The sequence below is a fragment of the Helianthus annuus genome, chromosome 7 (genome assembly GCF_002127325.2).
Source record: "Helianthus annuus cultivar XRQ/B chromosome 7, HanXRQr2.0-SUNRISE, whole genome shotgun sequence".
In the NCBI taxonomy this organism is placed as follows: Eukaryota; Viridiplantae; Streptophyta; class Magnoliopsida; order Asterales; family Asteraceae; genus Helianthus; species Helianthus annuus.
This window is the reverse complement of record NC_035439.2, coordinates 145,876,283-145,948,371: the sequence shown is the minus strand read 5'-3', so window position 1 is coordinate 145,948,371 and position 72,089 is coordinate 145,876,283. Positions and strand designations below refer to the sequence as shown.

Sequence of the window (72,089 nt, the reverse complement as noted above, 5' to 3'; positions counted from 1 at the left end):
TCTCTCTCTATATATATATATAGGAAAAACACACTGATGTGACAGGTTGGTGAAAAGGTGATGGGTAGGTAAGTCAACTTTCGGCAGAAAGGATGTGCAGGCTGTACCTTTCTCACCAACTTTGAAAAATTTCCCAAAATGGATAACCTTATCCCCAAACCAGTCACCGGAATCCTTGACCGGAAATATGGCCGGAAAACACAAAGTCACTTAAAACAAGTTTTCAAGTTACCCAACCCACTTATGAACACTCCCGGTAAGTTTAAAACACGTTTTCCAGTTTAAAAGTGTAGAAAAACCACCAAAAACGGGTGTTAAACCAAGTGTTCAAACACACACAAAGAACTTGAATAACCCGGTTTTAAACAAGGTAAAGAGCCAAGCTCTGATACCACTTGTAGGTCCCTTGTCGGAGGATGACGAACCTCAAACCTTGTTATACTAACCCACTAGCGAGTGCGGAATCCAAGCTAGCAAGCAAACCGAGATTAAGCAAGTATAAACACAACACACAAGGGTTCACCGATTAACACCAATGTATTAATGCAAATGAAGGTTTCGGTTACAAGCACAATGTTTACAAATCTAACTTGTAAACTCTCAAAGTGTGTGTGTGTTTTCTGGACAGAATGCTCTCAAGCTCTCTCGAAAGTCTCTGTGTGAATCTGTCTAAGTCTATCTAACACATACACTGCATGGGTATTTATACCCAGCCCATGATGTCCAGTCCGAAGGATCCGATAGATGGTCCGAAGGATCATCTATCGATAACAAGTCACTCGAACGATCAGCAGGGACCTCGAAAGATCACCTTTCGAGGTCTAACCATTCGAAGCATATCTTTCGATGAGATCGAAGGATCCACATCATCCTTCGATCTCTTATCCTTCGAGACAGAACATCTTTCAACATTTATCAAATGTTGTCCAAGTCAAACCGGAGGATGGTTGACTTGGTCAACTTACAACACTAATCAGGACATCGTTTACATCGTGACCGAATACAGACAAAGTACAGACACAAGTGCACCAACAAACTCCCCCTTGGCTGTAGCTTTGTCTTTATCTTCTATAGTTGTAGACTCGTCTCGAACTTCGACGGTCTTTGGTCTTCGAGTTCTCAAAACTCTGATGTCCTTTCAAGTCTTCAAAGTCGGAGGATCTTCAAAGTCTTCACGTATTGAAAGCAGAGAGTGTATCAACAAACTACCCGTATCATGTAGGAAGTGTGTTGACAAACTCCCCCTTAACATAAGCTCCCCCTTGAGTTATGCTCGTGAATGACTTGGTCTTTATGAAGTGAGATCCTTGTGGTGTTGATGATGGCCAGCGGCAACTCGATCATCTTCGTCTTTTGAGCGCCTTCTCGTCGTGTCTTCATTCCAAGGCTTGTCATCGACCATGTTCTCCTAACCTTTAGAATCTGCACATGCAAGAAATCTAAACGCGTAATGAGAACAACTGCTTGGAATAGTTAATATAACCAAATGACACACGAATGACCATGTCATAGTCAAACACCGTCCGACAGTTTGAAAGTTTTCCAGATTTATCAATTTTAATTTCTAACTTTCAAAACATGCAAATTTCGATCGTTTATGAAGATTTTAGTCAATTCGGTTTTCGTTCAGGTTTCAGGCAACGAAGACTCGAGCTCCAACATCGTACGATCGAAAATAAAGTAGAAATAAAATCTTTTTGGCTTTTGAATTTAAAAGACAACAATTTAAAATCCTTTGAGTGTTATCAAACGACATCACCGCTAATGTCGTGCTGATATGCACCAAACGACGAAACTGTTTAAAAGAAAACAATACAAGTTAAGCAGTAAATAAATATATATACAGACATTCTTTATGCGAGTTTCGAGGGTAAGAGAATCATATCAGTGTACGGTCATGCCAAAGCACTCTTGTTGTTCAGTTAGTTAACATTAAGATAAGCATTCTATAACAATTATCGGTATTGTTGTCCACTTAAGCTCAACTTATCAGATGTAATCATGGCGAGGGGATACGTTAAGGTATGATTTATACTTACCGACCGGTGTTCATCCACATCACGACACATTCCCGTATCAAGGTATGCACGAGAGTTCATCTTACCGGTGAGTATACCGATTATCATCTGTTTGACCGTATAAAATGTGAGATACTCACTTATTTTGATTTGAAAACAAGCCCTATGTGATATAATCACTTATTGATGAGGAACTTGATTTTCATATGCATGAGGGCACAGGTGCAAGTCCGTGAACAGGTCAGTACTTCCGTACAGCAGAGAGACGAACTTGACACCCGGATAGATGTGATATTTTATCACTTATTTGATATGGACATGTGATTGTTTATCACTTATTGAGGTCGAATGCAGTATGTAATATGTACACGTATGTATAGTATCATGGAAGATCTAGACTTGCGTCCCCGTTATTTTTCGGTAAAAGATACAACCATGATACCCAGATGATAAGCAGCATAAAGACCGAATATCTCAGAACCTCGGCAATCTATCAAACGAAATTTCGGTACTAAGACCATATGCCAATGAATGGTTCCCACCTGGTCTTCAGTCGATTAAGATTTATATCACCCTGCACACTTTAAAATGATTGTGAGCCTACCGATACATCTTATATAGAGCTGCTTATCGTTTTCCATTTAAGGTTTAAAGAGGTTTGGATAGACCACTGATGTACTATCATTTTCTCTTTTGCTCGCCAGGAAACTCATTTTTGATTTTCTATTGTTTTTGTGTTTTTGAATTTTTCGATGTTTTTGGATTTTCAGATTTTTGGATTTACTCCCCCTAAAATCAATAAACTAAGAGAAATTTAAAACACAAAGATATTTACAAAAAAAATGATTTTCCGATGTTGGTTTTACTCTTGCTTGACCTTAATGCCGTTTACCAATAATAAAAAGTCAAATCTTGATTTGTCAAATGCTTTGGTAAATAAGTCGGCACGTTGGTCATCGGTGTGGACCTTAACAACATCGATTAGCCTTTTCTCAAAGCAATCACGTATGAAGTGATATTTAATTTCGATGTGTTTGGTCTTCGAATGCTGCACAGGATTTCTAGTGATATCTAAAGCAGCAGAATTATCAACGTAAATAGGAGTAGTTAGGAATTCAAAACCGTAGTCCCGCATTTGTTGTTGAATCCAAAGAACTTGGGAGCAACAACTTGAGGCAGCAATGTATTCAGCTTCGCATGTTGATGTAGCGACACACGTCTGCTTCTTGCACTGCCATGTGACTAGGCGATTTCCTAAAAACTGACATCCAGCCGTTGTGGATTTACCGTCGATTTTGCATCCGCCAAAATCAGAATCACTGAAAGCTACCAATTCAAAGTTATTATCCCTAGGGTACCACAGACCGGTGTCAGGGTACGCCTTCAAATAACGAAAAATCCTTTTGACAGCTGCAAGATGTGAGGCCTTCGGGTTAACTTGATATCTGGCAAGCAGGCACGTTGGGTACATTATGTCTGGCCTTGATGCTGTGAGGTACATAAGAGATCCGATCATAGCGCGGTAGTTTGAAGGACTAACAGCTTCTCCCTTCAAATCTGGAGTAATTCCGTGATTAGTTGGCAATGGGGTACCAATGGGCGTTGCATCAGACATCTGGATCCGGCTCAAGATGTCGCCAACATATTTAGTCTGATGGATGAATATCCCAGACTCAGTTTGTTGTACTTGTAGGCCCAAGAAGAAAGTCATTTCCCCCAAAGCACTCATCTCGAATTTATCCTGCATAATGCGCTCGAATTCCCTACACAAGACATCATTAGTAGAACCAAAAATAATATCATCAACGTATACCTGTACCAGAAGAAGATCTCCATCTTGTTCTTTGATGAAAAGGGTACAGTCGATAAGACCTCTACGAAAACCGTTCTCCAGCAGATAGTGAGATAAGGTTGCATACCAAGCTCGCGGTGCTTGATGAAGACCATAGAGAGCTTTGTTGAGCAACCAAACCCGATCGGGATGGATAGGATCTTCAAAACCTGGAGGTTGTTCGACATATACCTCTTCTTCAACCACACCATGTAAAAATGCACTTTTCACGTCCATCTGATAAACCTTGAATCCTTTGAAGGACACATAGGCTAGAAAGATTCGAATTGCTTCGAGACGTGCCACTGGTGCATACACTTCGTTGTAGTCGATCCCTTCAATCTGACGAAAACCTTGAACGACTAAACGTGCTTTGTTTCGGATAACAACTCCACGGTCATCCTTTTTGCATTTGAAAACCCAACGGGTACCAATCTTCTTGTATCTAGCAGGTTTCTCTACGAGTTTCCAGACACCCAGCTTCTGGAATTGTTGCAGTTCTTCCTTCATTGCTTCAACCCAAGCGTTATCTTTCAAGGCTTCTTTCCAAGTTCTTGGTTCTTCTTGTGAGACATAGCACGCGAAGGACCAATCGTTTTGTTGCCCGGATTCTCGAATAGCTGCATACAAGCCTGCATTGTTGTTGTTTCGCAACATGTTTCTTGTTTGAACGCCACTTTGCACATTTCCAATGATGTTTTGTTGAGGATGGGTATTATGAATCCTTGTTTCTGGATTATATGGAACTGGAACATTTATACCCAGGTTGTTCAAATTAAGATCAACAACCAATTCAAGGCCCGGAATTGACGAAGAGGATGATGCAGTAGCCTCAGCTGTTCTATGGGCATCTACTGGAGGAGTACCCTCTGAAGTACCATGAACTGCTGTTGTTGGGGCTTCTTGATCTGCATCTAGAAATTCATCATCCTCTGAAGATTCATTCAATTCGTTTGCATCATGAAAATCCTCATTGTTGAGAGTATTATTGTTCAACGAAGACGATGGTTCTTGATTAACAAGAATCGGACGAACCACCGGTGAAACTGTTGCATTGTCACTCTCGAAAAACATCCTAGCCGCAGCATTTTCTTCAACGGCTTCAACATTGATCGAATTGAAAAAGTCATCGTACTCAAACATCCAAGGTTGGCCCGGATTTTTGACTGGTAAAGTGTGCCGTTGTACTCTGACCTCAGACCATTCCTCGACCCTTTTAGTCTCTAAATTCCAGACTCGTAAGTTAGGGGTGGCATACCCAAGAAAGTATCCATCAATTGCTTTTGCCCCAAACTTTCCATTAGGATCGATGATTGTGCATGGAGCTCCAAACGGTTCAAGATAAGACAAATCTGGTTTCCGTTTTTGAAGAAGCTCAAAGCAGGTCTTGTTGTGCCTTTTGACTGTAAGGACTCGGTTCAATGTGTAACATGCAGAGGCCACAGCTTCAGTCCAGAATGGAATGGGCAACTGCGACTCTACCAACATTGTCCTAGCAGTCTCGATCAATGTGCGGTTCTTACGTTCAGCGACGCCATTCTGTTGAGGAGTATAAGCTGCACTAAACTCATGAAGAATACCCTTTGAAGTGCAGAACTCCGCCATGGAATGATTTTTAAATTCAGTACCATTGTCGCTACGTATCCGCCTAACCTTCAACTTATACAAATTCTCAATCTGAATGATCAAGTTTTTGATAATGCCAAAGGTTTCACTCTTGTGTGCCATGAACGCTACCCAAGAAAATCTTGAATAATCATCAGTTATCACGAGACAGTATTGATCACCCCGAATACTCTTGTGCTTGACAGGACCGAACAAATCCATGTGCAAACGTTCAAGAGGAACTGCCACCGTGTTGATCTTCTTTGTAGGGTGCTTCTTCTTTGTTTGCTTTCCTTTCTGGCACGAAACACAGACGTCTTGAAGATGGAAATTTTTGAGAGGAACACCATTCACCAATTCATTTGAAACCAAATGATTCATTTTGCGTAAGTGAATGTGACCCATTCGTCTGTGCCAAGAGATAGTGTCTTTTTCTGTGGCTTTGGAAACGAAACAAGTTGCTTGTGCAGACGTAGTAATAGCTTGGCTCATGTCAAGGACATACAAATCATTTATCCTTGGAGCTGACAAGAGAATCCATTCTTTTGGAATTTTGAAGCCGGGTTTCAGCACATAACATCCATTAGCATCAAAGTGTACTGAAAATTGCTTGTCACAAATTTGAGAAACACTAAGAAGATTGTGATCAAGTTGTTGCACAAAGTTGATCTTGTCAAAGCTGACAATCCCGTTGGATATCATTCCTTCTCCCGTTATATATCCACCTTTATCTCCAGCAAAAGCAACATAACCTCCTCTAATAGATTTAACGTCGTAGAGAAGCTTCATGTCGCCTGTCATGTGCCTGGATGCTCCACTATCAACAATCCAATGACTACTGACAGTTCCTCCTGAAGCACCCTGCACATGAACTCAAATGAATTAGTTGGAGATGGGGACCCAAGCCATTGTGGTCTTGGGTCTTCCATTTTCATCAATGACAATAACTTCTTGTCTTTGATGGTTGGTGAATTGTGATGGTCCCCCTGATTCAGTAACCGATTTAGGTTTCCAGGTCTGTTTTGTCTTACCAGTGTCTTTCTTTAAAGTTTTAACTTCTTGATTGTTTGAAGTTTTAGAATTGTCTGGTTTTACAGCAACAGATTGTTTTTGAACCACATCGATTTTAATTGCTTTTTCAATCTTCTTGACCTGTTGGCGTTTCTGTTTCTTTTCCCTTTCTTTTACAAGTCGGGGATCTTGTTTTGTGGAAACAGATGGCTTACGGTCATTCTTGCCACGGGGATCATCAACCTTTTCTTTTTGTTTATGAAGATATGGGCAATTTCGAATTATATGCCCAATGGTTCCACACTCAAAACATGATCTTCGTTCAACAAACCCCGAAGAATCATGTGATCGTCTAGCCGATGATGTTGAACTTTGTGAACCCGAGGTACTAGGCTTTGAACTGTCTTGTTCATTTCTTTTCAAAACCGTAGCTTTCTTGACAAAATCTAAGTTAGATTTATTTTCAAACGTTTCAATTTTATCCGTTCCCGTCGATTTCACAAAGTTAACGTTTTTCTTCTTCTTTTGATCCGGCTTCTTTTGGACTTGAGCCGGTGATTTTCCTTTGGGCTTGGTGTGATTTTGCTGTTTTGGCACTGTTGTAAATTCTTGTTGCCAAATTGTTTTCGAATTTCAGCCTTTGGAATAGGAAGACACTGTGTAACTGTAACACGTGGTCCTGCCTTTCCTAAAAACTTACTTGTTGAATTTTCAAAGACTTTACAGATTAAGGATTGATTAACATACTTAATGGGAAAATCTTTGTCTGAGTAAATTTTATCATCACCAACTAGAGTGTACAGCAAATTCACACTCTCCGGCTCTTCTGCAGATGAGGACTCAGTTGCAATAGTCTTAGCGGACTTCACAGGGGGATCACATAGAATGTGATTCTCGAGAGGTATGTCCTCATTCTTGGCTACCGCATCAGACTTTGCTGGGATAGTATCATCAGATTCATCATCAGAAGAATCAGCATCCTCAATCACAACTGGAGGATCTTGATTCTGTTCAGCACTTACAAATGTATCTGCTGACACATCTGAATCTGAGGATACTTCCTTTTGGTATCCGAGTCCTGCAGCAAACTCCTTAACATCTAGAGGCACAGAAGGTTCAAAGAACACCCTGTCCTCTTCATCAGGCATGGCATCATAATTGTGTCTAACCGGTGGTGGACATTTCTTGTAGCCAATGCATGTGACATCCCTCTTTTCCTTCTGAACATCAATGATGTGATCCAACACATAGCTAGAGCTCAAATAACTGTCTAGCTTAAGCTGGATCGCATCGCTTTCTGTTTTCACACAAGCCATTTCTTTTTGCATAATCTCCAGGCGAGATATATACAAATTAATATCAGTTTGTTTTCTTGAAACCATTTTTGTCAGTTCAGTTTTATCTTTCTTTAAGGTCTCAATTACTGACTTAAATTCTTTTTCATGGTTTTCATAAAACATGTTGGCTTCTGTGCATTTTGAGAGATCCACAGTCAACTTCTGATTGTGGATGAATGTCACATCATATTTCTCTTGCAAAGCCTCATGCTTGCTTTGCAAGTCACACCACTCAGCACTCAAGGAACTATGTTTGTCTTGCAAGTCAAACAAACTAGCTTGTAAAGCATCATGTTTGGCTTGCAACTCATGTTTGGCTTGCAACTCAGACATGTTTCCTTCTAAGTTAGCACACCTAGCATGCAATCTATCACATTCATCACAGTTAATAGCAGTGGGTTCATCGACACATACCTGACTTGATGAACCGTCGACATTAGCCATAAAGGCTGAATGGAGAGAAGACGAAGTATAAGCGGCTTGATCCACCAAAATAGATCTTCTTTGAGTTTCTGCTGCAGCTTCCTCCAAAAGCTCATCAAAGTCAACATCAACCGAAACATTTGACGTCTCACCCACATGATCATCACCAGAATTGGATGATTCTTCATCAACACTCCAACTGTATCCAGACGAATCTTCATCTTCAGACGATTCACCACCACTGGCAGAAGATTCTCCACCACTGGTGTGAACTAGCTCGTTTACAATCTGAGCAAAACATGCTGTTCCATCAGGAGCATCACCACCCAACTGGATTGACCAGTCACAACCTTCATCCACCTGAACTGCAAGTGCCCGGTTGGTTTGGTTGTTGACAGGCACCAATGTACGCTCATTGTTTCTGTTCTGCTGGTTGCCTTGGTTTCTGAAGGGGTTTTGATTCCCGTGCTGGGCTGGCTTTGTACATTCCCTCTTAAAGTGACCCCGTTCACCACAGTTGAAGCACTTAACAGCTTGTTTATCGAACCCATACTTGGTGTCTCTCTTACTTTCCAAGCTGGTTCTTCCAGTACTTTCCATCCAATCCTTTGCTCTTCTCACAGCACTCGCAAAGGCCCACTTGATATCCATCAAGTCCATCTCTTCTATATCAATCTGCCGGTAGTCTTCTTGTGTCAGATTAATATTGCCAATCTGACCTTTTATCAACCCACAGTACGCGCTCACTACAGTGTTAAGCAGCTCCATGTGTTCCTTAGCTACTTCTACACTGATTTTAGAGAAGCTTGACGTGTCGAGCTGTACGGTACTTGACTTTGATTGTTGACCAGCAGATGATGTTCCTCCATAACATGCACGTTGTTGTTGAGCAGGAGGCGGAGGAGGAGGTGGTTGTATTGGATTTCCATACATATCTGTGGTAGGAGGTGGCTTTACAGGAACTTGCACCGGATTGCCATACATATCTGTACTTGTGACAAAAGCCGTTTGCAGGGGAGCATGTGGACCTGTTCTTGCAGACGAAGTATTGGAAGTTCCACAATACATTTCAGGATTTTGTGGCAATGGAACTCTCTTCGCCTTTAATGTTTCCTCCTGATCCTTGTTTTCCAAAAGCTGCACGAAGTCGTTGATATTTGTAGTTTTCAACACTCCGTTATACTTCAGGATTTCCAAGAAACTACTCCATTGGGGAGGCAAAGCATCAGCAAACTTTTTCACCACTTCTGCTTGAGTTGTCGTCACACCAAAATTATTCAGCTCAGTAAGCAAATGATAAAACCGACTTGTCATGTCTCCCAAAGACTCCTTATCTAAACATGTGAAACAGTCGAATTCTTTCTTGAGCAGATCATGACGCAATTGGCGTGTTGCTTCATTCCCTACTCCTCTGGTTTTCAAACCGTCCCACAGCTTCTTTGTAGTCTTGAAGCTGACAAACTGATGATAAATGTCTTTGCTTAACGCCTGAGTGAGAATGGCGTAGGCTTTCTTTTCCAGATCATATATTTTCTTTTGATCTTCTGGAAGATCGGCAAAACTAGCAGTTGTTGAAGCAGCGACCTCGATAGCTTGATCAAAGTCTGTGGTGAAACGTATCCACAGCTCTGTATTTTGACCCAAAACATATGTACGGAATCTATCAGCCCATCCCGGATACTCGTTTAAATGCATCAGCTTTGGAGGTCGATTCAAACTTCCTGTTTCGCTTTCGCTCAGTAAGATACTTTGGATACTAGGAGTTTGATTCGAGACTAACGCCCACTGATTTCCCTGAGAAGATGTCGATACCGGAGACTCGGCCCATGAAGGCGATAGACTTGTAGACGTGTATTTTCCACTGTCTGGCGCCGGTGTACCCCACCATGAGGGAGTGACACCAGAACTGGTATATTTTCCACTGTCTGGGGCAGGATTCCACCAACTCGGATTCATGATTGATAAGCAAAATAAATGCCAAGTGAATAATCCGAAAGATAACACAGCCGAAGGATCCTGTTCCGAAAGATCTGAAATCACAGAAACTTGTTAACAATAAACTGACCACAATCGAAAGATCAACTATTGTTCGAAGGATCAACAGTACTCGAAAGATTACTGTTGAATCTCGAACAATAATTTCGAAAGATTCAAGAACTCGAAGGATTCCCCTTTGAAAGATCCTTATCTTTCGAGTTAAATCCTTATCTTTCGGACACTTGTCTTTCGAATAGATTCCTTTGGTCGAAAGATATGTTTCAGACTTCGAAGGATGGGTCGAAGGATGGGTCGAAGGATGATGATCTTTCGAACCTTCCTTGATCGAAAGATGGTCTTTCGATGTCGAAAGATATCTTTCGAGAGGTTCTGACACACTGACGCTGATGTGACAGGTTGGTGAAAAGGTGATGGGTAGGTAAGTCAACTTTCGGCAGAAAGGATGTGCAGGCTGTACCTTTCTCACCAACTTTGAAAAATTTCCCAAAATGGATAACCTTATCCCCAAACCAGTCACCGGAATCCTTGACCGGAAATATGGCCGGAAAACACAAAGTCACTTAAAACAAGTTTTCAAGTTACCCAACCCACTTATGAACACTCCCGGTAAGTTTAAAACACGTTTTCCAGTTTAAAAGTGTAGAAAAACCACCAAAAACGGGTGTTAAACCAAGTGTTCAAACACACACAAAGAACTTGAATAACCCGGTTTTAAACAAGGTAAAGAGCCAAGCTCTGATACCACTTGTAGGTCCCTTGTCGGAGGATGACGAACCTCAAACCTTGTTATACTAACCCACTAGCGAGTGCGGAATCCAAGCTAGCAAGCAAACCGAGATTAAGCAAGTATAAACACAACACACAAGGGTTCACCGATTAACACCAATGTATTAATGCAAATGAAGGTTTCGGTTACAAGCACAATGTTTACAAATCTAACTTGTAAACTCTCAAAGTGTGTGTGTGTTTTCTGGACAGAATGCTCTCAAGCTCTCTCGAAAGTCTCTGTGTGAATCTGTCTAAGTCTATCTAACACATACACTGCATGGGTATTTATACCCAGCCCATGATGTCCAGTCCGAAGGATCCGATAGATGGTCCGAAGGATCATCTATCGATAACAAGTCACTCGAACGATCAGCAGGGACCTCGAAAGATCACCTTTCGAGGTCTAACCATTCGAAGCATATCTTTCGATGAGATCGAAGGATCCACATCATCCTTCGATCTCTTATCCTTCGAGACAGAACATCTTTCAACATTTATCAAATGTTGTCCAAGTCAAACCGGAGGATGGTTGACTTGGTCAACTTACAACACTAATCAGGACATCGTTTACATCGTGACCGAATACAGACAAAGTACAGACACAAGTGCACCAACATATATATATGTATATATATAGGGGACCGCTAGAATGAGAACCACCTCGAGTTGTAAGAACCGCGAGAACTACACCCCACGGAGGGGCGTTCGCCGCGATTTTTTTTTTACAAGTAGATGTGTGCATTATAAACACGGCCGTAAAAAATCACGGCGAACGCCCCTCCGTGGGGTGTAGTTTTTTACACCTCAAGTTTGGTGTTTTTTAATTTTTTTTCTTTTTTCTTTTTTTTTCACCAAACTTGAGGTGTAAAAAACTACACCCCACGGAGGGGCGTTCGCCGTGATTTTTTACGGCCGTGTTTATAATGCACACATCTACTTGTAAAAAAAATCGCGGCGAACGCCCCTCCGTGGGGTGTAGTTCTCGCGGTTCTTACAACTCAAGGTGGTTCTCATTCTAGCGGCTCCCTATATATATATATATATATATATAAGGTTCTAGAGTGAACACTAGGTTGAGAATGAACTGTGTGAACTAATTTGGGCCATTGGATGACATCATCTAAAGATTTTTAAACAATGGCAAGATTGTAATTATAATTTTATAACTTCCCTTTAAAATAATTTACAGGAGGGTGTTTTCGTCATTTGTAAATTGCATTAATTAAACAATATAATCAAAATCCCTAAAATCTCGCTAGTTTCCGTTTATACAAGATACACAATTGTTAGTGTATACACATGTGTACAGTCTCGCTAGTATCAGTTTATACAAGTTACACAGATGTTAGTTTATACACATGTGTACAAACTTTTATACATATGTGTATTATATTTAGAAATGGCTACATATGTGTATATTAACAACATATAATATATAATACATGCACACGAGTAGATTCTTATAAAAACTATGAAATTAATAAAAACGAAACAAGTCAATTCGTAATATCCATATGTGTATATACAAATCAATATACATATGTGTATATCCATAACAAAGAACATAATACGTATGCACATATATGTAGATTTGTATGAAATTATAAAAGCAACAAGAACTAAACAAGTTACATGTATATATAAACGTAATATACATATATGTATATACATAATCATATAAGGATAAAGAAATGAGTGCTACGGATATTTGGAAATTAAATAATTTGTAAACAGAATATTTCCAAAAAAGACATTTGAAAAAAATAATAGTTTTGTCTTTATCATCTTCTTGAGTGATAAAAATTTCTTCAACATTCATTAATCAACTTCAACATATGATCTGGAGATGTAGAATGCTAATTTCGTAATCCATGATTGTCTACCAAAATTTAAAGCCCTTCAATCTCTTATAATTAAAATAATTAAGAAATAATTAAAAATGAGAGACAGAGAGAGTTAAGAGATGAGAAAATTAAGGGATTTTAACTAAAAAACACTTGGCTAATGTCAATCTCACCCTTTAATCTAAAAAATGATCAAGGCCAAGATTACTTTACTCAGTTCACTATCTAAAAGTTGTTCACTATTGAACCTAATCCTATATACATACTCATTTTTTAATATATACACACGAAACCTAAGAAAATCACATGGTAATTGAGAAACCATGAGAACTAATGTGTACCACTCATTTTCTCTAAGCAATTTTTATATTTTGTTAAACATGCTCTCTCTCGTTTTACTTTTTATTTTATTTTTATTATACATTGTTAAGTTTTAATTATTTACATTATCAAACATATATGTACGATATGTACGGTATCTCTCAAACCTTGCAAATTTCTAAGGCCAGGGCGGTATGGGGACCGTCTCCGCCCCGCACACCAATCCCCCCCTCCCCCTGTCTTCTCAATCATCTAGCCAAACACGTTGGGACGCTCGCATAAGACAAAAAAATGTATCCATTTGGGGCATGGACCGTTGTATAATAATAATAATAATAATAATAATAATAATAATTATAATAATAATAATAATATTAAATAATAATAATAATAATAATAATAAAAATAAATTCCCTTTTTAAACATCAATTGAGAAAGTTTAAAACCCCCAAAATTCATTAACCTTTTTATAAATACAACCCAAACACCCCATTTGTTACACAATTTAACCCCATCTCTTTCTCAACTCTTCTTCAACTTTTTTTAAAACTCTTCTACTTTTTATAATCATGCTTCTACTTTTATCATGGATCCAAACAACCCAAACCCAAACCCGAAGCAAACCGTTTTTACGGTGCCCGACTACTATCCTTCAATGGAACCGAGTTGGTCATCCTCTCAATGTTCTCACAACTCTTTTGTGGGTTTTCAACAATCACCGAACGCTTTCTCGCAAATGCAACAAGTGCAATCGTTACAGCAAATGTTGATGCCAAACCCGTTCAACACACAACTTCAATCTCAACAACCACAACCAGTTGCATCTTCTCAACAACCACAACCCGTTGAAGATGACATTGAAATTGTTCCGGAGACGCAACCACAATCTTAGAAACGTAAAAAAAGGAAAGCAAGTGGCGGTTGACAAAGATCAACCTTCGAAAGCGAAGGCAAAAACGTGGATGAGGATCGAGGAGGAGGCTTTAGCGAAGGCGTGGATTAGCACATCCAAACACTCCATTGTCGGTATGTAAAATTATATATATTTTACACTAAAATTATAGAAATTTTAAAATTTTAATATATACTTTTGTTACATTCTAAAAAAAATATAGGTACCAACCAAACAAACAATGGGTTTTGGAAAGCGACATTAGCAAAGTTCCTTGCGATCATGGAACAAGCCCATTACCGCGATGTCGACTCGATCTCTTCAAAGTGACGAAAGATGCATCCGATCGTGAACCGGTTTTTATCCATATATAATAATTTATATACAAATAATCGTCGTAGTGGGATGAGCGACGAAGATGTTTTGAAAGCAGCAATGGATAAATACGAAACTATGCATAAATCCATTTTCCCACACGTACGGGCTTGGGAAGTTTTACGAACCAATAACAAGTTGGCGCTGGTTCCAAATGAGGTTCCGATGGCTCAACAACGAAAAACCGATATAGACAATTATCCCAAAGAAAAGAACGTGAGGTGGAAGAACGGGTTCGATTGAAGCAAGAAAAGAACCAACTAAAAGAATGGGAGATAATGATTACCGATATAGACAATTATCCCGAAGAAAAGCGAGCAATTTAAAAAAAAAAATGCAAGAAAAGATCATGAAAAGTGGGGTAGTTCTTAGGATTTTTATTTTTTTGGTTTATGTGTTTTTTTAACTTATGTAATGTTTGGTTTTTAATATTATGTAATGTTTGGTTTTTTAATATTAATGATTTTATTTTTATATCTTATTTAATAAATGTTAAAAAATTAGATGATATTAAAAAAAAAAAAAATTAAGTTGGTGGGGGTAGACTCATCCTCCATTTCCTTGGTTTCATCCTTGGAGGGCATCCTTCAAGGACTATGACGTGACACTTACGTGACGGGTCATTCTCCAAGGATGAGTCTCAACCATACCGAGTAGCCTAAGACATTTATCTCCCAAAGCCTCTGAAGCACATTTGCAATGATCTAACTTCAATTAATTATTTGTGAAAAGTCCAGGAATTGGAAGGCCGAGCCAAAATTTATGTGGTCCATTCATTGCATAATTTGAATATTAGATATGGTTATGGTTATTATTGCAGTTAAATGTATGTTTTAAATGAATGTAAAGGTTCGTTTACGTTGCATAATGTCATATAGGAATTTAATTGTATTTTTTGAAATACTAGATATCGTTACTGTGGCAAATTAAAAATCAAAGAAAATAGTGCTGGAACCAAGTTAAAGCCGGCCGACTATTGATATTTATAATAGCTTTTAATTTCGACTTTATTGATTGTTACCATAGCATGATATTAGATATTGGTTAATACACTAATGGGTGGTAGTTAAAGTCTTTAAGCATCTGCGTTTTGAAGGGAGAGATTTTGGGTTCAAGTCCTACAAACGATATAGATTAAAATAAATGTCATTAAAAAATATATATAAATGGGTAATAATTGTAAGGCCTCCTAATCCAAGATCTCACTCAGCTAATGCAACCAAAAGGTGTGCGGAATCCACCTGATGATCAACAACTGTAGATGAACACAAGAATGCAAGGATTTGAGAGAGAAATCAAGAATACACTGAGTATTCTTGATGAAGATGAATGACGTCACACAAAGCGCCGCCAGACAAAAAGCACAATGATTAGGGCACAGAAATTCACACAGAAATCGTTACCTTGTCTATTCCATATTAAAGTATATATACAAGGTGAACCCCGGACTTTCCACACCAAATAGAAAGCTCGGACAAAGCACAAAGCAAGCACAGAGTTTTTCTACAAAACTCAGACAAAACTAGACTATACAAACTCTTTCTAAAATAAACTCTGTCTAGCTATAAACTCTTTCTAAAATAAACTCTGTCCAAATTAAACTCTTTCCAAATAAACTCTTTCCAAATAAACTCTTTCCAAATAAACTCTTTCTATAAACTCCTTCTAGAAGAAACTCTTCCCATAAACTCTTTCTAGAATAAACTCTTTCTAGACTTTGGACAATGTTCAATAAAGACCCTTGATGTTGGAAGCCTTGCACTTATCATCCAAAAGTGCATTAACAAACTCCCCCTTGATCAGTGCATGGCCTTGATTGAACTTGAGATCTTCAATTCCATTGGTAACATGGGAGTCATGCACTTATCACCCGAATTGCATTAACAAACTCCCCCTTGATCAGTGCATGGTCTTCATTGGACTTGAGATCTTCATCCTTTCTTCGAGAGCTGCTTCCTGCCCAGACCTTGTTCTTCACACAGAACTGAACCACCTTGATGGACTGGTCAGCTAGAACACGATCTTCTTCATTGTATTTTAGAGGCAGGCGTCGAAGCTTCTTCAGATGTTCTCCCCTTAAGTTTGCAAGCCAAATCAGATCCAGCACCTTAGCAATCTCCTTCGTCACTTTCGTTTTAGAAATCACTGATTCCCCAGTCTTGAGATGCATGATCCAGATGCACACAGCTTCTCCAAATATTCCATCTTGAGATGAACGATCCAGATGCACACAGCTTCTCCAATCTTTCATCTTGAGATGAACGATCCAGACCTGAAACACTTAACCCAGGATTAAGAAACTTGACCCCGAAGATATCGGCCCAAACCTGGATCCCAAAAATAAATTCCAATACCCCAGAATAAACAATTGAAATATTAAACAACCAACATTTAATAACTTATTTAAACAATTTTTCACAACCCTAGAGTATTTTTCAGAATGATAACTCGCACATAGAAACAAGAAAGCAAAATCTTTTTGTGGTTTTTCAATTTTTGACTGAAATGGAAATTAAACCTACGAAAGTATTTACACTAACTATCTTTTTGTGAAGTCGGAGCAAGGAATCATATCGGTTTTTCTGTCTGTATCCAACACAAAAACCATGGCATTTAGCTTTAATGTTTTAGACTAATGTTGACAGTTCAAGATGTTCAACGGTATTGTGGTCCACTTAAGTTTTAGCACGCTTTCGAACACTGTTTTCGAGATATGGAATTAAGTGTATTAAGCTGACATTAACTGTGTTTACCCACCTCAGAATATACTCCCGTATCAAGGTATGCACGAGAGATCATCTTACTGGTGAGTATACCATTTATCATCTGTTTTTGACGTATAAGCTTATGTGAGATACTCACTTATTTGATTTTCAGATGCAAAGGGCACAGGAGCTAGTCATTTGTGATAGAATCACTTATTGAAGATAGACCTGACTCCCGCAAGATTTTGAGGGACATGTGATTGTTTATCACTTATTCGGGTCGGGTGCATCATGTTTTGAAGATATTTACACGTATGTATGGTATCATGGAAGATCTAGACTTGCGTCCCCGTTATTTTCCGGTAAAAGAAGCAACCATGATACCCAGATGATAAACAGCATAAAGACCACGTATCTCAGAACCTCGGCAATCTATCAAACGAAATTACGGTACCAAGACCATATATCCGAGAGATGCGCCACACGAGTTACGCAGATCATTATGTTTATATACCAAAAACGGGTTCTTATTTACGCGTAAAACCTACCGATGCAACGTATAATGAAGCTGTCACATTTAACAGTTAATCTCATATATATATAGCCATAGTCCTGCACCAGATACGACTAACCAATGTACTATCATTTTCCTTATATCTCAACACAACTTCATTTTAGATTTTTCATATGTTTTTGTATTTTTCTGAAATTTATCCTACAACTAAGTAAAATATTTTTGGAGTTTTTCAAATTTTCGAAAGCGGTAAGAACTATACAGAAAAGATAAAATAAAGTTTCTATGCGAGTTTTGAAAGCATTTTACTCTGGGTTGATCATGCCAATCATTCGGACCAGATTTTCAAATCTAGCCCGATCGAATGTTTTCGTAAACAGGTCGGCAAGATTATCCAAGGTGTCTACCCTAACCACTTCTATCAACCCCTTCTCAGCACAGTCGCGAATAAAGTGATGCCTAACATCTATGTGCTTAGTGCGTGAGTGATTTACCGGATTGTTTGTTATGGAAATGGCAGAGTTATTATCAACAAGGATAGGAGTTCGAGTAAAATTCAAACCGTAGTCCCTCATTTGCTGCTGAATCCACAAGACCTGAGCACAACAGCTTGAAGCAGCAATGTACTCGGCCTCGCACGTGGATAGAGAAACGGCAACTTGCTTTTTGCATTGCCAAGAGACAAGACGGTTTCCAAGAAGTTGTGCGCCGCCAGAGGTTGACTTTCTGTTCATCCGGCACCCTCCGAAATCTGCGTCAGCATACGCCATCAAATCCAGACCACCTTCAGCTGGATACCACAATCCAAGCTTAGGCGTTCCTTTCAGATATCTGAAAATACGCTTGACAGCTTTCAAGTGCGATTCCTTCGGAGTTGATTGGTACCTAGCACACAAACAAACAGAGAACATAATATCTGGTCGTGAAGCAGTAAGATACATCAATGAACCTATCATTGCTCGATATAGAGTCGGATCCACTTCAGGATCTTTCTCATCATCGGGTGAAAGCTTGAGATTTGTTGGTAGAGGCGTGTCATAGGGTAAGCTATCTTCCAATCCAAATCTTTTGAGAATCTCGTGGACATACTTTGTCTGGTGCACGTACGTCCCGGTTTTTTCTTGACTCACTTGAAGACCTAGAAAAAATGATAACTCGCCCATCGCGCTCATTTCAAACTTTGACTTCATCACCTTCTCAAACTCACGACACAACTCTTCATTTGAAGAACCAAAAATTATGTCATCAACGTAAATTTGCACGATCAGAAAGTCTCCCCCTTTCTTCAAAATGAACAGTGTGGAGTCGATTGCACCACGCGAGAACCCATGCTCCAAAAGATGCTTTGACAACGTCTCGTACCAAGCTCGAGGGGCCTGATGGAGACCATAGAGAGCCTTGTCCAACAAATAGACCTTGTTGTCTGACCCTGGAGCTTCGAAACCCGGCGGTTGGGACACATACACAGTTTCATGCAATTTCCCGTAAAGGAAGGCGCTTTTCACATCCAACTGATAGACTTTGATACGCATGTGTGCAGCAAAGGCTAGAAACAAACGAATAGCTTCCAGTCTTGCCACCGGTGCATAAACTTCTGTATAATCAATCCCTTCTTCCTGATTGAAGCCTTGAACAACCAACCGTGCCTTGTTTCTGACGACGACACCCTTATCGTCCTTCTTGCACTTGAAAACCCATTTCGTGTTGATTGCATGCTGGCCCTTAGGAAGATCGACCAAATTCCACACCTTTAACTTGTCGAACTGAGCTAACTCTTCTTGCATCGCCTCACACCAAGAATTATCCTTCAGAGCCATTTGATAGTTCTTCGGCTCTATCTGAGAGATAAAACATTCATGTAGGCTAAGATTGTAGATTTCCTCTTTCTTGATAGCAGAGAATAAACATTGCATTTCTGAAATACTCCTTCGCGTTTGCACTCCCGCAGTTGGATTCCCAATAATATTATCAACAGGATGATGAATATTTGTTCTTGGAACTGGGATTGCCGGAGCTTGAAGATTGTTTCCCAAATTCGATTGAATCTCCCCCTCAACATTTGCATTACTACTAGAAGCTTCACCATTACCAGAAGACGCAACAACATTTGGATATGCTGAAAAGTCAACGTATAGATCTCCACTTGTAGTTTGAGCAGCTGCATTGGGGATCTGCTCAGCAGCAACATCACTTACGGACGAAGAATCAGCGACTGGAACATTCGAAGACACATTAGTAGGAATACTTGCTCTCCAGCTCGCATCCACTTCATCTTGGTTCACAAGATGTGTGTATACAACCTCCGAATCTTCTTCTGAAACATCAGGAAGATCAAACGAATCAAATAATTTATCATAATCATAACCGCTTTTGGGACCGAATTCGGACGGTGGAGGATCGAAACTCAAAGGAATTATATCAAACACGATCTCCACTGTTCGTTTCTTGATGTTATAAACGCGTTTGTTTGGAGTTCCATTGGCATAACCCAAGAAGAACCCAATTTCACCAACTTCCCCCATTTTTGGAGTATCTTTGGTGCGTTTGATAACACACTTAATCCCAAAAGGCTGAAAACCAGAAAGGTTCGGTTTCTTGTTTTCAAGTAATTCATAACAAGTTTTATCTTCTCTTTTGACAGTAAGCACATGATTTAACACATAACATGCAGTGTTCACCGCCTCGGCCCAGAAGAAAATTGGCAATTTTGATTCAGAAAGCATAGTGCGGGCCGCCTCAATTAGGGTACGATTCTTCCGTTCTGCAACTCCGTTCTGTTGAGGAACATATGGAGCGCTGAACTGATGAATTATTCCCATTTCCCGACATAACTCATCCATATACTGATTTTTAAACTCAGTGCCGTTGTCACTTCGGATTTTCTTAATAGGAAGTGAATAATTTTTCTCAAGTTGTTTGAATAAATCTCTTAAAATACCAGCGGTTTGATCCTTTGTTTTTAAGAAAAATACCCATGAGTAACGTGAGAAATCGTCAGTGACAACTAAGCAATAAGACATACCACCAATGCTAGCAACATGGATTGGGCCGAAAAGATCCATGTGAAGCAACTCAAGTGGTTTTTGGATTGAGTTAACTGTTTTCGGTTTATGAGGCTTTCGTTTGATTTTTCCTTTTTCACATGATTCACATTTGTTGTGCATATTGAAACTACGTAAAGGAACCCCCAACACCAAGTTGTTTTTCACTAAGTGGTTCATTTTTCGCAGATGCACGTGGCCCATTCTCCTATGCCAGAGATACGATTGATCTTCAGTCGCCTTTGAAAGTAGACAAGTCACTGGAGCAGATGAGTTAACCAACGGGCGCATGTCCATGACATATGTGTTATTCACCCTTGGAGCCCTCATAACGATCCAATCTTCAGGAACAACAAATCCCGGACGCAATACGAAGCAAGCTTTATCAGTGAACAGCATCGTGTACTTGTTATCACAGATTTGAGAAACCGACATCAAGTTATGCTTCAGTTCTTCAACGTAGTTCACTTTATGCAGCGTGATTTTTCCATTGGACATAGAGCCTTCACCGGTGATGTAACCACCCTTTTCACCGGCAAAGTTCACATAACCACCACGAATTTGTTTAAAATTGTTCAGTAACTCTTTATTTCCTGTCATGTGTCTGGAACAGCCACTATCGATATACCAAATATAGATAGCCCTCTTCAGCTGCTCCTACACTCCCCAACAAAAATTTAGTTAGAGTGTGGGACCCAAGCCATGATGGTCTTGGGTCGTCCTGATTCGTCAACATAAGAAAACTCTTTGAAATAACCATCATCGCCTCTGTGTCCACCATTTCCATTTCGGAAATTGTTGGAATGAGTCCCCGCAAATCGTGGATTATACGGAGTTGACGATCTGTTGGTATAACCAGAGTTTCCATACCCTCGGCTTCCATAGTTTTGGTAATTGTAATTTTGATTCCTGGGTGACTCAAAATTTCTACCAAATCTAGGAGCATCTTCGTGTCTAGAGAATGATCGTGGATGATTATCCGAATGCGGTCTTTGATTTGGAAATCGGGGGGGTGACCCATTTCGATCATTCACGAATCTGTTCTGTGCATGAGGTCTAGCATAGTTGTTGTTCGAACCTCCAGAACGTTTGTCATTCTCAACGCCTTGAAAGGTGACATGATTTTGTCGTCTGTGAGGGGTTTTCTCACGAGTATCATGTCTTTGAGGGACGTTTTCTGATCTGTCCCCACGGTTATTAACAGCGGGTTTCTCCTCTTGATCCTGATTTTGTTGTGATTTAACATTTGGTTTAACAACTGGTTTTATTTCATGTTTAATCACTTTGGTTTTCTCAACCTTTTGATTTTTACCATTTTTCTTTTCAACATTAACTGATTCATTTTGAGGTTTGTCAACAAAAGGTTTCTTTTGATCAGGATCAACAAGTGATTTACCCCTGTCATCTGGACAGTCTGCTGCTAAGTGTCCTTTCCCACGACACTTGTAGCATTTGCGAATTTTCGCAGCGTTCTTCGGACGTTCCTCATGATCGGTCGAAGATGAAGACGCATTGGTGGGATTTTTCAAAATTTGGTTCACAAACTGTGAGTTGGAACCTGTTTCAATTTTTACTTCTTCTTTGGTAAAATCCTCCCCTTTAACAAACTCTGTTTTAGGGACATTTTTCAAAGCCTTTTTGTTTTTCCCACGTGACTTACGTTTTGATTTTTCATTTTGAACTTGATTGAAAATTTCCAAAATCTTGTTGCTTATCAAATTTTCAATGTTTTCAAGGTTCACTTCATTTTTCTTAGACAAGCCACTCTTCTTCGACTGATCTGAGTCTGTAACTTCATCTGGCTCAGATTCTGACTCACTTTGTGGTTCAACTGTCAGAGGAGTCGTTGGCACAAAGTTTGCCAATTCAGGATCAATGCTTGGCATCGATGTATAGTTATGGTTTACCGGAGGAGGCACCTTGGTATAACCAATGCCAAACATTTCTTCCTCAGATTCTTTGAGACGTTGGCTGTTAATACAGAAATTCATCACTTCAGATGAATCCCTGAATTTTTCAATCTTTCGTTGCAAATCCAAAATCTGATTATCTTTTTCCAAAATGATTTTGTTCTTTTCCAAAACAGAATTTTGACTTGTTTCAAGTTCAGATTTTAATTCTTGATTTCTAAGATTACCCTTAGCCACAAGTCTCTCAAATTCAGAGATATCATTCTTCAGCGCTCTTATCTTAATTCGGTGTTCTTTATCCGAATTAGACAAAACCGCAATGAGTTCTCTGGATTTTTCTAAATCTGCAATTAAGTTTGTGTTATGAAGTGCATATCTGTCAATCTTAGTCACAAACTCAACACATCTAGCACATCGCTTATCTACAGAAGATGATTTTACCTCAATGCCAGCCATGAATGCACAAGCCTCGTTTTCTACGGAATTTTCTTCCAACCTTTTAGCTTCTGCATCCGCAAATTGCTGCATTTCAGCTGTGGAGATGTTGAATTCAAAGCGTTCACCTTTTTCTCCATCTTCTGTCTTGCTCGGCTTCTCAACAGTCTCTTCGATCGAAGGACTTTCATTCTCAGTAACATTTCCCGAATCCAACTCTTCCTCAAGAACTTCAGCTACAACTGCAAGCTCCTCGATGCTTGTATCTTCAATAACCTCTTCATACACTTCTTCGTTCACAATTTCAGCTATAAAAGCTTGTGACACAATAGCTCCTGAGATGTCTTCCAAAGCACAACCCCAGTCATAAGGCTCAGTCACATTCTGTAAAGGTTGAGCCACCATAGCATTGTTTGTCGAAGGTGTGGTATTTTCAGACCCACTTGAACGAGCACTTGAGTTGGAGGTAACATTTGATGCATTGTTTTGAGGTCTTGAATTGTTTCCTCGGGAGTTGTTATCTCTGTCAGATCTTTCCATCTTCGGCTTTCGACAATCACGTGCGAAATGCCCGTAGATCCCACAGTTGTAACACTTTACCTTTGACATGTCGACCCCCATTCGAGTCTTTGTCTGACCCCCTATGAACTTCCTACCCGTCTTCAGCAGAAACTTCTTCGCTCTACGGACTAGCAATGCCATATTGAGTTGTAGATCAAGTTCTTCCATCTCGTCTTGATCTATCTGATCGAAGTCTTCATCGAGACTTGACGGTCCAACGAGTTTCCCAAGACAGAAGTTCTCGTATGCAGTCATAAAGGACGCCAACAAACCCATATTTTCTTCAATCAACTTCAAACCGCTTGCATCTATCTTAGGAATATTTACACTTGTTCCTTGAGATTTCTGAGCGCCACTAGAAGAGTACATCCCTTGATTTGAATTGGTTGTTCCACTTGAACTGACAGTGTTGCTTATGAAGGCGTGTTCACTTGTAGGACCTTCATTCTCTGAATACAAAGCAACACCGACACCACCATTACTACCCTTATCCGTTGGTTTCGAAGCCTTATACAACTGAGGATCTTGGATCTTCTCGAAATCGGATGCTTGATCTTCCATATTCCAAGCGTAACCCCTCAGCTTCTGAACAACTTCTTCCAATGAAAGCTCTTCGTAGAGAACACCCTCTCTGATCAAAGCGGTGTACATATTCCATTCTCTTGAAAGACAATTCAGAAACTTCTCAACCTTCTCGAATTCAGTGTAGATACCCTCTTTACTTCTATCAAGTTCGCTCAGCAGATGATAAAATCGATTTACTGTGTCATCAAAAGATTCATTCTTCAAAGCCTTGAACACAACGAATTGAGTCTTCAAACGTTCGAGACGTCGTTTCTTGTACATTTCGTTTCCTTCATATCGCTGGATCATACTGTCCCATAATTCCTTTGAGTTATTTCTCTTGCGGAACGTATGAAGTATCGATTGTGTCATTGCCATCGTTATCATTGACATAGCTTTCTCTTCACATTCATAAAACTTCTTCTGGTCATCAGTGAGAGCCAAATACGTATCAATCGTCAACGTACGTATTGGTGTAGCACCACATCCTTTAACGATGCACAACCAGATTTTGATGTCTTTTGCTCGAACATATCTTTCAAAACGCTCCTTCCACTCAGGAAAATCAAGTTCGTTGACCAACAAAGGAGGTTTGTCGTTACTTCCTACCTCAGCATTGTGCTTGAGGCTTTGCACCATCGTAGTCAGATTGTTGTTTGCCATTTTAGACAACAACAGAGAACTTCAAAACAATGAAGTGAGCTTCAATCAGAGTGTAAATCCCGGATCACAGAACCTGAAATTAAACACAGACAAACAGAGCTCGGACACAACACTGTTAGAAATTCAAACTAAGACACCCTTACTGATTGAAAAATTTGGACACACTGCACTTATACCTCAGACAAGAATGAGAGCATTAAACTCGGACTCTAACTGATTTTCTAAAGACTATTCGGACTCAAGGTTTAAAAACTCAGGACTCAAGACAAACTAATAGATTCGGACACAAAAATATAAGAACTTAAAACTCTGACTTAACTATGACTAAATAAAATCGGACCTTAACCCTCACAAGAAACTCAGACACAACAAAAATTTAAACTCGGACACAAGTTGTTTTAATAAACTCGGACTCACAACAAAAATTTAAACTCGGACACAAGTTGTTTTAATAAACTCGGACTCAAGGTGTTGTAATGAACTCGGATTCCAAGAACTCACTAAATAAAATCGGACCTCAACCCTCACAAGAAACTCAGACAAAACAAAAATTTAAACTCGGACACAAGGACTCAAACTCGGACTTAAATAAAATATCTAAACTCGGATCTAAGAAGGATGACTAACTCGGACTCAAAACATTTTTTTTTAAACTCAGACAAATTAAAAAGAAATATATTCGGACTATATTAGAGAAATAAGCTCAGACTAAACTTTAAAATTTAAATTCGGACGATATATATTATATAAACTCGGACTAAAATTTAAAACCTCAGACTAAAGACTACCGAAATAATAAACTCGGATACTAAATAATTAAATAAACTCGGACAACTTGTTTCGGACGCTTGTTTCTCGGAGACTTACAAACTCAGACTCTAAAATTACCTAAACTAGATAACTTTGGACCAAACAAACAACTAAACTCAGACACAATTAGCTTTAAAAGGAAAACTCAGACTGAAAGAATTGAAACTCAGACAAATTTCAAAACTCAGAAGAACCAATCTTCGGAGTATCTCCCCAATGTGACTACACACTGGTTCAACAATACCCCGGAGACACAAACACAAAGTGTAAACCTCAGACCAAGCTTCCAAAGATCAAAACTCAGAATCTTTTATCTCCTTCAAAGCTCTGTATGAACAAGAACAAGAACCCTGTAAAAACCCAGATGAAGAAAACACTAAAAACTCTCTAAACTACTCAAAATCCATCATCCAAACACTAGAAATGAATGAAGAATCATGAATAACACACAGAAACACACTAAAAACTCACTAAACCCTATCAAAGTATGAACTAATCTCACCAAAACCTTCAAACTAAGAACACCTACAGTAGTATGAGCACACTGCTCTGATACCACTTGTAAGGCCTCCTAATCCAAGATCTCACTCAGCTAATGCAACCAAAAGGTGTGCGGAATCCACCTGATGATCAACAACTGTAGATGAACACAAGAATGCAAGGATTTGAGAGAGAAATCAAGAATACACTGAGTATTCTTGATGAAGATGAATGACGTCACACAAAGCGCCGCCAGACAAAAAGCACAATGATTAGGGCACAGAAATTCACACAGAAATCGTTACCTTGTCTATTCCATATTAAAGTATATATACAAGGTGAACCCCGGACTTTCCACACCAAATAGAAAGCTCGGACAAAGCACAAAGCAAGCACAGAGTTTTTCTACAAAACTCAGACAAAACTAGACTATACAAACTCTTTCTAAAATAAACTCTGTCTAGCTATAAACTCTTTCTAAAATAAACTCTGTCCAAATTAAACTCTTTCCAAATAAACTCTTTCCAAATAAACTCTTTCCAAATAAACTCTTTCTATAAACTCCTTCTAGAAGAAACTCTTCCCATAAACTCTTTCTAGAATAAACTCTTTCTAGACTTTGGACAATGTTCAATAAAGACCCTTGATGTTGGAAGCCTTGCACTTATCATCCAAAAGTGCATTAACAAACTCCCCCTTGATCAGTGCATGGCCTTGATTGAACTTGAGATCTTCAATTCCATTGGTAACATGGGAGTCATGCACTTATCACCCGAATTGCATTAACAATAATTTAATATAAGAAGTAGAGGCGTGTATGTATACATGATTACCATGACATGATATTAGATATGAATCTAATTGTATGATTTGAAATAGTAAGTATGGTTATTATTGCAATTAAAAACATAACGAAAATGGTGTTACAACCAAGTCAAAGCTTGTTATTACTATATGAGTAAACTAGGTTATCACCCGGGATTGCTTCCCGGATAGGAAATTTTAATTTTAAATAATCACAAGTGTATAATTAAAATAAACTCAAATAATTTGACGTATTAGATAAGTTAATGACAAAGTGCATAATTTGTTTTGGAGCATTCTATAAGCATAGAAGTGTCGCAGACTTGTGCCGTGGATTCAACATGTACAATGTATCTTTGATATCTAACAACGAAAATATGCTTCTATCTCATGCAACTTTTGATTATCAATAAAAAGAAAAGATGATGTATTAACTTTACAAGTAGATAATTTTGTTGACACAATGACCCACATTGACTTCCTATCACGTTCAACATCCCAATTTTCAATATTCATACCTGCAGTAGTTTCACATCAGAGAGAAGCAACAAAGAAAAGAAGAAAAAAGAAAAAATAGGTCAAATTTTTATAGTTAAACATAAAGGATTCTTCATCATACCTGCAGTAGTTTCACATTAGAGTGTTATCAACTCAAATTTCACATCAGGGAAGTCTTCTAACTGAGAGAAAAGCTCACTGTAGATTGAACTTGCTAGAAACTAAAGATATATTAAAAGACTTACATTGGTCACAATCAACAAGATAGGTTTTAAACATATCTTGAGTTTCTAGCAAGTTGACCCGTTTTGACCCATTTGCCTATATTTTGACCCAATCCTTAATAAAATAATAACCTACGATAATAATATATAACAGATCATATAAACATAAGTTTAACCATCTAATAGCCTCAACTGAGAGTATAGGTGTCCAACTAAAGGGCTCTTGACTACGTAAGTCAAAATGCATATATGCAGGTAAACTTCATGCACATGTATATGTAGGTTTAGCGCGGCGGATGTACTATATATTAAGGGGTGGCATCCGCTACGGCTTGGCGTTCCGGCGTTAGTGTAAAATTAGTTTAAATTTTTGAAAAAACTGACATTTTTTCGATTTCGTTACCGCTTATTTATAAAACGTTACCGCTTGGCGCGAATCCTAGATCCGCCACCGGGTTCAGGAGATGATAAAGAAAAGAAAAAAAACACTATCAGAAGGATAAATAAATCCGTGTCTTTTAATTATAGTGTTTTTTAAAGAAAATGTGTCGTGTTTATGTCTTTTTGCGGTTCTCAACATTATTGGTTACGGAAATAAAAGAACGCATCCCGATCACCAAAGGACTGAAGGAGAGAAACACTTTTATCCGAATTGGTAAGGAGCCATAAGACATTATTCTATATAATCAAACATTAATACAAAAAAAAGTTATCTTTAATGGTAAAAGATACTAAAACAACCAAAAATATACAATTTGACATTTGACTATTGTGGTTAAATGACTAAAATACCTTGACTGATGAATATAATAGGAAGTAAAATGCTAGAAGCAATCAAGAGAATCCAGAGAACCTTTACGAATCTTTTATTTGTCCCTTCATCAATGGGCTGGAATTAAGCAACCCCTTCAAAGTTACATCCTATTATGTTTCTAAAAGACCATATGGAAGAAGCACACAACTTTGGAAGAACATTGAAATATTCTTTTCCGTTAATGAAGGGATGTGTTTGCAGTATTTAATGAGGTTATTCAAATTGCTCACAAAGTCAATAGTAAGAACGTACCTATACATTTGGTGTTCCATAAAATCCTCCTCTATCTTGAGAAGAGAATGTCGTGTCTCTTCTCCTAGTTCAGACCAAAAATCAACCAAAGTGTCAACAGAACGTCTGGCAATATGCAAGGCACATGTTCCGCGGGTCAAATGACCTCTACCATGCCTCATCATTCCTTGGCTAATCCACCCGTGGCCTCCACCCCCACGTGCATCAGTATAAAGCAATTCACACTCCGCTCTCTTGCTCTGGCACTACCAAAGACCTGATTGAGTAAAATGTGAGATACAAAAGCTTACCACTCCATGTAAAGAAAAAACAAAGCAACAAATATATAATTATACGACTGACACATTTTGAAGGCCTTTTAGAGATTTTGAATACAAATAGCAATCCAAAAGAGTAAGTGTTCCATCACGAGTAGTGGTTAGACCTCCCCAAGGATGTACAAAGGGATCTTGAATGTCATCAACACACATGGATGTTAAGCAAAAAACTTCGATAATTTCATATTTGAGGTTCTGCTCCGATGCAAGGAGCCTGACCAACTACTACAGCATACTGTAAAGACTTTCTATATATGACAATTTGCAAGAAACCCTCTAGAAGCAACCCATATTTTTTTTGAGCTTGTTCAAAAAGAGTTTACTAATCAACTCTTAGAAGCTCTTGCCATGCTTGTGGCGATAGCTCACTCCAAAACTACAATAAATATAGAAATTCAATCACTGCCAAGTTTCAGTTAATTCAAAAAGAGATTGCATTGGGGTATTCAAATAAAATTCCAACACCCTAAAGTACAATATTCAAATTGTGAACGTTAGTCTTAATGCTTTTAAATTTGTAAAAAATTTAATTCTTGTGCCATAGGTTACAGTTCTAGCAGTCGGTTTTTACTAAGTTGAGAAGCTCTTTAATTAAATAGGGATTTTAAAATATTTTATAATCCCAAACGGTTCTTGAGGTTATTCAGCCGGAACAATCGGTCTTAACCGGAACTTCCGGGAACCATTTTCGCCCAAATTTAAGTACGGAATCGGACCCTATATACAAAAATACGGTTCGGATCTAGCGGGAACCATTTTCACCCAAATTGAAAACGTTCTTAAGAATACCAATGAAAACATCTACACTTATCATCTAAAAAACACTACGCAAACTTAATAATTCCCATAAAATTCTCATAACTTAACAAATCTGCTGTTGAGTATTGCAAATCGCACAAATAACCTGTGTAAACCACCAAAAAAGCACAAACACAATACCTCACATCCACAAAAAATAAACTATAATCCCTAAAAACATAACAATATTGGTATTAAAAAGCGCGTCTAGGCGCAAAGGCCATAGCCTTTTCACTTAATGCCTCGATAAACCCATGAAGCGCCAAAAAACACATTTTTGGGCGTTTTTTCTGTCGTGAGGCACGTGGCAAAAACGTTCAGTTTTTTGGCTTGTTGATGCAGGTAAAATCATATAAAAACCTTATTTATAGGTAGGGGAAGTAAAAACTTATAGGATACATAAAAAATATATATGATCGGTTTGCGTATTTGGTACGAAAAGCCCACCGCTTTTACGTTTAGCGCACTTTTTAAACATCACGATAACAATTAACATAAAAAATAAAACAGTACTTGCTTAATATCGTGTTGAACGATCTCATGACGTTCCTTAGGGTTTGCCAACGCATTCTATACACAACATAAACAATAACCAGTTACTAAATGATCCGCACATTCAAATCAAATCAAATAATGTTCACAATTCATATGCATAATGAAATATAAAAGGAGAAAGAGGAAGCAACCGTGTATTCGTTGTGACAGTGACGACATGTGAATATCTGATTGCAACATGGAGCACGAATTTTGCAGTGTCTCCGATAGTGAATGCACCTGTTATTGTTCAAATTATGCATAAAAATTAAAAATATTAGGATTTGGGGATCTTAAAATATATTACGAATTGCGATAATATGAAGAATTGATTACCCGTGAAGCGCTTTTCCGACATCGAGAGGGTTGGTTTCAAGTGATGAAGAGTCGTCGTCCGCCATTGTGTTAGGGCCGAAACAAAGACCAATCAGTTTTGTCAATTTTGGATGATATCTCAGCGGCCAAGAATGAAGAACTGGCGTATTGATCTCTAGGATTTGTCAAAAAGTGTATCTGAGCGGTGTAGAATGAAGAGATTTGGGCTGATCTCTCGGGTTTGTCTAATACCTATTATATACGCTCCAAATTCATTGGGTCGGATCCATGAAAAAAGGATCCGCGAGCTTTTCAAAGATCCATCCATTTTCCCGCCAAAATGAATCTCTAGAAGCCCTAAGAAGCTGCCACATCAGCCCAAATTTTCTTATTTATTATATATAATAGATTGCAATTTGTCTCCCTAAGGTTTGGTTTAAATTGTCCAAAGCATCACTCTTTTTCAGTTTTTGCCCACTGAAACCCTAACATGGGTATTTCATTACCATTTGTCCTCGACCATTGGTCAACAATTATTTTGACTGTTAGATTTAGGGGCAATCTGGTCTTTTCGCCTATGAATATTCCTAGCTCTCTTTAATTAGCCCTTATCTTTTTATTATAACCTTCTGACACCCCCAGTCTTCACCTACCCTTTTCCCCTTCTTCTTCACCGGCGAAATCAGTGCAGCTCCTGCGAACGGCCACCGACTGTCACCCCAATCATTGATAATGGAATTCACTGTCGAGGTGCACAACGAACACGTCCATGGTACGTATATCAAGCACATTTATTACACGAGTGTTGATTTCAGTCCACTATAAGTTAGAGATTACTACCGTCGTTTTGATTGAAAACCCTTTCATCGATAATGTGGTCGTTTGTTTGTGTTTATTCGATTGTAGTTGGAGTAATGTCATGGAGACCAACAGCCACCGCACAGTGGTTCTGGTTAGGGTGGTCCTGCGGTGCTTGGACAACATTTATATTAACTTTGGAGTGTTGTTCCCTCAATCACCCCAGCAATCACGTCCACCGTCCCTATCACCACAAAATCCCATCATCCCAATGTTTGGTCCGACTTCACCACCATCACCAGATCAGAGCATCGTCCATCTTCACTAAGACTAGTGCAATACTAGTCTTGATTATTTTGATTAATGATCTTATTATTTAGTGATATGTAATTATGACATGGATACATATAATTATGGTTAGGATTTGTTTATATTTTCTTAACTTAAACTTTTGTTATGTATAATTATGGTTAGGATGATGATGATGATGATGATTATCATTTGGATGTTTTAATATATAAATCTAATATGATTAACTGTATGATGATGATGTTTTATGATGAACTGCATGATGATGCTTTATGATGAACTCGATGATGATATATGATTAAGTGTGTGATAATTTGCTTTATGATGATGATGATATACGATTAAGTGTGTAATGATGGTTTATGATGATGATTTATGATTAAACTATATGATTAAGTTGTATTATGACGATGATGATTATGATGTGACGTATGATGTATGATGATCATGATCACACATATGGTCATAATCATGATATTTCAATACCATCTAATCCATGAATGTATCATAATCATACATATGTACATCATAATGTGCATATAGTGCATAGTGTGATGTATGTTGATGATGATCATATGTATGCCTTTCATTGGTCAACTATATGATGATGATGATGAACATCATGATCATGATTATATTCATACATATAATCCTCATAATCCTGATAATGTGCATAGTGTGATGTATGATGATGGTGATCATATGTATGTCCTTCATTGGTCAACTATATGATGATGATGATGAACATCATGATCATGATTATATTCATACATATAATCCTCATAATCCTGATAATGTGCATAGTGTGATGTATGATGTATGATGATGGTGATCATATGTATGACTTCATTGGTCAACTGTATGATGATCATGATCTTGATAATGTGCATAGTGTGAGTCTGTGTATTAGTGAGTCTGTGTGTGTACAATTGTTCTATTTGTCTGTTAGTGAGTCTGTGTGCGTACAATTGTTCTGATGATGTTAATGTTGTGAGTTTGATGTTGTGCAGCTTGATGAATTAGATGCAGGTTGGTTCATAGTTTTATATAAGTTGATTACAGAGTTTGAGAACTAGATGCAAGTTTGAATTTGCATAAGTGCAATCACATTATCCAATTAAGTGCGGTTTGTTGGCCAATTAAGTGGATTAGTGAGAGTGATAAACTAGATGTAGGTTAGTTGACCAAGTAAGTGTAGGTCTGTTGAAGCACCGGATCGATGACGAATATCAAACATTGTACTTGATTCAAGACATGAAGAACAATCATAAACACCAAAGATAGAAAGATGTAGAAGATGAATCTCTTTATTAACGACTCAGTCATCACAGATTACATACCAAAAGAGTATACATCATCTACAAGCTGGTTTAGATCACTAAGATCTAAACCAAGCTTTCTCTCACTAACACATAGTCTCCCTCTCTCTCTAGAATTCACACACTGATGGAGAATAGTTGGGATCTTATGAGAGGTGCACCAAGCTTTCTCTAGGGTTGCCCTAATCTACCCTATACAACACATATATAGACTAGGGACTAAACCCGGACAAAACATATTGTCCGGGATTCAAAACAAATAATTCAGACAATAATAATAATCAACATATTCTGAGTTTAACATCATAAACTCGGAACTGATTAAGCTTCCGAATTCTTGAGTTGGCTTGGATTTTGTTGACCATAGACCCGAACTGATAAAGCACAGTTACCCGACAGGAACTGCACTTACAGACACCCCCTTAACTGTTGCTATCTGTTCTGTCTGACACTGAAATTCAATCACTGGATACTGCACTTACAAGGTCACAAGTGTATTAGTATGTTTGGCCACTTAAGTGCAGCTTTGCAACAGTTGACCCACTAAAGTCAGAGCTTGAATGCCATGTCCAAGATGCAGGTTTAGTGCAATTTCCCCAGGTAGATGGGTTTCAAATAAAGTTGAAACGATGAAATGGGTTTCAAAATTTCAGTCCCGAGCTTATACTTTCAAAACGAGTTGGTGATGCTTCAATATTTTGACTTGATAAAGTCAAACCTGCACCTACTGTGAGAATGGATGGAATTTTGAATATAGTATAAAGTGAGGGGCAATAAGGTATGTGTACATCATCTAGTAAGGGCAAAAGGGTTTTTTAACAGCATGTACTAACAACGTTTAACGTTTCGGAGGCAAATGGTAATGAAATACCCATGTTAAGGTTTCAGAGGACAAAAACGGAAAGAGGGGGAGGCATTGAGAAATTTAGATAAAACGTCAGGGAAGCACATTGCACTTTACTCTTGATATTTTTTAACAGGTTATAGTTTCTATCTTAGACGTTCAAACTTATGTTAATCAGTGAAGTGAAAGTGTGTATGTATTACCTTAACATGATATTAGTAATGATTTCATTGGTTTACGATATCAAAAGAAACACTAAGTAAAACCTTAAGTCCTTAACCCTATTAATATTTTAATTGTAAATTCAATGATTATCTCAATAACAACTGATGAACAACTTGAAGATATGAAGAACAAGCCCAGAAAATATGAACTTTCCGGCAAGATTTTTCACCGGATAAGTTTTTCGAACAACAACGAAGTTGCAGAAACTTTCAATTAAAAACCCGGTTTTATCACTTGAAAAAGAAATACAACAAACGTTTTTGATAAAACTTTGGCAAATAACAAGATTTTCACAGATTTTAAGCACCTTTTCCAGAAATTTGTGAACTTCAAGAACAATTTTCAGAAAACAACAACAGACAGTTTTCAACACTTGATAAAATCAACTATGTTTGGTTTTAAACAAGGATAAGAGCCACTGCTCTGATACCACTTGTTGGTCCCGATTCTTGGAGGATCGATTAACGAAACCAAATCCTTGTTTATCACAAACACGGTCACGAGTGCGGAATCCCCATGGCTATGCCAAACCAAACACAGATATAACAAACACAGGATAACCAATGAAACACAGTCGATTGATTAAAGTGGATGAGAACAATGTTCAAATAGATACACACAATGTTTGACACTAAGCTTTCAGACAGGTTATGCTCTCATTGTTTCAGTGTGAAACTATGAGGTGTTTATATAGGAAGCTTGACACAAGTCATGACGAAACTCAAATGATGCTAGACGAAACTCCAATGTTGACAAAACTCTAGGGAGTTTCGTCACTTATCATGGTGAAACTTGGAGTTTCATCATGGTGACTTAGAGTTTCATCACGGTGAAACTTAGAGTTTCATCACAAGGGAGTTTCCCCATGTATGTCTTTGAGAAAACTTGGGAGTTTCGTCATATATGAGCTGGACGAAACTCCAGGGCTACAACTGCTAATGTGCTGCAAACTGTTAACAGTTTGCAGCAACTCAATAAACACAAACACATACATAAACTGAATATGCAACATGCATTGTTCGTTAAACCTTACAAAACAGACGAGACAAACTATCAAACCCAAGTAGGATAGGAGGATATCCGACTTGGTCTTCATTCCGTAATAATGTCGAACCGAACGTACCGTGTCCACACAAAATGTATCAACAGCTAGATATGCATTTAGCTAGTTGTATAATTTGAAATATTATATGTCATTATTGTTGCAATTAAAAAATAAAAGAAAATAATGTCACAACTCACAACCAAGTTAAAGTACTTATGTCAATTTGACATAATCTCTAGATCAAGTGGTGGAAGGCTTGCATTACTTTTGAGACATGCAAGTTCAACTCCCACGTGCAGAGTGCGACATTGGTGGGCAATGATAGGAGACATAGGGAAACCTGAGTTCGATCCTTGAGTCAAACGGGTTTTACCAGTAATTTCACCGTCGTGCCTACGGGCGGGTGGGTTACTGGGTTTTCCCCGAAACTGATGGTGGACTCGGATTACCTTCGGAGTACTCCGTTTGGTCCAGTGGGTGCCCCGAGAGTGCTCGAGATTGATCTGTTGGTCGTTAAAAAAAGTTAAAGTACTTATAATGGCTTTTAATTTCGTCTTTATTGATAGTGGATGCTCCAAAATAAAGATTATAATTAACTCTAAACGAAAGGTGGCGTATGTTATTTGTATACATTACCATAAATAAAATTTGTATATTGTGTGATTTGAAATTTTATATATATATCGTTAATAGTTAATACGTTATACTGCAATAAAAAAAATGAAAGAAAATTGTGTCATAATCAAGTAAATGTTGATTATTGATATTTGTAATAGTTTTTAGTATCGGCTTTATTGACAATGGATTATCAAACTTATGTTTACAAGTAATTCAAAAATAAGTAGAGGTGTGTATACATTAGCATAGCATGCATGATAAAGATACAAAATTAGTTGGTTTGAAATAAGATGCATGGTTTGTATCTTGTAGAGATTTGAGAGCCGAAACTTCTTAACATTAGGCTAAAGAGTGTGGCGTTCATCATGGGGTTTAGCAAGGGTCCATGTGGGACGGGGAGGTTGGGGTACACCACGCTCCTGACCCAAATCAGCAAGAAGATGGCTGCAGCCCCGTCACCCCGAATCCACCTTTTGCATGTTTATTTTAGGGAGGGAAAGGACATTAAGGTCCATAACACATAACTATCGTCTACCTATGTTATTTGCTTAAAAAATACATTTTTATGCACATATTTGATAAATATCTTTAGTGCAGAGTTTAATGCACATGTTGAATGTATAGGTTGAAAATGTTTAATGCAAGTTTGGTGTACAAACCGAAAGTCATTGGTGAATGCAAAGATAAGTGCTGCTAAATTGTTTGGCTGCATAAATTTGAGCAAAACACCTAGAAATTGATGCCGATATTTGATTTACAACCTCTAATCGACTTACGCATCAAACCCTGTGATGAGTAATGGTGGCAAAGGTGGATGAACATGGTAGAGTTCAGTGGCGAAGCTTGAGATTTCCGACTGAGGGGTCGAAAACGTATATAGCTAAAAAAAATTATAAAACAGGGGGGTCGAAAACGTATATACCTAAAAAATTTTATACAAAAACTACATACCGGACAACCCCCCCGCCCCTGGTAGTGTTTAAGCATCTTTGAAACAAATGTATAGTCGCAACGAGAGCCACAGTGCTATCTTTAGGAGTCAGCAAAAGCTGGTTAACCATACCAAATCCGAATTAACTGGCAAAACCTTACCGAGATAACCTGCACGAACTAATAACTGACGGTTCAGTTTCGTGTTTTTGAACTACAATTACGGATTGGTTTCGGTTATACCTCGTTTGGAAACTGAACTTAACCAACTTTGGCAACCGACTTAACCGGTTCGCAGGAACTTATTTAAATATTATTTGTTATTGATTTTTTAGCCAAAAGGGGGCCAAAAGTTTTATGCACAAAGAAATTGATAAAAAAACAAGTTTTACTCAAAAGTTTGTTTGAAGCCCAAAATTATTATCTTGGGCCATTTTTTTCATACCCAACCTTTCAAGACCAAACATAAAACCAACAATAACCAAGTATTGCTTTGTAGTTTTCCTTACGTCCGTCCAGTTAACCCCTTTCAATTCAAATATTTTCACCCTGAGTCCTTGAACTTTTGTATGTTCAAATAAATCATATTAGTAATTTGACACTTATGTTATCACCCCCAAGAGGCCAAGATTGAACCACAAACTTATAGTTTTAACACGCCCTAGCTACCTTTCACGTAGACTGATGTTGAAAATCTGCAGAGATAAGAGGTTACGGAGAAGTAGGGCCGGCTCATTCATTTTGGTAGCCTAAAATGAATTAAAAACTCGAGACCTTTTTCAAGAAAAAAAAATACTATTTGAGAAAAATCCTTCTTTACCCGGGCTTGGGACCAGAAAAATAAACTAAACAATTTATTGTTGGCGAAGTTAAAATTCTTTTTTTGCATTTTTATATATTTTTTGTATGTGTAAAGATATGTGCAGCCCAACTCAAATATCATATATAATTTATTTAAAGTTGGAGGCCCTATTGATTTGGAGGCCTAAAGCCCAAGCCTTAAAATATTTGGTCTTGGGCCGGGCGTGAGGAGAAGAGGCATTTTGTGTATTATTACACTATTTTTCATTTATTGATTTTGCTTAATTATATTTGGGGTGTTCAAAACCAAACTCTAACCGGAAATTAAACCATTAACCAAAAACCGTCCAAACTGATAAGTTATGGTTAAGTGCATCTCCAACGCCGAACCATTGGTTATGGATTAGGTTTTGTACCCTTGGTTAACCGAGTTAACCCAAACCGAACCAAACATCATAAATTTTCATGTATTTCTTTGCAAAACCGAGCTTGGAACACCATAACCGAGCTTGAAACTTGCATATTTCAGGTTGGAACACCATAATCGAACAAACTAAACAATCAACCAAAGTTAACCATAACTGGTCCATAACCACCAGTTAACCAACCCTGCCATAACGATGCACGGTTATTGGTTTCCTTGGAGCAATCTTCCATAATCAAACTCAGTTATCGGTTCTGGATGAAGCCTCCATAACTGAACTGAACCGACTTTACACACCACTATATTATACGGGTGATTCGTACACGATCAAATCGGATTGCTTAATATAGTTTATTTCTTTAATGTAATTAGAATCATTATAGATAATCACCCTTAGTTGTATAATTATGGATAAGACAATGTGTGTAGTTGTTTACCACTAATATCTTTCCGTTTAGACCTACGAGTAGCGGGATCAACTAGTGTTGAGCGAAAACCATTTTATATGAATATTTTTGGTTTGACCTTATATTATATACTAAAGTAAGACCATTTTTATATGAATAATTTTGGTTTGACATTATAGTATTACTAAAGTAATAAGATATTAATGCACCCAATAAATAAAGGCATGTTTTGGAAGTTTTTAGTTATCCAACTTGATGTTTTTTTCTGTTACATTATTTTCTGCACAATTTACGAATCTGAAAATGTTAAACTAGTATAATGGAAATTTAAATGATCACCTTATATATATATATATAAGGATATATATATATATATATATATATATATATATTTGAGTTAAATGTCATTTTAGTTTATGTTTTTTTTTACGGCAAATTTGAATTACTGACGGACCACTGCAGTATCATCGTGCCACAGTAGAACCACCTGATCATATCCATCTCCACTAGGCAATAATGCCTATACACCAATTCAGGAGAAAAGCTAATAAATCTGGGAAATACCCTCTTTGTAGGAATCGAACCCATGACCTAATGGTCATAAGCCTTATCCCACCACCAAGATACCACTAGACTATAATGCCAATTTAGTCAAAAGGTTTCATTTTTTGTCTATGGGTTCAGAAAGGTTTCATCGTTGTCATATAAAATGACCGAATTGCCCATCTCGTTAACAGATGAAATGGATGAAATTAACCTAAGGACTAAAATGGTAACGGTGAAATCTTTTTAGACCAACATGTGAAAAATTAAATATATAGACTAAACTAACAAAATGACTCAAACCACAGAAACTAAAATGACATTTAACTCTGTATTTTCATCTTATAAAATAACAAGTAGTAGCTTATAAGCGTTATCTAGCATTTTAAAAATGTGTCCTTATTGCATATAAGGACCCGCCAATCTAAAGCATTTTAAAAATGTGTGTCCTTATTGAAGAGAAAAGAACATTAGCATAAGAACAATTAACTTTCTTAAAGTTGTTGAGAGTTCTACTTTCATAGTAAATTTTGACATACATTTAGGTATTGTTTGTTTTTCAGAGGTAAATATTTTCAATGTGCGGATCACATCTACAGACATCTGTAGTTGCTGAAGAGGTGAATCAAACATCTGCAGTTTACTAGAAGAAGATTGTTTGTTTTTTAAACTTCCCATCTTTATAACAATTTTGCAACTTTATAACAATTTTGCATCTTTAAAACAGTAAGTACAAAACTTTCAATTCCTAATGTTCTATTTCCATCAAACACTCAAACAATAAACATAACAAGCACTTACACGGATTCAAAACGAACTACAACAGAAACAGGATCCTATATTCATATATCTATAAACATGCCACAACAAAATCGTAACGATTCTTACAATCAGTGCACAAATTCCAAAATACACAAAACAAGTACAAACACAGATTCAAAACTAACTGCAACTGAAACAGGATCATATATAAAGAAGCTACAACAACAAAATCGCAACGATTCTTACGCTCCAAAACAGGAACGGAGTATGAAATATCAAACTTCTATAACTTAATTGTAACCCTAGAATAATTACCTGAAGAAGAAGTGGTCGTAAGAGGCTATCATAAATTGAAACAATGAAATCGCAAACAGATATGTATTCGAATTTAGATATGTTTTCAAGCTTGATTTTCAGTTAATTAGAATTTAGATTTCACTAATAATGAAAAGGTGAAATCTGTGAGTGACAGACGAACCAGGGTGGGGGAGGTGACGTCGTGTCGCAACCCTCGATCCCAAATCCCCGGGAGGGGGCGGCCGCGAGCCAGTTTCGGTGGTATCATGTTATTGTCTAATTTGGCAGCGGAAAATTTTCATCAGGACCGTAGTTAGGAAATATTTTATCAGAGTAAAATACCACATTTCCATAACATTAAACACATGGATAAAACCCAAGTTTTCAGTACACACATTTTTATAGGGATACACCCTATTTTATTGAATAAAAACATCTATTTTGTTCTTAGGTAACTTTATTGCCATTTTTCCAAGCCTTCAGTGCTGTCCAGCTGGCTTTTATTTGGCTTTCACATTTTGTTACCTGAAACGCGTTTTAAAAACATTTTGTCAGTGGGAAATACTGGTGAGTGAATCCCAGTTTAATCAAGTTTAACTAAAAACCATTGTACAGTATTGAGGGCGATCTCGCAATTATATTTGTTTCCAAGTAATAACAATTAACATCCATGGTACTGTCGAAGCAAACTTATGGAAATGTTACTCCTTGACCAGGTGGTAACAAATTTTGTATACAAAACCCCAGCATACTCATAATAATTGTATTCTTACAAATTATAACAACCCACGGTAAACCGACACCCTCATAATAGTCCTGACACCCTAATATATTTTAAAATGTCCTAACATGTCTTTATATGCACCCCGTATGTGTAAACCGAGCCCCAAAATATAATATAACATATAAAATAAATTAAAAACAATAATTATTAAGTTGAGGCGGGCCGCATAGGACCTCACCTCCATTTAACGCGGGCCGCGCGAGGGTATAACTAGACTTCGCTTAAATTATTAGTTAACGCAGGCCGCGTACAAGCCCGTTTAAGTTTACGCGGGCCGCGAGAGTCTCGATTAGTGGCGCAGCCCGGTGATGACACGTGTCATCATCGTGTCGAAGCTAGTAGGTGATCCGGACAAGCTACGCTTTGACCGCCTGTTGACGCGGCCGCGTAAGGCCTAGCCTTACTTAACGCGGGCCGCGAGAGAGTTCGATTTCACAACTATAAATAGAACGCAACGGCCTTCAGTCCGTTTCGCTCATTCCTTTCTTTCTTTCTTAATTTTCGGTAGTGGCGTTACTATACCCGGGTATTATACCCCCTAAAATAGCGATGTTCTGCTACGATGTAAGTATTATAACCCCTGGAGACGTATTAGATATGCTGCCCGATTGATATAGGGTTCCGTAACGGCTGTCGTGGTTCTGCCCGACGTAGTCGTTGGAATGCCGTCTCGGGGAGGGTATTACTAATGTTAAAATGGGTTATTATACTAACACACGTGCATTTGTGTAATTTATAGATTATCTCCAGGAAATCCTTACGAAAAATCTAAAACAGCAATGTGAGTAATCTCCTTTTTGTTAACAGTTTTTACAAAAACCTTAACCTTTTTACAATGCAATTTAGCAGTGATTAAGTCTTTGTAATTCTACAATTACTGCCGGTATGTTGGGGTTTTGTATACAAAATTTGAGTAACGTTACCATTGGACGAAGAGTTAGCCAATGTGTAATACGACCCTCAGTCAGACTTGACACTACTGAATGAGCAATTGGGTAGATATAAACATTGTAATTGCCCTCAATACTTTTTAAATTGAATTAATATGTCTTGATTAAACTAAGATTCATTCACCAGTATTTTCCACTGACAAAACCTTTTTAAAACGCGTTTCAGGTAACACAATGTGAAAGCCAATTAGAAGCCAGCTGGACAGCACTGAAGGATTGGAAAAGTGGCTATAAAAGTTACCTAAATAAAAGAAAGCGTTTATTTCAATAAAGTGGGATTTATCCCTGTAATCCAGTTTGTAATAAAAACTTGGGTTTTACCCATGTGTTTAATATTATAAAATTTTGGTGGTTTACTCTGATTCAATATTTCCTAACTACGGTCCTGATGAAAATTTCCGCTGCCAAATAAATTAATAATGTGATACCACCGCAACTGGCTCACGGCCACCCGCTCCCGGGAACTAGGGATCGGGGGTTGTGACAGAAGGTGGTATCAGAGCTATGCCACTGATTCAGCCACAGAAGTGTTCTGCTGACATCAAAATTCAAATTGTTAGGAAATAAATTATGAAAATACGTGCATAATTGTATTTACTTGTTATGTGTTATCTGACTATTTGGTAGTTTACAGTATGAGCGACCAAGGACCCTCTGACGCGTATCGTCAACTGTCTGGTTCGCCTAGGAGCGAAGGCACCTCCTCTTCTCATCCTGCCCTCTCGGGGTATTCTGCTGACACAGAAGAAGGAATCTTTGTGTTTAAGGCTCAGTCTGAAGAGCCATTTCCTCAGAAAAAGAGGGGATGGTTCAGTAGGGGAGCACACGAGCGTAGGAAAAGAATGAAAAAATTACAGGATCAGCGAGTGTTAGCCGCAGCAAAAAGAGAGACTGATGCTTATGCTCAGGATATGCTCAATAGGGGTATAGCTAATATCCATATTTTAGCAACCACTGCTGCTGACCCAAACCTGGAACAAATGCTAGCACCCCAACCACAACTACCAAATCCTGACCAACCCATGGAAGTAGAAAACCCAGAAAACCAAGTGGAAATGCCTGATTACAACCCGGAAGAGATACCTAGGGTAGCTGCACCCAATCCCCTAGATCCAAACGATTATGATCCCTGGTGGAACGAGGTTAGGGACTACGTGCAACAACCCCGATTCAGGAAAATGTGCCAATGCCCAATCTAGGAGCCTACCCAGGGTTAGATCCTCAAGATCCCTACAACATTAGTGATGCATATGTTAGGGAAATCTTAGAAAATCCTACCCTTACCAGGCCCCGTACCAGGAACCCGTACCTCAGATTCCAAACCCAGTCCTAGAACCTGCACCCCCAATGAGTGCAGAAAATGTCCAAGAACTTAAGACTTTTGGGGAGGAAATTTTAGAAAGCAGTGAGAGAATGCGACAGGTGGGAGAGCGTCTCGTCTGGAAGTACGACGAGCGCAATATGGATTTCTGGATGAATCCATATCAGTGAATGTGATGGAAGAACAGTAGTAATAATAATAATATAATATAATAATATATGTGTGTATGTGTTAGAAAAAAAAAACTACGGATGCATACTACTAGTATTGTAGTTTTACATTTCAGTCAGTATTGTAATTTTAATTTCTGTACTGGTGTGTATTGATGCATACTATATAAATAGAGTAAAAGTCGCAATGTTCGACGCTTTTGGCTAAAAATATGTGTCATGTGACTGGTTGTATTTAAATATTATTTGTGATATTAATATCTGGTAAATGTTTAAAATTCAGATGGCCGACGAGGGAAATCAAGAAAATCTGAATAACGATAACTAGAGTAACAATAACGTGGCTAACGAGAATCCAAACAACAATAACAACGGAAATCAAATGGATAATAGTGCTGTTCAACATATTGTGGCACAGGGAATCATAGATGCAATGCCATTTATTATTCAAACAGTCCAAGAAGCAAATAATCAAAGTAAGCATAGCAGTAAGCGACCAGTTGAACCAGAACACAGCGTGAACAATGGACTCGTACTTCAAGCGCCCATTCCCAAAAGAAGAAGAACCATGCCATATGGTTGTTCTTACAAAGAATTCTGGTCCTGCAAGCCAATAGAATTCTCGGGCAATGAAGGACCCATTGCAGCTTTACGCTGGATAGAGAAAACTGAGGCAGTTCTAAAAATAAGCAAGTGTGCTGAAGAAGATAAAATAATGTTTGCTTCCAACTTATTTAAGAATGCAGCTCTAGAATGGTGGAACACTATCCTCCAGTCAAGAGGAAGTGATAAGGTTTATAACATGGAATGGGAGGAATTTAAGAACATGGTGGAAAGAAAATTCTGCCCTCCTAATGAAAAGGAACAAATAGCAAATAAATTTCTGAATCTTAGAATGACCGGGGTAGACAGTAAAGGTTACACTACCACATTCTTTGAGTATGCTAGGATAGTACCAACCCATGCATCACCTGAACCAGTGTTAATCTCCCGTTATATCTGGGGATTAATTGGAGAGATTAGACATGTAGTCAAGGCAGCTAGACCCCAAACCATAGAAGAAGCTGTAGAATTAGCCAATACCTTGACAGATGAGCTAATCCGTACTAGAGAAGAAGACCAGAAAAGAAACCTAACCCACAAGCTTACTCAAGAACTCCGTTCTGGGAATTCCAACCGTAGGAATGTAGGTTCTACATCTGCACCTTATTGCAAGTATTGCAAAAGGAAGCATTCTGGAAAATGCTCTATATACTGCAATTTCTGCAAAATATCAGGTCACAAGGAAGAAGATTGCAGGAAGAAAGCTAATAGCAGGGTATGCTTCAACTGTGGAGAAAAAGGTCACATCAAGCCAAACTGTCCAAAGTTAGCTCCAGCTGCAAACAACAAGAACCCTAAAAATGCTAGAGCATTCGTTCTAACTGCAGATGAAGCCAAGATGATTCCAGACGTCATTGCTGGTACGTTTTTAGTTAATGATATTTTTGCTAAAGTATTATTTGACTCTGGTGCAAACCAAAGTTTCATTAATACTTCGTTTTGCAAACTCCTAAATAAATCATTAACTAAACTACCACAAGAATGTCTAGTAGAAACCGCAAATGGAGAAACCCTTAGAATTTCCGAAATCTTGCAGGGAGCAGGAATAGAAATTTTTAATCAAAAGTTTATTGCAAACCTTTACCCAATGAATCTGGCTGGATTTGATGTCGTGTTAGGTATGGATTGGTTAATAGCCAATAAAGCCAGTATTTTATGTGATCAAAAGGAAATTCAATTAAAATCACCAAGAGGTGAAAAGATCACAATTAAAGGAAATAAACCATCTAGATCCACTAAATTTATTTCTGTGATGAAAACTGCAAGTTGTATAAGAAAAGGATCTATAGTGTATTTGATTTCTATAATCACTAACACTAAAGGAAAAGAATTAAAAGACATTCCAGTAGTGTCCCAGTTTTCAGATGTCTTTCCAGAAGAATTGCCAGGATTACCGCCAGACAGGGAAGTCAAATTTAGAATCCATCTGATACCGGGAACAGCACCAATTGCCAAAGCACCTTACCGTTTGGCACCCGCTGAAATTCAAGAACTGAAGAAACAATTGGACGAATTACTGGGAAAAGGGTTCATACAGCCAAGTTCTTCGCCATGGGGAGCACCAATATTGTTTGTCAAAAAGAAGGACGGATCAATGCGCATGTGCATTGATTACCGTGAGTTGAATAAAGTCACGATTAAGAATCGGTATCCACTACCGAGAATTGATGATTTGTTTGACCAACTTCAAGGAGCTCGATTTTTCTCTAAAATCGATTTAAGATCAGGATATCATCAATTAAAGGTACAGGAAGAGGATATTCCTAAAACTGCATTCAGAACAAGGTATGGTCATTATGAATTTACCGTCATGCCATTTGGTTTAACCAATGCCCCAGCCGCATTTATGGACATGATGAACCGAATATGTAAGCCATATTTGGATAAATTCATAATTGTCTTCATAGATGATATTCTAATTTACTCTAAAAGTAAAGAGGAGCATGCTAAGCACTTGCACTTACTTTTAAGTTTGTTAAGAAAGGAAAAGCTTTATGCTAAGTTTTCAAAGTGCGAATTTTGGTTAGAACAGGTACAATTTCTCGGACATTTAGTAAATCATGAAGGAATTCATGTAGATCCATCAAAGATCGAGGCAATTACTAAATGGAAAACCCCTGAGTCACCAACCGAGGTTAGAAGTTTCTTAGGATTGGCCGGTTATTATAGAAGATTTATTCGAGATTTTTCTAGAATAGCCATTCCTTTAACTAAGTTAACCTGTAAATCTGTTAAGTTTGAATGGGGAATAAAACAAGAAGAAGCTTTTAGAATTCTTAAGCAAAGATTAACCCATGCACCTATATTAGCATTACCAGAAGGAACTGAAGATTTTGTAATCTATTGTGATGCCTCTAAACTAGGTTATGGATGTGTGTTAATGCAACGCCAAAAGGTTATAGCTTATGCCTCTAGACAGCATAAGAATCATGAAGAGAATTATTCAACCCATGATTTAGAATTAGGAGCCATAATTTTTGCCCTTAAGATTTGGAGACATTATCTTTATGGTAGTAAGTTTACCATATTCACAGATCATAAAAGTTTAAGATATGTTTTCGGGCAAAAAGAGTTGAATATGAGACAAAGACGCTGGATGGAATTGCTTAGCGATTATGATTGTGATATCCAGTATCATGCAGGAAAAGCCAATGTAGTGGCAGATGCTTTAAGTCGAAAGTATCATGAGAAGCCAAAAAGAGTACGTTCTCTTAAATTAAATCTGCAAGTAGATTTAAATGACCAGATTAGAAAAGCACAAGAATCAGTAATCAAGGAAGATACTGAAAAATTAAAAGGAATGATTAAGGAATTAGAACAAGGAACAGATGGAATTTGGAGATTCCATAAAAAGAGAATGTGGATACCTAAATTAGGAAACCTACGTCACCGTATATTAGAAGAAGCCCATAAATCTAAATATACGATGCACCCAGGAAGTGATATGTAACACCCCAAAACCTACAAGCATGTACATTATATAGTTAAATAAAAATGTAAACCTAGTTAGAATGTAATTTAGAAGGGTAATCTAAAAAGAGTAAGTTTCAGTCAATTAAAAACATATGTATATACATGAGGGACTAAAGGAGGAAATGAGGAAAGTTAAGCTATTAAAAAGAAAATTAACACACACCACACACACTTCAGTGTGTGTGGGTGTCGCCTGGAACAAGGAAGCAAGAACCAAAAACCCTCAACATCATAAAATCAGCAAATTGAAAGGGAATCCATGGCCTAAATTACTGCATGTGCACATAGAAACGTTCAACTAAGTTAGTCTATCGAATGGTAAGTCAAATTTTATGATTTGGTGATTCTTCATAAGTGGGTCTTGATTGAAACATGATGATTCCTTGAAATTGATTATGAACATATGTTAGAATCATTATATGGAGGATAAATCATGCTTGAATTCTGATTATTTCGATGATATATGATAGACCCACTATGAAGGTTAGAAAGATAGTAAAATATGATGATCTTGTTAATTCAAATTCATGCAATATTGATGTAAGGATTGTATGTGTTAGAATATTAGTGAATGTTTGATATAAGATGTTGATTATGTGAAATTAATTGACTATAATGGTTAATGTTGAGAAATAGGAAAAGTATGCATAGAATACTTGTACAATATGCTTTGTTGATGATATGCACACCAAGTGTTTGTTAAAATGCTTAAATGAAGAGCTTTTATGTGAAAAAAGATAATCTCATGTAAGTAGGATGTTAGACGGCTAGAATTGAGAAATTTGTAATTGATAACTTGATTCTATCTAGGAAAAGAATGAGAAATAAAGACATGAGATTGAAATATGTTGATTATGAATTGTAGGAGTAAAAGAGGAAGACACAAGCCATTCCGGATCACGAGCTAAACACGACAAAGGTAAGTTCTTGCTTACATTGTATTACTAGCATGTAACGTTGTAGTATCCTATTGTTCAATGGATGGAATTGTTAATTGTAACAAGTTGATGTGAGCCGTATATGCGAATTAGATAAGGGTCGAATGAGTTAAAAGGGTAATGTGAGAAGTTTAGAGGAGCTTATGTCCGAAAGAAGGTTTAAAAGGTTTACTTGAGGTCCATACTTGTAATTGATGTCGTATGAATTTTTGTAATAAGAACGTCTAGCGGGTTGCTTGTATGTAGGTAAAGCTATTTGATGGATGGCATATTTGGACCGAACACACTTGTGATGCACGCTTCCGCGAAGTTGCTAGTCATAGCCTAAACTTTTGTTAAATGTTTCTTTTGTTAAAAACGGGTCTTATGTAAGTAACTTAATCCGGTAGTTCTTGGATCTTGAACTTGTAGTTAAAAAAATTTGTTTGGGTTGTAAACTCTTTTGTGACTATTTCGTTAGTTATGTCGAAGTAATGCAGAATTTTACTTATGAATTATTCGACCCGTTTGGTTTTTGTCATATGAAGCTCGTTAGTGTCTTTTAAAGTTTTAGACCTTACAAGTTGGTATCAGAGCCTAGGTTTGAGGGATTCGAGTAGGTGATGGTGCTCGAACTCAAACCGAAAGCTCTTGTGAAAGTGTGTTCGTTCCAAAGCGCCACGCAAGTAAGTGATTTAAGGATTTTATGTTTGTAGATAGAAATGGGAATGGGTTATGGTTTAGTTACCAGTATAACATGGTTGGGGACGTTAAGGTGCGCTATGCAAAGTTTCGGGACTGCCTAGGACCGTTTCGGGTTGGAAAAGGGGCTGGAAATGAAAGATTTTAGTAAATCAGCGTTTGCACAACAGGAAGGCCGTCGGCGACGGACTTCTATACCGTCGGTGACGGTACCCCTTCACCCGACGGCCTAACTTCCTGCCTACGGACAAATGGCAGCGACGCAACATTCTAGGGACTGTCGGCGACGGCCCTCCCTTGTTTGATTTTCCTGAATTGCTTGTTTGTTATACAGAAACTCCTTAGTTCAGTTCTAGTCTTCTTAAATGTTTGAAACCCTTCAAGGTGACAACGAGACTATGAAAGTTAACCGACTTACGTATCCAAGGGTGAACGTGTGAAAGAATGAGAAGTTGTGTATACAAATGAATGAAGTAAGTAATGTAATACGAATGTTGTAAAGAGAGGTCGAATGGATCTATAACTTAAGAGAATAAATTATTAAGAATGAATAATGCATAGAATGATGAGGAGAACGAATGTAACAATGTTTGACACGAATGTTTATTTGTAGATGGCAAGTGGAGGAAACACGGATACTACCGAACGTATAACTCGAAGCGAGTTAAACAAGATGATCTCGGATGAAGTAACGAGGGTAATTGATGCAAACGTTTCCAAGCTAGCACAAGCGGTGGAGGGTCAAGTACTAAGCACGGTAGAGAATATGATCACGGGCAAGGTGGATGAATTGAAGGAAATGATAGCCGGAATTCAAGGCAAGAAAGAGGCAAGACGGTGCACCTACAAGGATTTGATGGCATGTAAGCCTACGACCTTTAACGGGGAAATTGATCCCATAGAATGCCAAAGATGGATAGCTAACATTGAAGGGGTGTTCATTCGGAGTCATTGTGACAAGGAAGATCAAGTCATGTTTGCCACGGGGCAACTTTTACGAAGGGCTAAAGATTGGTGGGACTCGTATAGTAAGGAGATCGGAGAAAATCGAGTTCAAACTTTGACTTGGCAAGAATTCAAACAACCTTTTGTCAAGTATCATTGTCCACAATCAGCGGTGGATCGAATCCAAGAAGACTTTCTCCGACTCCGACAAAGGGATGAATCTGTCAATGAGATCACGAACACCTTCCTTGATCAACTGAAGTTTTGTGAAGAAATAGTTGGGACGGAGAGAAAGAAGATTATACGTTATCATGGCATGCTGAAGGCTGAAATTCGGGAGTTCATAACTCCTTCAAAATGTGAAACTTTGGACGAGATCATCGATCTAGCGAGGGATAGGGAAATTGAAATAAAAAGGCAAGACGAACGTGGAGAGAAAAGGCAAGCCGAGAAGGGGTCAACACAAAGCTCATCTAAGAAACCCAAAACGCAGGATCAAGGAAAGAAAGAAGCTTCCAAGGGAGGTTTTCCACGATGTAAGACATGTGGAAAACCCCATTCGGGTGAATGTTTGTTGGGAAGGAAGGGGTGTTACAATTGCGGGCAAGAAGGGCATCCATACTATAACTGTCCGAATCCCAAGAGGGTATGCTATAATTGTAACGAATCGGGCCATGTGAAAGCTGATTGCCCAAAGCTTAAACAAGGAGTGAAGAAGGAAGGAAAGAAAGAAGAACCCGCGAAAGCTAAGGGAAGAATGTTCCAAATCTCCACGGAAGAAGCGAGAGCTCACCCGAATGTGGTCTCAGGTATCTATATGATAAACTCTATACCCACTTATATATTATTTGATACCGGAGCTAGTAGATCATTTATTTCTAGTGAGCTTGCACGTTTCCCTTTATTCACGATAGAAAGAATGTGTACACCTCTCGAAGTAGAAATTGCCGACTGTAAGAGTTACCTTTTGCACGAAATATGTAGAGGTAGTAAAATCACTATAGATGATGAAGATTTTGATATTGATTTGATTCCCATGGTTTTGGGAGAATTTAAAGTAGTGGTAGGTATGGATTAGTTATCTCGTTATCACGTGGAAATTTTATGCGAAAACAAAATTATTCATGTGACATCCCCTAAAGGGAAACGGGTAACCATTCATGGGGAAAGGGAAGTAGGGGCAAAATTTTGCACTATCTTAGAAGCAATTAAGTATGTGAGGAATGGAAGTAAAGCATTTTTAGCCTATGCAGTCGATACCAAATTAGGAGCTTTAAAAATTGAAGATACTAAGGTAGTGAATGAATACCCGGATGTATTTCCGGACGAATTGCCGGGACTTCCACCCGAGCGGGAAGTCGAGTTTCGTATCGAATTAGAACCAAATGCCAAACCGGTAGCCAAAGCCCCTTACCGGTTGGCACCCGCGGAAGTACGGGAATTAATGGTCCAATTACAAGAACTTCTCGACAAGGCTTTCATACGCCCTAGCGTGTCCCCGTGGGAAGCGCCTGTTTTGTTCGTTAAAAAGAAGGATGGGTCGATGAGAATGTGCATCGACTATCGTGAACTTAACAAACTCACGGTAAAGAACCGATACCCTCTTCCGAGAATAGATGATCTCTTTGATCAACTACAAGGGGCAAGTTGGTTCTCAAAAATCGACTTGCGATCGGGCTACCATCAAGTACGAGTAAGGGAAGAGGATGTACCTAAGACTGCGTTCAGAACTCGCTACGGACATTACGAATTCCTGGTAATGTCATTCGGGTTAACTAACGCTCCGGCCGCTTTTATGGATCTAATGAATAGGGTATGCCGAAATATGTTAGATCAGTTCGTCATAGTGTTTATTGATGACATTTTAGTATACTCTCGTAGCGAGACTGAACATGCAAGTCATTTACATCAGGTACTCGAAACGCTTCGAAAGGAAAGATTATATGCTAAGTTTTCTAAGTGTGCGTTTTGGCTTAGGGAAGTACAGTTTTTAGGACACGTAATCAACGAAAAGGGAATTTTAGTGGATCCCTCTAAGGTGGAAGCCGTGATGAAATGGGTACCTCCGAAAAATGTTAGTGAGGTAAGAAGTTTCCTAGGTCTAGCCGGCTATTATCGGAGATTTATCCAAGACTTCTCCAAAATAGCCCTCCCTTTAAGTAAACTAACAAAGAAAGAAGAAAGGTTCGAATGGAATGATGATCAACAGAAAGCTTTTCGAATGTTAAAGGAGAAATTGTCAAGTTCCCCCGTTTTAACGCTGCCAGAAGGAACGGAAGACTTAGTGGTTTATGCGGACGCATCTCATCAAGGGTTGGGTTGTGTCTTGATGCAACGGGGCAAGGTCATTGCCTATGCTTCAAGACAACTAAAGCAACATGAAATTAACTATCCAACCCACGATCTCGAACTGGCGGCGGTAGTGTTTGCCTTAAAAATCTGGAGGCATTATTTGTATGGAACGAAATGCACCATTTATTCGGACCACAAAAGCCTTAAATACTTCTTCGAGCAGAAAGATCTCAATATGATGCAGCGAAGGTGGCTAGAGTTGATCAAAGATTACGACTGCGACATTCTTTACCATCCGGGAAAAGCTAATGTTGTGGCGGATGCGCTAAGCCGGAAGGAATACCCACCACCCATTCGAGTGAAATCGATGAGAATGATAGTTACACCAACCCTTCTTGAAACGATACGAAAGGAGCAAGACGAATCCTTGAATAAAGGCGATCCGAAAGGTGAAAGAACGAAAGGGTTTGAAAGTGAACTTGAAGCAAACACGAGCGGGTTAAGAACAAGGTTTGGGCGAGTTTGGATACCGCGACACTGTGAAGAAAAGACCTTATTATTGGAAGAAGCACACAAGTCCCGTTACTCAGTTCATCTGGGAGCCACTAAAATATACCGAGATTTGAAAGAAAATTTTTGGTGGCCGGGAATGAAACGCGACATTGTCAAGTATGTATCTAAATGCTTGACATGCTCTCAAGTTAAGGCGGAACATCAAAAACCTTATGGGAAATTACAACCTTTAGAAATTCCGGTGTGGAAATGGGAGAATGTGACTATGGATCTTGTGACCAAACTTCCAAAAACCAAGAAAGGGCATGATGCAATATGGGTCGTTGTTGACCGCCTTACCAAAAGCGCCCATTTTCTACCCATTCGAGAGACCTATTCCTCGGAAAGGTTAGCGGAAGTTTATGTGAATGAGATCGTCTCCCGCCATGGTGTACCGGTGTCTATTGTCTCAGATCGGGATACGCGATTCACCTCCCGCTACTGGCGGAAATTTCACGAAGGAATGCGTACCCAATTGCATCTAAGTACCGCATACCACCCACAAACGGATGGCCAATCCGAAAGAACGATTCAAACTCTCATAGACATGTTGAGAGCATGCGTGATGGATTTCGGGGGAAATTGGGATGAACATTTGCCGCTAGTAGAATTTTCATATAATAATAGCTACCAAAGTAGCATACAAATGGCGCCGTATGAAATGCTGTATGGAAGAAGGTGTAGAACCCCGGTTTGTTGGGGAGAAGTAGGGCAAAGGGAACTCGCACCGAATGATGTGGTGGCAATAACCAATGAAAAGATCGACGTCGTACGGGCTCGATTAAAAGCAGCGCAAGACCGACAAAAGCCTATGCGGATAAAAGAAGTCGCCCTATCGAGTTCCAAGTAGGGGACCGAGTATTCTTGAAGGTGTCTCCGTGGAAGGGTATAATTCGATTTCGTAAGCGAGGAAAGTTGGGTCCCCGGTATATCGGACCGTTCAAGATTCTAGCTCGAGTTGGAAAGGTGGCCTACCGGTTAAATTTACCTACTTCATTAGAAGGGATTCATAATACCTTTCACGTGTCGCAATTACGAAAATGCTTAGCGGATGAAACGGCCCATGTACCAATTGAAGACATTGAGATCGATGAGAAAATGAATTACATAGAAAGACCGGTAGCTATAAAAGATTCCAAAGTAAAGACGCTTCGTAACAAGGAAATCAAGCAAGTCTTAGTCCAATGGCAACACAGAAAGGGGTCGGATCTCACTTCGGAACCGGAGGATGAGATGAAGAAGTTCTACCCGTTTTTATTTGGTACGTAAACCGGGTTTCGAGGACGAAACCTCTTTTAAGGGGGGTGGACTTGTAACACCCCAAAACCTACAAGCATGTACATTATATAGTTAAATAAAAATGTAAACCTAGTTAGAATGTAATTTAGAAGGGTAATCTAAAAAGAGTAAGTTTCAGTCAATCAAAAACATATGTATATACATGAGGGACTAAAGGAGGAAATGAGGAAAGTTAAGCTATTAAAAAGAAAATTAACACACACCACACACACTTCAGTGGGTGTGGGTGTCGCCTGGAACAAGGAAGCAAGAACCAAAAACCCTCAACATCATAAAATCAGCAAATTGAAAGGGAATCCATGGCCTAAATTACTGCATGTGCACATAGAAACGTTCAACTAAGTTAGTCTATCGAATGGTAAGTCAAATTTTATGATTTGGTGATTCTTCATAAGTGGGTCTTGATTGAAACATGATGATTCCTTGAAATTGATTATGAACATATGTTAGAATCATTATATGGAGGATAAATCATGCTTGAATTCTGATTATTTCGATGATATATGATAGACCCACTATGAAGGTTAGAAAGATAGTAAAATATGATGATCTTGTTAATTCAAATTCATGCAATATTGATGTAAGGATTGTATGTGTTAGAATATTAGTGAATGTTTGATATAAGATGTTGATTATGTGAAATTAATTGACTATAATGGTTAATGTTGAGAAATAGGAAAAGTATGCATAGAATACTTGTACAATATGCTTTGTTGATGATATGCACACCAAGTGTTTGTTAAAATGCTTGAATGAAGAGCTTTTATGTGAAAAAAGATAATCTCATGTAAGTAGGATGTTAGACGGCTAGAATTGAGAAATTTGTAATTGATAACTTGATTCTATCTAGGAAAAGAATGAGAAATAAAGACATGAGATTGAAATATGTTGATTATGAATTGTAGGAGTAAAAGAGGAAGACACAAGCCATTGCGGATCACGAGCTAAACACGACAAAGGTAAGTTCTTGCTTAGATTGTATTACTAGCATGTAACGTTGTAGTATCCTATTGTTCAATGGATGGAATTGTTAATTGTAACAAGTTGATGTGAGCCGTATATGCGAATTAGATAAGGGTCGAATGAGTTAAAAGGGTAATGTGAGAAGTTTAGAGGAGCTTATGTCCGAAAGAAGGTTTAAAAGGTTTACTTGAGGTCCATACTTGTAATTGATGTCGTATAAATTTTTGTAATAAGAACGTCTAGCGGGTTGCTTGTATGTAGGTAAAGCTATTTGATGGATGGCATATTTGGACCGAACACACTTGTGATGCACGCTTCCGCGAAGTTGCTAGTCATAGCCTAAACTTTTGTTAAATGTTTCTTTTGTTAAAAACGGGTCTTATGTAAGTAACTTAATCCGGTAGTTCTTGGATCTTGAACTTGTAGTTAAAAAAATTTGTTTGGGTTGTAAACTCTTTTGTGACTATTTCGTTAGTTATGTCGAAGTAATGCAGAATTTTACTTATGAATTATTCGACCCGTTTGGTTTTTGTCATATGAAGCTCGTTAGTGTCTTTTAAAGTTTTAGACCTTACATGATAAAATGTACCAGGATTTAAGGAAAAATTTTTGGTGGATAGGAATGAAAAAGGATGTAGCAGCTTATGTTTCTAAATGTTTAACTTGCTCTCAAGTTAAAGCTGAACACCAGAAACCCTCGGGTTTGTTACAGCAACTAGAAATGCCGGTCTGGAAATGGGAATTGATAACAATGGATTTTGTTACTAAATTACCCAAAACAAGAAAAGGTAATGATACAATCTGGGTGATTGTAGATAGGCTAACCAAATCAGCTCATTTCTTACCAATGAAGGAGACCTTTAATATGGAACAATTAGCTAAATTGTATGTAAATGAAATTGTTTCATTGCATGGAATACCTTTATCAATTGTTTCTGATAGAGATAGCCGTTTTACTTCTCATTTTTGGTCAAGTTTCCAAAAGGCAATGGGAACCAAGTTAAACCTAAGCACCGCGTATCATCCTCAAACGGACGGGCAAAGTGAAAGAACAATTCAGACAATGGAAGACATGCTTAGAGCTTGTGTAATTGATTTCGGAGGTAATTGGGACGAACACTTACCTTTGATAGAATTTTCTTATAATAACAGTTATCACACAAGTATCAATGCTGCACCATTCGAAGCACTTTATGGACGAAAGTGCAGAACCCCAGTCTGTTGGGCAGAAATTGGGGAAAATCAACTATCTGGACCTAAGATAGTACAAGAAACAACTGACAAAATTATTCAAGTCAAGGAACGACTGAAAACAGCACGTGATCGACAGAAAAGCTACGCTGACAACAGATGTAAGCCACTAGAATTTCAGGTAGGAGACAAAGTATTGTTAAAAGTTTCACCTGGAAAGGAGTGGTAAGATTCATCAAAAGAGGAAAGCTAAATCCCAGGTATATTGGACCCTTTGAAATTATTAGAAGAATAGGACCTGTAGCCTATCAGCTACAACTGCCAGAAGAAATGGCAGGAATACATGATGTATTTCATGTATCTAATCTCAAAAAGTGTCTAGCTGACAAATCACTCATAGTACCTCTTAAGGATATAGAGGTTAATGAGCAACTCAAGTTTGTAGAGAGGCCTCTACAAATTGAGGATAGGAAAATCAAGAATCTCAACCACAAGAGACTAATTTTGGTTAAAGTAAAGTGGGACTCCAAAAGAGGACCCGAGTACACATGGGAACTTGAATGAGAAATGCAAAAGAAATATCCACACTTGTTCCAGTAGATCTCGAGGACGAGCTCTAAAACAAGGTGGGGAGGATATAACAACCCGCGGTAAACTGACACCCTCATAATAGTCCTGACACCCTAATATATTTTAAAATGTCCTAACATGTCTTTATATGCACCCCGTATGTGTAAACCGAGCCCCAAAATATAATATAACATATAAAATAAATTAAAACAATAATTATTAAGTTGAGGCGGGCCGCATAGGACCTCACCTCCATTTAACGCGGGCCGCGCGAGGGTATAACTAGACTTCGCTTAAATTATTAGTTAACGCGGGCCGCGTACAAGCCCGTTTAAGTTTACGCGGGCCGCGAGAGTCTCGATTAGTGGCGCAGCCCGGTGATGACACGTGTCATCATCGTGTCGAAGCTAGTAGGTGATCCGGACAAGCTACGCTTTGACCGCCTGTTGACGCGGGCCGCGTAAGGCCTAGCCTTAGTTAACGCGGGCCGCGAGAGAGTTCGGTTTCACAACTATAAATAGAACGCAACGGCCTTCAGTCCGTTTCGCTCATTCCTTTCTTTCTTTCTTAATTTTCGGTAGTGGCGTTACTATACCCGGGTATTATACCCCCTAAAATAGCGATGTTCTGCTACGATGTAAGTATTATAACCCCTGGAGACGTATTAGATACGCTGCCCGATTGATATAGGGTTCCGTAACGGCTGTCGTGGTTCTGCCCGACGTAGTCGTTGGAATGCCGTCTCGGGGAGGGTATTACTAATGTTAAAATGGGTTATTATACTAACACACGTGCATTTGTGTAACTTATAGATTATCTCCAGGAAATCCTTACGAAAAATCTAAAACAGCAATGTGAGTAATCTCCTTTTTGTTAACAGTTTTTACAAAACCTTAACCTTTTTACAATGCAATTTAGCAGTGATTGAGTCTTTGTAATTCTACAATTACTGCCGGTATGTTGGGGTTTTGTATACAAAATTTGAGTAACGTTACCATTGGACGAAGAGTTAGCCAATGTGTAATATGACCCTCAGTCAGACTTGACACTACTGAATGAGCAATTGGGTAGATATAAACATTGTAATTGCCCTCAATACTGTTTAAATTGAATTAATATGTCTTGATTAAACTGAGATTCATTCACCAGTATTTTCCACTGACAAAACCTTTTTAAAACGCGTTTCAGGTAACACAATGTGAAAGCCAATTAGAAGCCAGCTGGACAGCACTGAAGGCTTGAAAAAGTGGCTATAAAAGTTACCTAAATAAAAGAAAGCGTTTATTTCAATAAAGTGGGATTTATCCCTGTAATCCAGTTTGTAATAAAAACTTGGGTTTTACCCATGTGTTTAATATTATAAAATTTTGGTGGTTTACTCTTATTCAATATTTCCTAACTACGGTCCTGATGAAAAATTCCGCTGCCAAATAAATTAATAATGTGATACCACCGCAACTGGCTCACGGCCGCCCGCTCCCGGGAACTAGGGATCGGGGGTTGTGACACAAATACTCAATAACCGCTTAATATATAATTAATCGTGTGAGGTTTTGTAAAAACAGTTACCAAAAAAAGGATTACTCATATTGTTGTCTTAGGATTATCAGTAAGAGTTTCCTGGGAATAATCTATAAATTACACAAATGTACGCGTATTAGTATAATAACCCATTTTAACATTAGCAATACCCTCCCCGAGACGGCATTCTAACGACTACGTCGAGCAAAACTACGACAGCCGTTACGGAACCTTAGATTAATCGGGGAGAGTATCTAATGCGTATCAAGGGGTTATGATACTTACAACGGAGCAAAACCTCGCTATTAAGGGGGTATAATACCCGAGTATAGCTTATACCATCAGAAATTTGTGAGAGAATTGAAAGATTTGGGCGACGGAAACTGAAAGCCGATGCCCTTCTTATATAGTTGCTAAGTCTGGTCCTCTCGCGGCCCGCGGAACACAAGCACAGGGCCTACGCGGCCCGCGTTGACTCCAGGTTAATGTGTAGCTTGTCCGGATCATCAGGTAGGCTTGCCGTGTGTTGGGCCACGTGGCCGCATCAAGTTGAGCCACCTTTTAAGTTCACGCGGCCTGCGTGAAGGTTGGGCTTAGGCTTACGCAGCCCGCCTCAAGCCCAAACTTTCAAATTTTAATTAAATTTAATAGTATTCAGGGTGTTCGGGGCCCGTTTTCTCGTATGGGGTGTTTTTAGGGACATATTAGGATATTTTAAAATATATTAGGGTATCAGAAAATATTCGGGGTGTTGGTTTATTTAAGATTGTTACATCCTCCCCACCTTGTTTTAGAGCTCGTCCTCGAGATCTACTAGAACAAGTGTGGATATTTCTTTTGCATTTCTGATTCAAACTCCCATGTGTACTCGGGTCCTCTTTTGGAGTCCCACTTCACTTTGAAGAAAACTAATCTCTTATGCTTGAGATTCTTGACTTTTCTGTCTTCAATTTGTAGAGGTCTTCCTACAAATTTGAGTTGTTCATTTACTTCTATGTCCTTAAGGTGCACTACGAGTGATTCATTAGCTAGGCATTTCTTGAGATTAGATACATGAAATACATCATGTATTCCTGCCATTTCCTCTGGCAGTTGTAGCTGATAAGCTACAGGTTCTATTCTTTTAATAATCTTAAAAGGTCCAACACACCCGGGACTTAGCTTCCCTCTTTTGATGAATCTTACCACTCCTTTCCAAGGAGAGACTTTTAATAATACCCTGTCACCTATCTGGAATTCTAATGGCTTACGTCTGTTATCAGAGTAGCTCTTCTGTCGATCGCGTGCTGCTTTTAGTCGTTCCTTGACTTGAATGATTTTATCGGTTGTTTCTCGCACTATCTCAGGTCCAGATAGTTGCTTTTCCCCAATTTCTGCCCAACAGACTGGGGTTCGGCACTTTCGTCCATAAAGTGCTTCGAATGGTGCAACATTGATACTTGTGTGATACCTGTTATTATAAGAAAATTCTATTAAAGGTAAGTGATCGTCCCGATTACATCCGAAATCAATTACACAAGCTCTAAGCATGTCCTCCATTGTATGAATTGTCCTTTCGCTTTGTCTGTCCGTTTGAGGATGATAAGTTGTGCTTAAGTTCAACTTGGTTCCCATTGCTTTTTGGAAACTTGTCCAAAAATGAGAGGTAAAACGACTATCTCTATCAGAAACAATTGATAAAGGAATTCCATGTAATGAAACAATTTCATTTACATACAATTTAGCTCACTGTTCCATACTGAAAGTTTCCTTCATTGGTAAGAAATGAGCTGACTTGGTTAGCCTATCTACAATCACCCAGATTTTATCATTACCTTTTCTTGTTTTGGGTAACTTGGTAACAAAATCCATTGTTATCAATTCTCATTTCCAAACTAGCATCTCTAACTGTTGTAACAAACCTGAGGGTTTCTAGTGTTCAACTTTAACTTGTGAACAGGTCAAACATTTAGAAACATAAACTGCTATATCCTTTTTCATTCCTATCCACCGGAAAATTTTCCTTAAATCCTAGTACATTTTATCACTTCCTGGATGCATCGTATACTTAGACTTATGGGCTTCTTCTAGTATACGGTAACGTAGGTTTCCTAATTTAGGTATCCACATTCTCTTTTTATGGAATCTCCAAATTCCATCTATTCCTTGTTATAATTCTTTAATCATTCCTTTTAATTTTTCAGTATCATCCTTGATTACTGATTCTTGTGCTTTTCTAATCTGATCATTTAAATCTACTTGCAGATTTAATTTAAGAACGTACCCTTTTTGGCTTTTCATGATATTTTCGACTTAAAGCATCAGCCACTACATTTTCTTTTCCTTCATGATACTGGATATCACAATCATAATCACTAAGCATTTCAATCCAGCGTCTTTGTCTCATACTCAACTCCTTTTGCCCGAAAACATACCTTAAACTTTTATGATCTGTGAATATGGTAAACTTACTATCATAAAGGTAATGTCTCCAAATTTTAAGGGCAAAAATTATGGCTCCTAATTCTAGATCATGGGTTGAATAATTCTCTTCATGATTCTTAAGCTTTCTAGAGGCGTAGACTATAACCTTTTGACATTGCATTAATACACATCCATAACCTAACTTAGAAGCGTCACAAAAGACTACAAAGTCCTCAATTCCTTCTGGTAATACTAATATGGGTGCATGGGTCAATCTTTGCTTAAGGATTCTAAAGGCTTCTTCTTGTTTTGGTCCCCATTTAAACTTAATGGATTTACAGGTTAACTTAGTTAAAGGAATGACTATTCTAGAAAAATGTCGAATAAATCTTCTATAATAATCAGCTAATCCTAAGAAACTTCTAACCTCGGTTTGTGTTTCAGGAGTTTTCCATTTGGTAATCGCCTCGATCTTTAATGGATCCACGTGAATTCCTTCATGATTGACTAAGTGTCCAAGAAATTGTACCTGCTCTAACCAAAACTCACACTTGGAAAACTTAGTGTAAAGCTTTTCCTTTCTTAATAGACTTAAAAGTAAGTGTAAATGCTTTACATGTTCCTTTTTACTTTTAGAGTAAATTAGAATATCATCTATAAAGACAATTATGAATTTATCCAAGTATGGCTTACATATTCGGTTCATCATGTCCATAAATGCGCCTGGGGCATTGGTTAAACGAAATGGCATGACAGTAAATTCATAATGGCCATACCTTATTCTAAAAGCGGTTTTAGGAATGTCCTCTTCCTGTAACTTCAATTGATGATATCCCAATTTTAAATCGATTTTAGAGAAAAATCGAGCTCCTTGCAGTTGATCGAACAGATCATCGATTCTTGGTAATGGGTACCGATTCTTAATCGTGACCTTGTTCAATTCACGGTAATCAATGCACATACGCATTGATCCGTCTTTCTTTTTGACAAACAAAATCGGTGCTCCCCATGGTGATGAGCTTGGCTATATGAATCCTTTCTCCAATAATTCGCCCAACTGTTTCTTCAGTTCCTGCATTTCGGCGGGTGCCAAACGATAAGGTGCTTTGGCAATCGGTGTCGTTCCTGGTGGCAGATGGATTCTGAATTCAACTTCTCCGTCTGGCGGCAGACCTAGCAATTCTTCTGGAAATACATCTGAAAACTAGGACACTACTGGAATGCTTTTAGTTCTTTTCCTTTAGTGTTAGTGATTATAGAAATCAGATACACTATAGATCCTTTTCTTATATAACTTGCAGTTTTCATCACATAGATGAATTTAGTGGATCTAGATGGTTTATCTCCTTTAATTGTTATCTTTTCATCCCTTGGTAATTTACTTGGATTGACTTTTGATCACATAAAATACTGGCTTTTTTGGCTATTAACCAATTCATTCCTAATACGACCTCAAATCCTGCCAGATTCATTGGGTAAAGGTTTCAATAAATTTTCGATTAAAAATTTCTATTCTTGCTCCCTGCAAGATTTCAGAAATCCTAACAGTTTCTCCATTTACTGTCTCTACAAGACATTCTTGTGGTAGTTTAGTTAATGATTGATTTAGAAGTTTGCAAAATGAAGTATTGATAAAACTTTGGTTTGCACCAGAGTCAAATAATACTTTAGCAAAAATATCATTAACTAAAAACGTACCAGCTATGACGTCCGGGATCATCTTAGCTACATCTACAGTTAGAACATATGCTCTAACATTTTTAGTGTTCTTGTTGTTCGCAGCTGGAGACAATTTCGGACAGTTTGGCTTGATGTGGCCTTTTTCTCCACAGTTGAAGCATAGTCCATTACTGGATTTCCTCTTGCAATCTTCTTCCTTGTGTCCTGGTGCCTTGCAGAAATTGCAGTGAGTGGAGCATTTTCCTGAATGCTTCTTTGTGCAGGTTTTGCAGTACGGTGCGGAGGTAGAACCTACATTCCCACGGTTGGAATTCCCAAAACGGAATTCTTGAGTAAGCCTTTGGGTTAGGTTTCTCCTCTTGTCTTCTTCTCTAGTACGCACCAGTTCATCAGTCAAGGTATTAGCTAGTTCTACAGCTTCTTTTATGGTTTGAGGTCTAGCTGCCTTGACTACATGCCTAATCTCCCCGATTAATCCCCAGATGTATCGGGAGATTAATACCGGTTCAGGTGATGTAATGGTCGGTAATATTCTAGCATATTCAAAGAATGTAGTAGTGTACCCTTTACTATCTACCCCGATCATTCTAAGGTTCAGAAACTTATTCGTTATCTGCTCCTTTTCATTGGGAGGGCAGAATTATCTTTCTACCATATTTTTAAGCTCCTCCCATTCCATGTTGTATATCCTATCACTTCCCCTTGACTGGATGATAGTGTTCCACCATTCTAGGACTGAGTTTTTAAATAGATTCGAAGCAAACATTATCTTATCTTCTTCTGCACACTTGCTTATTTTTAAAACTGCCTCAGTTTTCTCTATCCGGCGTAGAGCTGCAATGGGTCCTTCATTGCCCGAGAATTCTATTGGTTTGCAGGACCAGAATTCTTTATAAGAACAACCATATGGCATGGTTCTTCTTCTTTTGGGAATGGGCACCTGAAGTACGGGTCCATTGTTCACGCTGTGCTCAGGTTCAGTTGGTCGCTTACTACTATGCTTACTTTTATTATTCGCTTCTTGAACATTTTGAATAATAAATGACATCGCATCTATGATTCCTTGTGCTACTATGTGTTTGATGGCACTATTATCCACATGATTTCCATTATTATTGTTGTTCGGATTCTCGTTACTCAGATTATTATTATTCGAGTTGCTGTCGTTCTGGATATTATCATTATGGTTTTCTTGATTCACTTCGTTGTCCATCTGAATTTTAAACATTTACCACATATTAATATTGCCAATAATATTTGAATATAGCCAATCACATGACACGCACTTTGGTCAAAAACGTCGAGCATTGCGACTTTACTCTATTCATATACTATGCATCTATTACACAGCAGTACTAAAATAAAAATTACAATACCGACTGAAATTCAAAACTACACTACTAGTAATAGACATCCGTAGTTTTTTTTCAAACACACATATTATATAATATATTATTATTATTATTATTGTTGTTGTTGTTGTTGTTGTTGTTGTTGTTGTTGTTGTTGTTGTTGTTGTTGTTGTTGTTGTTGTTGTTGTTGTTGTTGTTGTTGTTGTTGTTGTTGTTGTTGTTGTTGTTGTTGTTGTTGTTGTTGTTGTTGTTGTTGTTGTTGTTGTTGTTGTTGTTGTTGTTGTTGTTGTTGTTGTTGTTGTTGTTGTTGTTGTTGTTGTTGTTGTTGTTGTTGTTGTTGTTGTTGTTGTTGTTGTTGTTGTTGTTGTTGTTGTTGTTGTTGTTGTTGTTGTTGTTGTTGTTGTTGTTGTTGTTGTTGTTGTTGTTGTTGTTGTTGTTGTTGTTGTTGTTGTTGTTGTTGTTGTTGTTGTTGTTGTTGTTGTTGTTGTTGTTGTTGTTGTTGTTGTTGTTGTTGTTGTTGTTGTTGTTGTTGTTGTTGTTGTTGTTGTTGTTGTTGTGTTGTTGTTGTTGTTGTTGTTGTTGTTGTTGTTGTTGTTGTTGTTGTTGTTGTTGTTGTTGTTGTTGTTGTTGTTGTTGTTGTTGTTGTTGTTGTTGTTGTTGTTGTTGTTGTTGTTGTTGTTGTTGTTGTTGTTGTTGTTGTTGTTGTTGTTGTTGTTGTTGTTGTTGTTGTTGTTGTTGTTGTTGTTGTTGTTGTTGTTGTTGTTGTTGTTGTTGTTGTTGTTGTTGTTGTTGTTGTTGTTGTTGTTGTTGTTGTTGTTGTTGTTGTTGTTGTTGTTGTTGTTGTTGTTGTTGTTGTTGTTGTTGTTGTTGTTGTTGTTGTTGTTATTATTATTATTATTGTTATTATTTCTATCGTCTCCACCATCGATTCAAGGATATGGATTCATCCAGAAATCCATATTATGTTCATCGTATTTCCATACGAGACGTTCTCCCACCTACCGCATTCGTTCACTACTTTCTAAAATTTCCTCACCGAAAGTCCTAAGTTCTTGTACGTTTTCTGCACTCATTGGGGGTATAGGTTCTAGGACTGGGTTCGGAATCTGGGGTGTGGATTCTTGGTACGGGGGTAAAGGGGCCTGGTATGGGTAAGGATTCTCTAAAATCTCCCTAATGTATGCATCGTTATCGAAATAGGGATCTAGAGGGTCCAAACCTGGATAGGCTCCTAGATTGGGCATTGGTAAATCTTCATGTATCGGGTAGCGTTGCACATAGTCCCTAACATCATCCCACCAGGGGTCGTAATTTGGGTTTATGGGATTTGGTGCAGGTACCCTAGGTATTTCCTCAGGATTGAAATCATGCATTTCTACTTGGTTTTCAGGGTTTTCTATCTCCATTGATTGGTTAGGAATTGGTGGTTGCGGTTAGGGTGCTAGCATTTGTTCCAGGTTAGGGTCAGCTGCAGTGGTTGCTAAGATATGGAAATTAGCTAAGCTTCTATTAAGCATATCTTAGGCATGAGCATCGGTTTCTCTTTTAGCTGCGGCTAACAGTCTCTGTTCTTGCAACTTTTTCATACGCTTCCTATGCTCGTGTGCTCCCCTACTGAACCATCCCCTATTTTTCTGAGTAAATGGCTCTTCAGATTGAGCCTTAAACACGAATATTCCTTCTTATGTATCAACAGAGTACCCCGAGAGGGCAGGCTGAGAAGAGACACCTTTGCTCATAGGCGAACCAGACAATTGATGATACGCGTTAGATGGTCCTTGGTCGCTCACACTGTAAACTAACAAATAGTCAGATAACACATAACAAGAAAATATAATTATACATTTATTTTCTAACACTTTGAATTTTATTGTCAGCAGAACACTTCTGTGGCTGAATCAGTGGCTTAGCTCTGATACTACCTTCTGTCGCAACCCTCGATCCCAAATCCCCGGGAGCAGGCGGCCGCGAGCCAGTTTCGGTGGTATCCTGTTATTATGTAATTTGGCAGCGGAAAATTTTCATCCGGACCGTAGTTATGAAATATTTTATCAGAGCAAAATACCACATTTTCTTGACATTAAACACATGGGTAAAACCCAAGTTTTCGGTACACACATTTTTATAGGGATACACCCTATTTTATTGAATAAAAACATCTATTTTATTCTTAGGTAACTTTATTGCCACTTTTCCAAGCCTTCAGTGCTGTCCAGCTGGCTTTTATTTGGCTTTCATATTTTTTTTTACCTTAAACGCGTTTTAAAAACATTTTGTCAGTGAGAAATACTGGTGAGTGAATCCCAGTTTAATCAAGTTTAACTAAAAACCATTATACAGTATTGAGGGCGATCTCACAATTATATTTGTTTCCAAGTAATAACAATTAACATCCGTGGTACTGTCAAACCCAACTTATGGAAATGTTACTCCTTGACCAGGTGGTGACAAATTTTGTATACAAAACCCCAACATACTCATGATAATTGTATTCTTACAAATACTCAATAACTGCTTAATATATAATTAATCGTGTGAGGTTTTGTAAAAACAGTTAATAAAAGGAGGATTACTCACATTGCTGTCTTAGGATTATCAGTAAGAGTTTCCTGGGAATAATCTATAAATTACACAAATGCACGCGTGTTAGTATAATAACCCATTTTAACATTAGCAATACCCTCCCCGAGACGACATTCCAACGACTACGTCGGGCAAAACCACGACAGCCGTTACGGAACCCAAGATCAATCGGGCAGAGTATCTAATACGTATCCAGGGGTTATAATACTTAGCAGCTGTTTGTTTGCATTTTAACAGCATCTTAATACCCCCATGTCTGACCGGGTCAGATTTCAGAGTGTTTGTTTCATACCTCTTAAAACTTACCCAGCCTCTTATTATCCTCTGACCCAGTCATACATTACCATGAGTCTGACTGAGATCTGAATGGAATTTTGACAAGCTTGCCCTCATCCACACTGCCCCTTCATCTCCACACCTACCGAATCAACACAACCGCCACCACTGTCGGCTGGCCTAAACCCGTCGCCACCGGAGTCTTCACCGTCATCAACGTCAACGGCCACCGTCTCCGTCAAATCCAGTTCACCGGCGACCAGATCCATAAACATGGTGAGTTTGGGAGCTCCGATTCCAGCATGATGAGTTTGGGAGCTCCGATTCTGGCGTCTACTAAGAGCGAGGTTGGCGACGGTGGCTGGGGCGAAGGATTTCACGGAGAGAGTGGATATTGGAAGTGAAAGTGAGGCGCAGATGAGTTAAGGTTGTAAGAATGTTGATGTTGATGAGGTTCTTGTTGTTGTTGAAGATCAGTGGTGGGTGTTGTGGTGGTGCAACGGTGGTGGTGACGGTGTAGTGGTGGTGGTGACGGTGGAGGTGCAGTGGGAAGGTGGTGTTGATGGTGGGGGATGGAGATGGTTTGGAGGTGATAAATGACTGGAAAGGGGAAAAATGTGTATATGTATATAATAATAAAATGGTTTTTTTAATTAAAAGGGGTAAAAATGTCATTTTACACGGTCATTCAGATGTGCAACCAAACAGCACTTTACTGGTTCAACACTTACTGGTTCGGATCCTCTTACCCATTCAGACCTCTTATTCATTCAGCACTTATTGATTCAGATGTTGCCAAACAGCCCCTTACAACGGAGCAGAACCTCGCTATTAAGGGGGTATAATACCCGAGTATAGCTTATACTATCAGAAATTTGAGAGAGAATTGAAAGATTTTGGCGACGGAAACTGAAAGCCGATGCCCTTCTTATATAGTTGCTGAGTCTGGTCCTCTCGCAGCCCGCGTAACACAAGCACAGGACCTACGCGACCCGCGTTGACTCCAGGTCAACATGTAGCTTGTCCGGATCATCAGGTAGGCTTGCCGTGTGTTGGGCCACGTGGCAGCACCGAGTTGAGCCACCTTTTAAGTTCACACGACCCGCGTGAAGGTTGGGCTTAGGCTTACACGGCCCGTCTCAAGCCCAAACTTTCAATTTTTAATTAAGAGTAAACTGCCATTTTGGTCCCTGTGGTTTGGGCACTTTTGCATTCGAATCAAAGAACTCGCATTCGAATCTCTTGCTAACTCTCTCTCACCCCTAATGCTCGGAAACTTCATCCCTAAATTACCATAGTTGTAAGCAATAGTCGTCAGGGATACTTTCGCATTCGAAACCGGAGTAGCCGCCATCGTCTTTGTTTCATCGTCTCCGCCACCACCGCAACCGCCATTTTCCTAATCGAGTTTGATCTATGGAGGCTTTTTCGTCTTTTGAATGAAGAATCGGTGTAATACTCTCGGGTCTGGATCGAACCACCGGGGATTACTTCATACGAGATCCAACCGGCATCTAGTGAAAACCTTGGGTCAATATCACAGGATCTTCTACCGAACCCGTAATCGGCAATCTCAGACTTTGTTTCACGATACTGACGAGAATTCGATCTGAAATCTGGCTTTTTTGAGTGAGAATCGAGATCTATGTGATCTTGCATGGTTTTCAATTCTTCTTCTTCTTCTTCTTCAGTTGTTTCTTCTGATTCTTCAATTTCTAAAAAAAGAATTTAGATTGTGATATAAAAAAATAATTGCAGGTTTTTCGAAGAAGAATAGTTGTTGTTAAGTGAAGGATTAAGAGTTCGTATAGATTGGAGAAGAAAGATATTAGATTGTGATATGATAATCGAAGTTTAGATCATAGTCTACAGGTTACTAGTTGCTGAGTTGAATTGTTATTTGAATCCAATCGATATAAAAAAGAAGGGTTTATTGTTGTTTAGCGGTTATTGTAGTGAAGAAATTGTTTTGGAATTAACGAATCGATTAAGTCAAAATCAAAACTTGCAGATTGTTTAAATCATTGAAGAAGGGAAAGTGTAACGGTTGAGAGGGAAATTACCGTTTTACCCACATGTGCATTGCACATGACAGTTTTTAACTGAGATTTTAACCAGGTTTGGCCTAAAGGACAAAACGTGCAAGATTTTGAAAGATTAAGGAGACCGCCTGTAAACTTTTGGCCAAAAGGACAGTGTCTGCAATTTGATGTAAACATAAAGGACAAAACTTGTAATTTACTCTAGAAAAAATATTTTGGGAGTTTTTAATCCATGTTTGCATTTTCAAGCAATTCTAAAAAAAACTAAAAGAAATGCCATGTAGGATTGATTACACGTTAAATAGGTAAAATATATAGTATTAAAACCTCAAAGTAAACTTGAGTGACCTAATTGAAATAAATGTTTTTTTTTTTTTATAAATGATCTAATTCGAACAATTCTGAAAATTCGTTACTATTTTACGAAGTTATCTCAAAATTATTTGTTGGTGCACTTGTGTCTGTACTTTGTCTGTATTCGGTCTGTATATAAACGATGTCCTTGGTAGTCTGTAAGTTGACCAAGTCAACTATCCTCCTAGTTTGACTTGGCCAATAAGTTGAAAGATAAGTGTCTGTCTCGAAGGATAGCCTCGAAGGATACTGTTGATCCTTCGAGGTGCTCGAAAGATATGCTTCGAATATTAGACCTCGAAGGATCATCCTTCGAGGTCAATGCTCATCTTTCGAACATGTTGTGATCGATAGATGATCCTTCGGACCATCTATCAGATCCTTCGAGCAGACCTGCTGTATTAGGGTATATATACCCATGCAATGTGTTGAGTTCAGTAGATGCACACAGACAAGAGATAGAGAGCTTGAGAGCATTCTGCTGGAAACACACACACACACACTTGAGAGTTTACATCTTTGGTTTTGTAAACATTGTGCTTGTAACCGTAACCTTCGTACGTATTAATACAGTGGTGTTAATCGGTGAACTTTGTGTGTTCTTGTGTTTGTTCTTGCTTCATCCCGGTTTGCCTACTAGCTTGGATTCCGCACTCGCTAGTGGGTTAGTATAACAAGGTTTAGGTTGTTCTCGATCCTCCGAGAAAAGGGACCTACAAGTGGTATCAGAGCCTCGCTCTTTACCTTGTTTAAAACCGGTTTGTTCGAGTTCTTTGGTGTGTTTGGACACTTGGTTTAGCACTTGTTTTTGGTAGTTTCCTTGCATTTTGAAACTGAAAAACGGATACTAAACCTATCGGGAGTGTTCGGGGTCGGTTTGGGTAACATAAAAATCGTTTTTGTGAAACTTTGAACTTTCCGGCCATTCTTCCGGTTTGTCTCCGGTGACTGAACTTGAGGATAAGGTGTTTGCCATTTTGGGTAAATTTTTTTGAAAGTCAAATAGTTGGTGGAAAAGTTGGTGGCAGAACATCCTTTCTGCCGAAAGTTGGCTCACCAACCACATCAACTTTTCACCAACCTGTCGTACTTTTCGTCAGTGTGTCAGAGCATTCGAAAGATATCCTTCGACATCGAAAGATATCCTTCGACATCTTTCGATCAAAGGCAGCTCGAAAGATAAGCATCTTTCGTTTAGTCTTTCGAAGTCTAGGCATTATCTTTCGTTTCTGGAATCTTCTCGAAAGATAAGGATCGTTCGTGTTGGTGAATCTTTCGAGATTAGTGTTCGAAAGATAGGGATCTTTCATTGTGAATCTTTCGAGACCTGTGTTCGAAACATAAGGAGAATCTTTCGAAATCATCTTTCGAAAGATAAGGATCCTTCGTGTGATCAATCTTTCGAAATCAATCCTTCGAAGTCTTTGTTCGAAACTCAACAGGGATCTTTCGAACCTTGTTGATCATTCGAACAAGCATTGATCCTTCGAACAAGTCAGTATCTTTCGATTCTTAGTTGTTTGTATTTTTTTTAACAGTTTGTGGTGTGTAGGTTTGGTAATTAATATTTGATCAAAATGAGCTGTACAAGTCCATGGGATTGGAGTTTGGACTCACGAAACAATCAAGAGTTAGTGACTGCTGCAGATTGGGCAAAGAGTATGGTTCCACAGCCATCAATTAGTCCAAGTCAATGGGCTTTGGTATCCAATCAAAGTCAAAGTCTTCAGAACCTTCTGATTAGTGAAAGTGAAACTGGCAGCAACAATCGTCCACCTAAGTTGAACCATATGAACGATTTTCCATCATGGAAAAACCGTTTTCACACATATGTCCAAGGGCAAAGCACTGATCTTTGGACGTGTTTCATCAATGCGTTCAATACTAATCTTGAGACTGCTGCGTCAACTTCAGAAGGTTATGCAAATATGCTTGAAAATGACAAGAAGGCTTATGAATTGGAGAAAAAGGCCTTTGCCACACTTACTCAAGCACTCAACAAAGACATCTACCATCAGTTCTCATATTGCAAGACCACGAAAGCATTGTGGGATGCCTTAGTTGCTAGAGGAGAAGGCAATGCAGCTGCTCGAAAATCTCGGCATGATCTGTTGAAGAAAGAGTTTGAATCCTTTCAGTTTTTGGAAAACGAGACTCTGAATGATATGATCACACGTTTCTATCACTTGATTAGTGAGATGTGTGCTTATGGAGTTGTCGCTACTCAACAAGAAATGGTGAGTAGATTTGCTGACGCCTTACCTCCAAAGTGGAGTTCCTTCATTGAATTGTTGAAGCATACTGGAACTCTAGATCAAGTCAACATCTATGAGTTCATTCAAAAGCTGGAACATAAGAATGATGAAGAGATTAGGAAAGCAAGGCGTGCTCCAGCTCCTCAGAATACGGAAATGTATCTTCCAGGATTCGATGTTTTGGCAAGATCTGCTGCAGCTCAGCAACAGCAACCTAAGCTGCAGACTGCATTTGTGTCCAATACAAGTTCAAGTTCCTTTCCGTTTCCTCAGTCAACAGCTGCTCCACCACAACCTCAATTCGATCCGAGGTCCTACATTCCTGTTCCAACACAGCCACAACCACAACCTCAACAACAACAACAGCAAGCTCACTATACAAGCAATCCTCAACCTCAACCTCAAAGTCATCACACAATCCGAGTCGACAACTCAAATCTTTCACACCTTAGTATTGAAGTTGCTAAAGAACATATGGAGATTATCAACACCATGGTCAGTGCATACTGTGGTTTGGTAGCAGGTCAGCTTGGAAACATCAACATGACCAATGAAGATTATGATCAGATCGACAAGGAAGAAATGGAGTTGATGGATATTAAATGGGCTTTTGCTAGTGCGGTTAGAAGGGCAAAAGATTTCATGGCACGAACTGGAAGAACTTCGTTGGAAGGAAAGAAAAACACGAAGTATGGGTTTGATATTAATGCCGTCACGTGCTTTAACTGTGGCGAGAAAGGGCACTTTAAACGTGAGTGCACTCGACCAACAAAACACGGCAATCACAACCCTTTCAGAAACCAGACGAATGTGAATGCCCAACAAGAAAACCGTGAACGGAGGATGGTGGCAGTGAACAACAATCAGGGACAGCCTGGAACTACCAATCACAATCGGGCTTTGGCTGTTCAAGCTGATGAAGGATGTGACTGGTCAGTTCAGTTTGGTGAAGGTGATCAGGGAAGTGGAACTGCACTGTATGCTAAGGTCATCGAGCAGGTTCAAAAAGAAGAATCTTCTGGAAGCGATGACAGTTCTGGTTATTCTGGCAGTTCGGATGAAGAAGGCTCTGTTTCTGGGGATAATCACTCAGAGCCTGATGAGGAAGAAAGTGAAGATATTCAGGATCTTCTGAATGAAGCTGATGAGCTTAAATGTCAGAAATCAATTCTGATCAGGAAGGCTGCTGCTACATCAACGGAAATGGAAAAGCTATTTTCTGAAGATGGAGCTTTTTCTTTTCAATCTGCCTTTATGGCAAACGGCTCAGCCTCTACTAGTCAGGTAACTTCTGAACCTCCTGCTCCTATTATTTGTAAATCATGTGCAGAGATGAAGCTTGAATCAGAAAAGCTTCATAGTCATAACCAGAATTTGGTTATTGAACTATCGAAATGCAAAGAGGCA

The 72,089-nt window shown here is 38.5% G+C and overlaps 1 protein-coding gene and 1 long non-coding RNA gene across 2 annotated transcripts; both read left to right on the top strand.

Moving 5' to 3' along the window:
• The first annotated feature begins 46,968 nt into the window (after positions 1 to 46,968).
• LOC110867522 lies at positions 46,969 to 48,139 on the top strand. The gene is made up of 3 exons (XR_002551660.2): positions 46,969 to 47,103; positions 47,651 to 47,704; positions 47,970 to 48,139. It is a non-coding gene; the product is annotated as an uncharacterized LOC110867522 (long non-coding RNA).
• Positions 48,140 to 49,017: 878 nt separating this feature from the next.
• LOC110867271 lies at positions 49,018 to 50,427 on the top strand. The gene has a single exon (XM_022116396.1). It carries the CDS (start codon positions 49,018 to 49,020, stop codon positions 50,425 to 50,427), a length of 1,410 nt encoding a protein of 469 aa, XP_021972088.1.
• Positions 50,428 to 72,089: the final 21,662 nt, after the last annotated feature.

Bases quoted from the DNA above. Each gene is read 5' to 3' on its own strand.
- LOC110867271 (XM_022116396.1), top strand. From the start codon at position 49,018: ATGGCAAGTGGAGGAAACACGGATACTACCGAACGTATAACTCGAAGC.